The sequence below is a fragment of the Hemiscyllium ocellatum genome, unplaced genomic scaffold (assembly GCF_020745735.1).
Source record: "Hemiscyllium ocellatum isolate sHemOce1 unplaced genomic scaffold, sHemOce1.pat.X.cur. scaffold_124_pat_ctg1, whole genome shotgun sequence".
NCBI classification, from domain to species: Eukaryota; Metazoa; Chordata; class Chondrichthyes; order Orectolobiformes; family Hemiscylliidae; genus Hemiscyllium; species Hemiscyllium ocellatum.
The window spans coordinates 1,718,619-1,790,707 of NW_026867720.1; the positions used below are offsets into that span (position 1 = coordinate 1,718,619).

Below are 72,089 nucleotides of genomic sequence, written 5' to 3' on the forward strand. Positions count from 1 at the left end.
TTCCCCATGTCACCATCGCACACGTCTCTCGCTCTCTCTCTGTCCTTCTCTATCACCTCTCCCTTTCACTCCTCTGACTCTTTCTCGCTCTCTCTGTTGCTCCTCTCTAACCCCTCTCTTGCTTTTTCTCAATCACTCTCTCCCTCACGCTCTCTCCCACACCCTCTCTCCCTCTCTCTTTCCCTCGCCCTCTCACTCTCTCTCCCGTATTTGCCCATCTTTACCGCAACTCTCTCCTTCTTTCTCTCGTTCCCTCTCGCTCGTTTTCTCTCTCTCTCACTCATTCTCGATCACACTCTCCCTTTCGCTATCACGCCCCACTCCCCTCTCTCTCTCTCTCCGTCTCGCTCCTCTCTCTCTCCCCCCCCCCACTCTATCCCTCTCTCTCCCACACCTCTCTCTCGCTTGCCCCTCTCTTTCTTTGGCACCTCTCTCTCTCTCTCTCTCTCTCTCTCACCACATCACTCCCTCTTTCACTCTAGCCTCATCGCTCTCGCATCCTCTCTTCCTCTCTCACCCCTCTGTCTCTTCCTCTCTGGCCCTTCCCTCTGTCTCTCGCCTCCACTATTACTCTGTCGCCTCTCTCTCATTACTCTACCTCTCGCTCGTCCCGTCTCTCCATCTCGCTATCCCTTCACTCTTGCTTCCTCTCTCTCTCTCGCGGCCTGTCTCTCACACTCTCACTCTCCCCCACTTTCTTTTGCTCACCCCTGTCTCTCTCTTTCGCCCCCTCTCCTTTTCTCAGCCCCCCTCTCTCGTCCCCCTCCCTTTCTCTATCTCGCCTGCCCTCTCATTCTGTCTCTCGTCCCCCTCCCTCCCTCTCTCTCTCGCTCCCTCCCTCTCTCACCCCCTGCCTCTCTCTCTCGCCCCCCCTTTTCTCTCTCTCTCTCTCTCTCTCTCTCTATCGGTCGCCCTTCTCGCTCTCCACCTCCCTCGGTGTCTCTCTCTTCCCATCTCCCTCTCTTTCCCTCTGACTGAATCTGTCTCCCTCCTGACCCTCCCCCTCTCTCTCTGACATACTCTGTCTCACTGGTCCTTCCCTCTCCCTCTGACCCAGAGACTGGGGATGTTTGGGGGTGAGGCTGCGTGTGGGGGTGGGGGTGAGATGTGGGGGGTGGGAAAAATGGGGTAGAGATGGAATTGTTGTAGGGAGACTGCGACGGCACGAGAGAGAGAGAGACGGGGAGAGGGAAGAGTGGAGGCAGGTGTAGAAACCGGGCTTGTGGGGGTGTGAGAGAGAGGGGAATGAGGAGACGGTTGAGAAAGAGAGCGTGTGCTGAAAGAGAGAGAGAGAGAAAGAGTAGGGGAGAGGTAATGGGGAGGCCAGGTTGGAGTTGGGGGGACAGAGGGAGTTAACCCCAGCTCCTGATCTCAGGGCGCGGTGCCCTCCCCTTCCCTGAGGACCAGGACTTGGGGCTGAGTCTGTCTCTCTCCAGCTCAGCTTCTCCAACACAAAGACACACAACAACATCGGTCCCTCTGCTGCTCGGCACGCTGTAATCAGCATTTTTATTGGTTACAAATGGAAGTGATGGATACAGTCAGTGGGATGGTACCTTTTTCTCACTGGCCCCTGAGTTGTGAGAAACATTGAAATGTTTCCCTGTAACCCCCCTGTGGGATAAGGAGGGACAAACCAGCGCTCCCCTCAGTCTGTTACCATAGCGACAGGCTGCTCCATCGCTGAAACACTGAACTGAAATGAGAAAATCCCGGATGGTGTGATTAATGAGGGAATTTGATGGATGGATGGATTTGGGTGAAGGGATATTTCAGCACATTCTTCAGCTGCTGCCTGAACTTAGTCTGGGTCACGGCATAAATCGCGGTGTTTGTGCAGCAACTGAGGAGCTGCAGCATGAAGCCCAATTCCTGCACAAAGCGATGGAGATACACCGACTGATACCCAAACAAATACATCCGGCCCCATATAGAATACAGCATTAACGTTGACCATAACAGGATGAAATTGGCCGAGATCACAAACAGTAAAATGATGGATTTTTTTCGGTTTCTCATTTCTGTGTCAGACTGAGCGTCCCCATTGGTGTGAGCGCGGAGTCTCCTGCGGGCTCTGCTGGTCACTAAAATGTGTCTGACGGTGAGAACATTGAGCAGCAGAATCAGGAGAAATGGGACACCCGGGGTTAGAATGTGGTGGAGGAACTCGATTGTGACCCAGACACTGGAGAATAGAACAGCGACTGTTACATCACAAAACCAGGGGGCGTTCCCCAGCAAATACCGAGCCGTGAGCATAAAATACCAGGAAATGTTCTTTAAACAGCTCAGCACAGTCACTGCTCCCAGAACCACAGCCGCCGTTTTCTCACTGCAATATTTACTTTTCAGCTTCTGGCAACAAATGGCCACAAACCGATCAAAGGTGAAAGTGACGGTGAACCAGACAGAGCAGTCAGTGGCTGCATAAAGCAGGACGGCGTGGATATTACACACGGGGACGGAGTACAGGAAATAAAACTGTTCCTGATAAACAATGGGAATGTGTCTCAGGATCAGGTCGAGGATAATGACCAGGAGATCCGCCGCTGCCATGGCCCCCAGGTAACGTCTGACACATGGAGACAATCCACAATCTTTATAAAGCAGGACGTAGATGGTCACTACGTTAACTGTGAGGAAGGAAAACAAACCCATTATCCATCAGCCTGGAGGCAAAGGGACCCGTTTGATCGGGGACCCAGTGAGATTTTCAAATGTGTCCCTGTATTCAGGGATTTATTAAAATAATTGGAGCTGGAATAACAAATGGAAAGGTCAGAATTACTGTCAAAAATGTGACATAAACCACAAGAAACCCTCCCTCCCCAAACACACAGAGACACATCCATAAGGACAGATGGTTTCTAGAACATTCCCACACACTCGATCACTCGAGAGCAGACACAGGTCACTCCTTCCCAGTTCCTGATACGGAGGGTGGGAACATTGCTGTCCTGAAGGATTCTCTCCCAGTTTCCTGAAGACAAACGGAGTTTGGGAATTTCTGTATTTTGGTCTAAATTGTGGTCGATCCTGTGTCGTGGAGAAATGTAAACGCAGGGAAAACGTATTCCCCCCTTTAACTGCCTGAGGGGCCTTCGGAACAGTGTCTCCTTCTCCCTGGAACGGGATCTCTTCCCTCGGGATCTTATCGTTTGTTCAATTCACTGACATCCGGCCGTTCACAAACAAACAACGTCAGGGACAGAACGTTCCGGGGAATGTCAGTTATAGAATGTCAGGGACAGAACGTTCCGGGGAATGTCAGTTATAGAATGTCGGGGACAGAACGTTCCGGGGAATGTCAGTTATAGAATGTCGGGGACAGAACGTTCCGGGGAATGTCAGTTATAGAATGTCAGGGACAGAATGTTCCGGGGAATGGCAGTTATAGAATGTCAGGGACAGAACGTTCCGGGGAATGTCAGTTATAGAATGTCAGGGACAGAACGTTCCGGGGAGCTCCGTGACCTGTCCATCACCTTTCTCCCCATCCACCAACATGATGTACTGTGCACAGGCTACATATCTGTCCAGCACAGGGAGCTGTGCAGACCACATCATTGTATTATCTATAAACCTCAACCAGACAGTCTGATCAGCACAGTGACCCGTGCAGTGATCACCCGTGAATTCATCTGTAACCCAGGAGCAGTTACCCTCCCAGCATGTAGGACTGTGTACCCCACCCCAGTGCATTGATCTGTAACCCAGGAGCAGTTACCCTCCCAGCATGTAGGACTGTGTACCCCACCCCAGTGCATTGATCTGTAACCCAGGAGCAGTTACCCCCCCAGCATATAGGGCTGTGTGCCCCACCCCAGTGCATTGATCTGTAACCCAGGAGCAGTTACCCTCCCAGCATGCAGGGCTGTGTACACCACCCCAGTGCATTGATCTGTAACCCAGGAGCAGTTACCACCCCAGCATGTAGGGCTGTGTACCACACCCCAGTGCATTGATCTGTAACCCAGGAGCAGTTACCCTCCCAGCATGTAGGGCTGTGTACCCAACCCCAGTGCATTGATCTGTAACCCAGGAGCAGTTACCCTCCCAGCATGTAGGACTGTGTACCCCACCCCAGTGCATTGATTAGATTACTTACAGTGTGGAAACAGGCCCTTCAGCCCAACAAGTCCACACCGACCCGCCGAAGTGCAACCCACCCATACCCCTACATTTACCCCTTACCTAACACTACGGGCAATTTAGCATGGCCAATTCACCTGACCCGCACATCTTTGGACTGTGGGAGGAAACTGGAGCACCCGGAGGAAACCCACGCAGACACGGGGAGAACGTGCAAACTCCACACAGTCAATCGCCTGAGGCATGAATTGAACACGGGTCTATGGCGCTGTGAGGCAGCAGTGCTAACCACTGTGCCACCGTGCGGCCCCAGGAATAGAAGGATCATCCACACGAGGCTGTGCTAATTTCTTGGTGCTATTGTGTTGAACTCACCTCATTAACTACCCATGGTGTCCCTCTCATTCAATACCAGCCCGATTCTCCCACCCATCATGCGTGCCCCTGGGTATTCTGTGACCCCTGGCACTGGTGCCACGGCGGTCCTGGTGGATGGGCTAGTACAGAGGGTGACCATTCTCTTCCCAGAGGGAGCCACACCACCAGACCCACTGAGCATGGTCTGAGCTCCCCACCCAGCTCAGTGCAGTATCTGCGGTCTGCAGAAATGTCCAGCAATACAGGACAAGCATCAATAACCTTCCCCGCTCTGTCAGGGTAAGGGTCACTGTGTTCTCTCTGCTCACTGTATATCTGTTATGGCACCTTCCCCCCCACCCACCCCCCACACCCCACCACCCTCTCTCTCTCTCCCCCCCCCCCTCTTCCACTCTCTCTCTCCCTCTCTCTCACTCCCTCCCTCCACTTTACCCCTCACACTAATAACACTTCATGGATACAACCCTGTGGACTGACTCCATCCGAACCCCTCCCCATGTCCCCCATGTACACCGGCACTAACAGCAGGGCCACCCACTCCCACCCTCACTCTCTCCCATTCCAGGAGAAACAGCCTGGAGTAGGACAGAAAGGGCCAAGCCGGGTGGTGGAGTGCCCGATATCCGTTCCCTCACCCCCTCACCTCGCCATGTGGGGAGGGCCCTGGTACGACCCTGGAAGCCTCATGTGGGGATTCTGAAACATCCACGTCCCACCGACCGAGTAAGGAGCAATGTTCAGTGAAGGGCAATTCTCACTTTAAACCCCCTGCAGCTCCGTTTCCCCCCGCACAACTTAGAAGCCGTGGCCCTGATGCCATCTCCCTTCTGTGTCGAGCTGGTACAAATGGAATCCCCACGGTCTCGGGGGGCAGGAGGGTGGGCTCACAACACATCGTCACCACCACCTCCCAGGAAGGGAGCACGGAGACTCCCTCCCTCACCTCCCCCTGTAAACAGCTCAGATACTGACACTAATCTGTGATAGTTCCTGCTCTCCCCCCTTGTCCTGACATCTTCAACAATCTGTGCTCATATACACCCAGCGCTCTCTGTTCCTGCAGCCCCTTTATAATGGCACAGACTGTTTTAAACTGTCTTTCTTTATCGTTCATACCAAAGTGCATCGCCTCACACTGCTCTGCATTGATTCCCGTCTACCAGCGTGTCACTGTCCTGTTAGAGTTCCACACTGTCCTCCATAGACTTTACAATTCTTGCAGCTTTGGTACCATTTACAAACATTGAGATTGTCATAGTGTCACAGTCCCCATGAAACAACTGAAATCCTGCCCCACACACAGGAGTGTGAGCAAGTGAAATACTGATATATTCCCAAGGACAGAATCGAATAATGACACACTGTCAATGGAATAACAAAAGTCCTAACACATACAAGACAGAGTAGATGAAATATTGACAAACCACAGAGCAAGAGAAATCCGGATAGGTTCCACTTATCTATATTCACCAGAGTATAATGCGATGAAGGTGAAAGTGTGTACTGTACCTTTAAGAGAGAGTGAATGCTGCTCTGAGAACTGAGAGCTTACAAGTCCCTGTGATATGAGAGGATGGCAGACCCAGAAACAGTATATTACTGTAGAGCTGGGTCGGGTTATAAGCAGTTAAGAGATAGAGGGTCTCTTTCAGTTCACTTTCAGTGTTAAAAGCTTGTTGTTTTTATTTAAACAGTTGAATTTGGGAGTTCTCTGTCACTCATATTTCAACAGTTTATGAGGCGAATTGAGCATTTAATTATGTTTAGTTTAAATTACCAGATGAGATCTATGCCGTGCCCTAACAATTGCTGTGTGTGTATCTGTGTGGGGCAGGTCTGGCTGTCTCTGTGGTGCTGAAAGTGATGCAATGCCACCCTCTGCTGGCCTCCCCACGCCACTGCACAGGCATTGGCAGAGGGTGAAAACCAACAGGGATTCATTCAGAGAGGGGGAGGGAGAGGGCAGCTGCTCACAGCACCATCCAAACTGATGTCTTATCCATGTACTGATCTAAATGTCCTTTAAACGTTGTAACTGTCCCTGCTTTCACCACTTGCTCTGGAAGTTCATTCCACACAAAAGCCAGCTTCTGTCTAAAATAATTACCTTTCCTGACTTTTGTAAATCTGTTTTCCTCGCACGTTAAAATATCCCTCAGTTTTGAATCCCCAACTCTAGGGAAAAGACATCAGCCCTTCAGCTTATCTGTACCCCTCACTATTTTATAAACCTCTGCAAAGTTACCCCTCCATCTCATACTCTCCAGTGAAAAATGTCCCAGCCTATCCAGCCTCTCCTTATAGCTCAATCCCTCCATTTCCAGCAACATCCAGGTTAAACTCTTCTGAACCCTCTCCAGCTTAATAATATCAAGGTCAATAATATCAAAGTGAATAGTCAATGTATTTTATAAGGGTAGTGGAGACCAAAACTAGAGGACATAGTTGTAAGAGGGGAAACATTTAAAAGTGACCTAAGGGCAGCTTTTTCACCCAGAGGGTGGTGTGCCTATGGAATGAGTGGGCAGGATGTCCAGACTGGACACAGTATTCCGGGAGAGGTCTCACCAATGTCCTGTACAACCTCAACATGACGTCCCAAATTCGATACTCAAGGGTCTGACCTTTGAAGACAAGTGTGTTAAACACCTTCTTAACCACATTATCTATATGAGATGCAACTTTTAAAGAATTATACCTGATGGCCTAGGTCTCTGTTCTACAACACTGCCAAAGGCCCTACGTTTAATTGTATAAGTCCTACTCTTGTTGGATTTACCAAATCCAATACCTCTCATTCATCAAAACTTAAATCCATCTGCCACGCCTCGGCCAGTGAGTGATATTACCACCTCCTCACCTTCCCCGTTTAATTTTAAAATGCCCACCCCTCTCCAGGAGGCCTGCATAGTCCGGCCTTGATTTTCACAAAGACCCTGAGCTTGGTTTGCCTTGTGTGGTTAGAGGGAGGAGGGACGGATTGCAGACACAGTCAGTGGGGAGGAGAGGCTGGACAGTAATCAGCGGCCTGATATCATTTCATGGTTTTAGGCAGAGGGTAGACATACGTGAGATTTAGGTTATACTGGTCGGTGTTTTGGGACCAGAAATTATGGTCTTTCTCCGTGCCTGGTGTTCAGTAATAAATATCTATTTGAGAGCCTTCATTGGGCAGAGTGTGTCTGCAGGAATTCTTTCCCTAATATTGCAGACTACAGATAATAGCGATTAAAGATCGTCATAGTTAATTTCGATCTTGCACTAGTTTAACAACACAAAATGTTTTGTGTAGTTCAGTAATGGTAACCTGATTATAATAAATCCACACCGAGCTGAACGCTGCCCCTTAAAATGTGACCCAAAATCTGGGTACAGTAGTGTTGTGGGTAGTGTCCCTGTCTCTGAGCCAAGGCACTGGGTTTGATTCCAATTCCTGAAATTGTTTGGTAGTGTTCCTAGCTCTGGACCAGAAGGTGTGGATTCATGTCCTGCCTGCTGCAGAGGTATGTCTCAGCATGTCATAACAGGCTGATGAACAAACACAGTGAATAATGTTACAGCTTTATGGGTATTGCCGAGTGGTGCTCGTGTCCCTACCTCCGGGCACAAAGGTCTAGGTGTAAATCCCACAGAAGTGTCTCCTAATATATCTGAACAAACTGATGAAACTGGTTTTAGAATTGTGACTTGATGGAGAAAGAACAGGTGTCAGTGTTGAATTTCAGCATTTCGGCCCAGGATTATTGAAAGTACAGCCATTCGTGTTGATTGGAGTCACATTTCGCAGCAGGAAAGGTTTATAAAATCAGAATGGTCATGGATAGGGTTTGTAGTCAAGGCTTTTCCCCAGGTTAGGGGCGTCCAAAACTAGAGGATATTGGTGGAAAGTGAGAGGGGAAAGGTTTTGAAGAGGCCTAAGGGGCACCTTTTCACACAGAGGGTGGTGTGCATATGGAATGAGCTGCCAGAGGAAGTGGTGGAGGCTGGTACAACTACATCATGTAAAAGGCATCTGGATGCTGACAGACCTGGTGAGTTTTTCCAGCAATTTCTGTATTTGTTAAAACAAAGAATTCATTTTAACACAGGTATCTGTGTTAGCTGGCTGGATACAGAATTGGCTGGCCAACAGAAGACAGTGAGTGGTAGTGGAAGGAAAATATTCTGCCCGGAAGTCTGTGGTGAGTGGTGTTCCTCGGGGCTCTGACCTTGGGCCTCTACTCTTGGTAATTTTTTAAAAATGACTTGGATGAGCGGATTGAAGAATCAGTGAGCAAGTTTGCAATGACATGACGGTTGGAGATGTCGTTGACAGTATAGAGGGCTGTTGTAGGCTGCAGCGGGACATTGACAGGATGCAGAGATGGGCTGAGAGGTGGCAGATGGAGTTCAACCTGGATAAATGCGATGTGATGCATTTTGGAAGGTTGAATTCGAAAGCTGAGTACAGGATTAAGGATAGGATTCTTGACAGTGTGAAGGAACAGAGAGATCTTGGTGTGCAGGTACATAGATCTCTTAAAATGGCCACCCAAGTGGACAGTTTTGTTAAGAAAGCATATGGTTTTTTGTCTTTCATTAACAGGGAGATTCAGTTTAAGACTCGTGAGATCTTGTTGCAGCTCTATAAAACTTTGGTTTGAACGCATTTGGAATACTGTGTCCAGTTCTGGTCACCCTATTATAGGAAAGATGTGGATGCTTTGGAGAGGGTTCAGAGGAGGTTTACCAGGATGCTGCCTGGACTGGAGGGCTTATCTTATGAGGAGAGGTTGACTGAGCTCGGACTTTTTTCATTGGAGGAAAAGAGGAGGAGAGGGGACCTAATTGAGGTATTCAAGATTATGAGAGACATAGATAGAGTTGATAGCCATAGACTATTTCCCAGGGCAGAAATGGCTAACACGAGGGGTCATAGTTTTAAGCTGGTTGGAGGAAAGTATAGAGAGGATGTCAGAGGCAGGTTCTTTACACACAGAGTTGTGAGAGCATGGAATGCGTTGCCACAGCAGCAGTTGTGGAAGCAAGGTCATTGGGGACATTTATATGCTGGACATGCATATGGTCACAGAAATGTAAGGGTGCTTACATGAGGATCAATGGTCGGCACAACATGGTGGGCTGAAGGGCCTGTTCTGTGCTGGACTGTTCTATGTTCCATGTTCTATGTATTCTGGATACATTAAACATTTTATTTTTTAATGACGCAGGGACATATAAACATATCTTCAAATCAACCGAGACCATTTTCTGCTCAGGGTATGGCTCTGTGTATAACAGCAGCAATGATGCACCGACATGGAACAGGGAATGTGATGGAGACATCGTTTGGACAATGTACAAGGAGACCTCACATGGTCCAGTATTGGGAGAGAATGACATTACTGTGTGATTCAACTCAGAGAGGGAGACAATGTCATCTGCCAGAGAAGAAACAGCCTATTGCACTCTCTCTCCTTCATTATTCCCCATCACAGTAACGTGTACGAGCTAAAACAAAAGTCTACTGTCATTGTTACCATTCTTATTTTTATAGAATCCTGCAGTGTGGAAACAAGCCCTTCGGCCCAACAAGTCCATACCAACCTTCCAAAGAGTAACCTTCCCATGCCCTTACAGTTACCACTGACTAGTGCACCTAAAGTAGAAATCGCTGAACACTGTGGACTATTTGACCAACCCACTTGAATTATACAGCTTTGGGCTGTGGGAGGAAATGGGAGCGCCCATCAGAAGCTCACGCAGACAAGGGGAGAAGATGCAAACTCCACCCAGATAGTCGCCCGAGGCTGGAATTGAACTCATATCCCTGATGCTGTGATGGAACACTGCGAACTCCTGAGCCACTGTGCTAACCTGGAACCTCCTGACTGCCGAATGCAAAGGGAATTCAGCCCAATTCCAACTGTGCCAGGATAAAGTCCCATTGCTAGCAGCTGTGTGAGTACAATATCTTCAGAAGCAGAATAACATTTTGGACAATCTCTCAATTTTTCCTTTTGTCATTAGTTACACAAATATTTGGACAAGGTTCTTTAACGTGAAATTGCAGAAAGTCTGTGTGTGTGTGTGTGTGTGTGTGTGTGTGTTTTTAGAACGGGAAATATCGAGTCTTTGTTTGCAATATCCAGTTTGCCATTCAGCATTCCATCATAGTTGGAGTAGCGTTGCTCTGGATCATAAACGTGCTATTTGAGCAGATTATAGAAACTAGCCTGACTTGTTCCTAAAACTGACCCTGACCCAGTCTGAGACCAATATCATCGGCCACATCACCGACCTGGTTACATTTAACATTTGTGAACAGTGGAGGAGTGGGACTAGAAAAGGAGACAGTGACCCAAAAAGCCGGGGAACTATAGACCGGTGAGCCTGATGTCGGTGGTGGGTGAGTTGTTGGAGGGGATTCTGGGGGATAGCATTTACATACATTTGGGAAGGTAAGGGCTGATCGGGGTAGACAACGTGGCTTTCTGCATGGGAAATCATGGGACATTAATTTGGTTGAGTTTTGTGAAGAGTTGATACAGAAGATTGATGAAGGCAGTTTGGTAGATATTGTCATTATGGACCTCAGCAAGGTGTTCATAACATTCTGATTGGTAGGCAGATTAGTAAGGTTCGGTCACATGGGATACAGAAGAAGCTCATCACAATTGGCTTGAAGGAAGAGGGGTATTTTTCAGCCTTGAGGCTTGTGAGCAGAAATTGTACACTTAATGGTAAGGGCCTGGTGAGTGTTCTGAAACAAATGGACATAGGGCTGCAGGTACCTTGTTCCTTGAAAGTGGAGTCGAATGCAGACAGTGCAGTACAGAACACATTTTACACATTTGCCTTAATCAGTCAGAGCATTGAGTATAGGGGTTGTGGTGGCATGTTGCATCTGTTCAGGATGTTGGTGAGGCCACTTTAAGAATACTGCGTACAACTCGGTTTTCTGCAGAAAAGATTTACACAGATGTCCCAGGACTGGAGGTTTGCGCTTTAGGGAGAGGATGATTAGTTTGAGGTGTTTCCACCTGGAGTGTCAGAGCTTGAAGGGTAACATTATAGAGGTTTATATAATCATCAGGGACATAGATATTCTGAACAGATATGTTCTGCTCCCCAGGGTAGGGGACTCCAGAACAGGAGTGCATAGTTTGAAGAGGTGAGGACAAATGACTTAGAAGGGACCTGAAGATAAATGTTTCACACAGAGAGTGGTGTGTGTACCGAAAGTGCTGTCAGAGGAAGTGGTGAAGGCAGTTACAATCGCACATTTAAAAAGTATCTGAAAGAGGAGGGATATTGGCCAAACGCTGGTAAATGGGACTGGATCAGATGTGATATCAGCTCGTTGTGAACAGATTAGACTAACAGGTCTATTTCTGTTCTGCATGACACTGATTCTATAAGAGGGATGACAAAAAATTCTGAAAGTAATGTCCAAATCAGAATCCTCTTCACTGGAAGTTTATCATGCCTCTATGTTCACATTGATTGACAGTTATGTTAGTGAAATATTTGACAGAGAACTGAGTCATGGATAATGGGACGCAGACAGGAAAGTGGGGCTGAGACCACAACCTGATCAGCCACAATCTTAGTGCCTGGTGGAGAAGGTTCAACGTATCTAATGACTCACTTCTGTCCCTCAATCCCATGTTTCTGTGTTCCATTCAGACCATTAAACCTGTTAGGCAGGAGCATTTAGAGGCTACTTACTTCTATAACCTGGTGCACAGAAACCGAGGAGATCATTCGGCCCTTTAAGGGTGTCCCACACGGTTTGAGGTGATTTGAGAAGTGTACTTATAAAACCCAAGCTGGGTATGAAAGAGGCCCCTCATCTCTCTGTACAGAGCTTCCTCTCTCTGAAACTTGTGCTCTATTTCTTGGTCATATTGTAGACCCAAATTCACTATGAATACAGCCCCCATACCTCACCCAGCGATGGCTCACAAAATCCTCTTGTCTCCCTGACGGCAACATTCAATAACAGAACATTCATGAAAATATCACCCACTAACTTTCCAATAACAGAACGTGAGAACATCAGACACTGGGGCAGGTCGTTCACTCCCCAACCCTGCCTTGCCCTTCACTAAGATCATGACGGATCTGTTCTCGGTCTGAAATCCTCTTTCAAACCCAATTCCTCATCGCCCTCAACTCTCTGTCAGGTCATTATCCATCTACCTCCTCTTCAATTACTTTCAGTCATCTGGCTCCGCGAACACTGTTGAGAAGAGAAACCCTGACATTCAATGCCACCTGTTTGAAGAAACCCCTTGCTGCTCCTATACCATGGCCTATTGATATGAACAAAAGAGGTTGACACAAGGGGTGAGGTAAAAATGATTGACCCTGATATCAAGGCTTCTGTTGACATCAAGGAGCTGAACAAATCTGAACTTAATGGAATCAGAGAAAACTCTCCAGTGTTTGGAGTCAAACATGGCACAAAGGAAGATGTTCATCATCTCAGTCCTGGGTCACCTCTGTGGGAGATCCTCAGGGTAGCTTCCTCTTCACAAACATCTTCAGCTGCTTCATCAATGTCTCCCCACCCTCACTCTCCCCGCCATAAGATCAGAAGTGGGGATGGTCACCTAGGATTCCACAATGTTCAGAATAATTTGACGCCCCCGTCAGCTCCTGAACTGGACTGCGTCCATGTGCAGCAAGACATGGACTCCATTGAGGCTTGTGCTTTTAAAGAGTCTGTAACATTCATATAAAGGACTGTCTGACACTACACATTGCCACAGTAAACTAAGAGTTCATTCCGCACCTTACACTGGTTTCACAGGAATATGAGGAGGTCATTCAACCCATTGACACTATTAGAGAAGAACAGGGACAGCCCATTCAGTGCCTCCAACATATTACTCAAGAAGGGAAGGATTCTAGTGTGATGGGCCACACCAGAGCCCCTCGACAATATTTGAAGGCGGTAGCCTAGACTCTAATGTTTTCTTATTTTAAAGAAAATGTAAAATGTCTGTTCCAGATGCAATGTTACTGGACAAACAACTCGGTGTGAAGCATAACCCCATTTGCTTAAATACGATAGATGAAATAAAACCAAAGAAAGAAGAATTTAGAATAATGTATTTATATTGGACAAGTTAACAGAACAATAGATCTAGGAACTAATACTAATGAACTGTTCCAATACTGGAAAATCACATGAACACAGCCCTTGGAAAAAAGGAATATTCAGACACTGAATGACACAAATATTTCTCCAATTCAGGATTTAAAAACAGCACCAAGAGAAAATTCATAGAGAGGAGCTGCCAGGAGACATTCACTAAAACTTTCAACTCGGTGGAGACCCCAATAATTTCTGATGTTACTGAGAAACCGAAACCCAGAAATCCTAATCTGTGAAAGCTGACCACACCCATTCCATCTGCATTAAAATAAACCCAAGGCATCACTAGTTGTTTATTCAAGTGGCCCTAACTAGCCAGCTTGGTAACGGTCATTCAATCTCTCTCTTAAAATAAACCAGAACAAAATAACTTCTTAAAGCTACAGCATCATCACACTAGTCAGCACATCGAGCTGTCATTCAGGAACCAGGGGTAACACAATCAGGCCTTTGACCCAATCGGACGAGGAAGAAGCCAGTCAGTCCCTTGAGTGACTTACACAGGAACAGTAGGAGGCCATTCCCACCTCAATGCACTTACACGGGGCAGAATGAGGTAATTGATGCTGATTCCTGATGAACGGTTTATGCTCGAAACGTCGATTCTCCTGCTGTGCTTTTCCAGCAAACCACTGTCTACTCTGATCTTCAGCATCAACAGTCCTCGCTGTCTCCTAATTGATGCTCTAACATGATGACCAAGTGGAGCAGAGGCTGCACACACAGACTGCTCCACGTTGTTCCTCGTAGCTCCGTCTGTCATGATACACACGTGGGACTTTAACGTGGTTTTCTCGCGGTGAGGAGGGAAGACATATGTCTTGTGTGAAGTTACAAGAAGGCTCCTTCCATCTCCGGGAAGCCAGCCTGGTGTTCTCTATGTAGGGTGGATGCTGATGGGAATGGCTACCTGTTTCAGATGGAAGGTATTGTGGCTGCTGTTGGGGATTGTGAGCAACCTGACGTTCAGTTCGGGTTCACACGCCGACTACACAATAACGTGGGGAGAGTTAATTAAGGCATATAAACTATTAGGAAAGTCACGTTAGACTGATGGATGGACTCTCTAAATTCAAATAATGCTGATCTTGTTCATGTTGATCTTGTCTAGTGCACATCCTGTTCAATGTAACCGTTATGCCTTACTCTGTCCAAGTCTATTTCCACCCTATGATCTGTCTGGCCATGTTTACTATGATCTGCCTCCACTGCTCATAAATAAAGTGTTTCCCTGTACTGAGGTACACGTGACAATAAATCAAACCAATAACTCCTGGGTAAAGTATGGAATTTCTGTTTTGGAAATAAGAGACCCCTGCCACTCCTCATGTTTCAGCATCACCATTTTTTCGTCTATCACACTCTGCAGGTTAAACACTCAGTTTCCTCACTCTATCCTCATGTTACCATCATCCGTGTCTATGGTACGGGAACCATTCCTTACAAAGGACATCAAATCTGTACAGAATGCTCCAAATGCTCTCTCAGCAAGGTTCTACAACAGCTGAAAGATGGCTTCACTTATGTACTCGAATCATCTTACAATGAAGGACTGCATACCATTGACTGCACCCATTACTTACACAGGGTTTGATTCGGAGCAGTCAGCATAGACAGCATAGATCATGCTTCCCAAATTTCTTAGAGTGCTTTGATGAGGTTTGATAAGTTTCCAAATGGCAGGCTGCTCAGGAAGGTTACAACATGTAGAATGCGTGGGAACTGTCCAATTGGATACACAGTTGGCTTGATGGTAGGAAGAAGTGGGTTTAGTGGAAAGATGTTTGTCAGACTGGAGGCTGGGTCCATAGCTGTTTGGTATCTATGATTTGGTTGAGAATGTACAAGGTATGATTAATAAGTTTGCAGATGACATTAAAGTAAGTGGGAGCATGATCAGTGAGGAATATTATCAGAAATTGCAGCAGGACCTTAATCAGTTGGGGAAATGGGCCGAGAAATGGAATTTAATATAGAAGCGTGAGGTCTTGCATTTTGGAAATTCAAATCAAGATAGGAGTTTCATGGTGAATGGGAGGGCCTTAAGGGGTGCAGGGGGCAGAGAGACCTTGGTGCTCAGGTGCACGGTTCCCTGAGAGTGGAGTCACAGGTAGACAGGGCAGTGAAGAAGGCATTTGGCACATTGGCCTTCATCAGGCAGGATATTGAGTATAGAAGATGGGAATTTATGTTGCAGTTATACAGGACTTTGGTAAGGCCACACTTGGAGTATTGTGTTCAGGTTTTGTCACTTTGTTTAAGGGAGGATGTTATTAAATTAGAAAGAGTACAGAAGAAATTTACAAGGACGTTGCCAGGACCCAATGATCTGAGTTATAGGGAGAGGTTGGACAAGATAGGACATTTTCTTTAGCGTGTAGGAGACTGGGGGAGTTGTTATAGAGCTGTATAAAATCACGAGGGGTATGGATAGGGTTAATGGTCTCAGTCTTTTTCCAAGGTGTAGAGAATCAAGGACGAGAGAGGATCAGTTTAACGTTAGAAGGAAAGGAATAAAAGGGAACCTGAGGGGCCACTTCTTTCCACAGAGGCTGGCACGTGGATGAGCTACTCGCAGATGTAGTTGAGGGGGGTAAATTAACAACATTTCAAATGCATTTGGAAAAATATTTGGATAGGAAAGGACTGGAAGGATATGGGCCAACTGCAGGGAAATGGGGTGAGCGTGGATGGACATTAATAAGGTGGAGTCGAATCCCTCTGTTAATTAAAACCAAACACCCAGAAAAGCTCACCTCATCTCGTAATCTGTTAAAATATGAGTGACACAGACCTCCTTTTAAACAAAAATTAACAAGTTAGTTTCTTAACCTTAATAGTGAACACTAAACAACAACTATTCACAAATACAAGTCCCTCTTTTCTTAGCTACTTACTATCTGACTCGAACTCTGTAAAAATATGTTGTTCCAACAACCAACATATTAAACATTACAATCTTAAGACCATACATTCTCTATCTTCCCCGCTGTCTTCACTCTTTCAGCTGCATCTCCCTGGGTCATTTTTTTTTGTTGCAAATAGGTTTGCATGAACATGTGTCTTTGAGAGAGACTGTTTGAGATGGCCAGTTAGCACTCCTGCTCTACAGCAGTTGCTCTACTGTTGGATGGCAGCAGCTCTCCCTCCAGTGTTCAACATGCTGGGTTCATATACTCTCCATGATACAATAATTCTCATAATGTGATTGCTGTCCAGGTGTCCAAACAATAATATTCAGATTCTGTTGGCATCTGGTATCCTTAGCGTTATTTAAACTCTTAGGTTACATTTGAATGGCTGTCAAAACAGCAACCAAAACTCAGGAATCCATTTCTCAGCTAATGGTGACATGTGGAACAGTGTGACCTTCAGCTGGCATCTGTGGCTTTAATTTCTATTCAGCAAAACCCGATCTGTCTTAAAGTGTCCATACATGTTTTTCTCTTCATAACATCTCCCCGCTTCAGAAAATAAAATGAACTAGCAGAATGAAAAGATGGCTACATTTGTTTTCCTCTAATTCTTAATCCCAATTTTATGAAATACCAAAGTGTTAATCTCAGTTATATCATTCATATTAATTCTACACATCAATGCAACACTGGAATAAGTCAAAACTTATCTACACTTTTTCCTTTAAATCCACGAAAACACATCTGCTATCACATTGTAGGAGCCACAGCATGTACATTTTGTAAGTTTAAAGTCGGTAAGGTAAGACTCCAATGAAATAGTCTCATATTCTGGTCTTTAAGTATTCCAAACAATGCGAGAGATTTGTCGTTGTCCACAACTATCTCCGACAATTTGTTTGTCATATACACATTAAAATATTGTCAGGCCAGTGTGGAACTTAATCATTCTTGTGCAATAAGTAACCTATCGGGGTCTCCATTTTAATTTTATGATTTTATCTTTAAGTTAATAACGTTCAACAATATATTCTGATTCATTTTCTGTGTGTGTGCATGTGTATGTGTGTGTATATATCTCTGTTGTACGTCCATTAGCCTTTCAGGACGGAACACCTCTGCCTGTTCAGGTTTTTCCTGCACTGTCACATCAAACAGGGTGTCAGTTCACTGAGCATCAACTCATTTGTCTTTTTCGTTCGTTTTTCCTTCCTGCTGTAACTTATGAAAGTGGGATCTTGTTACTACACAGTCTGGAAAAAATCCTGGGTAATTTTCTTTTAACTCACCAATTCCCTAGTCAGCCTTTGGCTTCTCCACCACAAGGGGTGCCTATCCCATCTTGCCTCCTGTTAAATCGTTCCCAAGAACAAACTGTATTCCAGGAACTGACACTCTGTTACTCACTGTGGTAAACTATTGTGAGCTACTGTTCGCTTTGTAGAGTGTGATCGTCCCTTCTCCCAATTGCTATCCCTCACAGGATGAAATTCTTGCCAGAGGCTAAATTTCATCACATGCCACAATGCATATTTGCCTGCCATTTCTGCCATGCTTCTCACTTATGAATTTTCTATTCATTCACTTGAATTCTTACTATCTCTGGAAGTAAGTCTTTTAAAATCTCCAACAGAGTAATCTTCCTTCAAGTCTCACAGGTCTTATCCATTTTTAAGGCCAGCACCCACCTGTCAAAATGATTGTGGTTAATTCTTTCAATCTCAATGTAAGTCTGACCTGGTTCCTCTCTATTTTTCTGAACTTCTGTCTATATGCTTCCAGTACCAATTCATAACCAATCAAAGTAGCCAATTAGACATATTGATCATCTCTTGATCCCTCATCTGACATTGCTGCACATCTCTCACCAGCTGTGCCCACCAGCTTAGTCTTAAGTAGCATTACCCACAAATTCACTGGACACGTCATCTGCCTAGTTATTTTTCCAAACGAAATAAAAAAAGGTTTTGACATTTTTCTCACCGACATATGACAAGTTACTAACCTAGTTGTATACATCCCTACGTTCTCCCTTCATCTCCATCCTGTTCATTTAACTTTCTTGTCGATTTCCCAACTTCTGAATTTCAAATCCCCTCTCTCTTTCTTTTTCCTGTCTTTCTCTTTCGTCTCTCTCTGTTTCCGTTCCTTTATTTATCTTCAAACTCCAGGTGCCACATTTGCAATTTAAGTTTTTATAACTCTACTGCAGTTGCCCATTTCTCTGATCCATCAAAGTGCTTAACCAACTCCATTACAATTTCAGCTTCCCTTTTCTCCCCGGTTAAACCCATTTCCAACCTATTTGCTAATTCTAAAAAAAAAGTCCTCCTTCTGTCTTTCTGAACTTTCTTTGAAAATTTGGGAACCTGTTTAGTTGATGGTAAATGTTCATCTTGGAGTTCAGTTACTTGTGGTGTTCCACAAGGATCTGTTTTGGAACCATTGCTGTTTGTCATTTTCATAAATGACCTAGAGGAGGGCTTGAAAGCAGGGTGAGAAGTTTGTGGATGACACGAAAGTCGGTGGAGTTGTGGACAGCAAAGAAGGATGTGGAAGGTTACAGCGGGATATAGATAAGTTGCAGAGCTGGACAGAAAGATGGCAAATGGAGTTCAATGTAGCTAAGTGTGAAGTCATTCACTTTGGTAGGAGTAACAAGAAGATGGATTACTGGGCTAATGGTAGGCTACTTGGTAGCGTGGATGAGCAGAGGGATCTTGGTGTCCATGTACACAGATCTCTGAAAGTTGCCAACCAGGTAAATAGTGCTGTGAAGAAGGCATATGGCGTACTGGGCTTTATTGGTAGAGGAATTGAGTTCCGGAGTCCTGAGGTCATGTTGCAGTTGTATAAGACTCTGGTGCGGCCTCATCTGGAGTATTGTGTGCAGTTTTGGTCGCAATACTATAGGAAGGACGTGGAGGCATTGGAACGCGTGCAGAGGAGGTTTACCAGGATGTTGCCTGGCATGGTAGGAAGATTGTATGAGGAAAAGCTGAGGCACTTGGGGCTGTTCTCATTGGAGAAAAGAAGGTTTAGGGGAGATTTGATAGAGGTGTACATGATGATTAGGGGTTTAGATCGGGTTGACAGTGAGAACCTTTTTCCGCTAATGGAGTCAGCTGTTACTAGGGGACACAGCTTTAAATTAAGGGGTGGTAGGTATAGGACAGATGTTAGGGGTAGATTCTTTACTCAGCGGGTTGTGAGTTCATGGAATGCCCTGCCAGTAGCAGTGGTGGACTCTCCCTCTTTATGGTCATTTAAGCAGTCATTGGATAAGCATATGGAGGTTATTGGGCTAGTGTAGGTTAGGTAGGCTTCGGTCGGCGCAACATCGAGGGTCGAAGGGCCTGTACTGCGCTGTATTTTTCTATGTTCTATGTTCTATGTAGTGTTAAAAGCCATTTCCCTCACTTTTCGTTTAACCAACCACAAGTTACAACATTAAACGAATTTTCCCACTGGTTTTATTTGAAGATCAAAGTCACTAATTGCAATGAGTTGGAATTTGCTGGGAGCTGTTGTATCTCAAATCTGTTCAAGTCTGTCCAAATGGCATACGGCAAGGCCCCAAACTGTTATGACATCAATGTCGAACCCCTCTGTTAATTAAAACCACACACCTAGAAAAGCTCACCTCACATCATAATCTGTCAAAACGTGAGCAACAGAGAACTCCTAAATTCCACTAATAAACAAAAAAATAACAATTTATATGTGTGCAAGTTAGCTCACTGAGTATGTTTTCAGAAGTTTCATCACCATGACTAGGTGACATCATCAATGAGAGTATCTGCTGAAGTGCTGGTAGTATCTCCCGCCTCTCTATTTATAGATCTTGGTTTATTAAAGTGGGTGATGTCATTTCCGGTTATTTTAACAAGAGAATGTAGACAGAATCTAAATTGATGCGTTTATTGATGGACTTCTGGTTAGAATATCATTCCTCTAAAAAGGTCCTTGCGTGTCTTAGTATGTGTGTGTGCTTTGTCCCAGTCAAAGTGGTGCCCTTCTTTGTCTGTATGTATGGAACATAGTGATAGTGCGTCATGTCTTTTGGTGGCTAGTTGGTGTTCATGTATCCTCGTAACACAACAACAGGACAGTTTCAATGGTGGAAAAGTGGTTTTATACATACTGTTTAATCAATGTGTGTGCAGATAAGTCGCATTTTTCATATGTGCACAACATATTGTAAATTAACAACAGAGACACAGTTAACGAAAAATGATGCATTAAAACATGATTTGATCATCTCAACGTTCCCTCATTTTCTGGGATTCCCAACTCTAATCTCCCATTCTTACCAGGATGTTTGCTCCAAAGTCTTGATTCTGGTGTCCCAACTTATTTCAGTTAATCCCCTTTCTACCGGACTTCAATATGTTGGCCTGCTGAGTTCTTTCCAAAGCCAGTGTCTGTCATATTATTGGAGATATATATTCTGGCATCATACTCAGCATTTGAAATATGACTCTGTTGTACATGCACTGTACAAAGGACCACAGCACACAGGCATTGCCAAAACATTGGGGGATGTTCATCTACTTATTTCAAGAATGTAGTTTTCTCACTTTCCACATCTCCATATCTATATCCTCTCTCTCGTTCTCCCTTTGTATCTAGTTAAGAAACCCACCAATTATTCTTCGTGTCCCATCTCCCAAAACTCCTTCTTTCAGTTTATATCTAACGCTCTCTTCAAGATGTGACATGATTATAATTAAGCAATGTTACTACAAATACACGCGGTCGTAGCTGGCCAGCGTTAATTGGAAGGAAAGCAGAGCAGGATTGACCATGGAGCAGCAATGGGAGGAGGCTCTGGGGATAATTCGGAAGATAATATCAGAAATGCAACCCCAAGAACTTGAAACATACTCATGGGAGAACAAGGCAGCCATGAGTGATAAGGCATCAAACCAAAAGAGAAAACATACAATGTGGTGAATATAATTGGGAATCCAGAGAATTCATTGGCCCTGAAACTACATAACTCTGGCATCACTGACACTACAGAGCTCTTATTCATGGTTAGGGAAAGGAACAGAGGAAAAATATTCACTTTAAACACAGAAGATGGTATTTCTCAAGGAAAAAGATTCAGGTGATTTAAACATTTGAATTAAGATCAGTTAAATGCTTTTGCAGAATGTATCAGATTGGAAGCATGACCCGAGGAGATAGACCCTCAGCAGAATTAGAGTTTGAAAATGGAAGTATTGCCACAACAGAAACCAGGTAAGGTCACTGAGTGCAGGGCTGATGGGTGAATAGGTCTCAATGAGAATTGTGGAACAGGCAGCAGAATTGCATTGCAGGTATTGCAGCTGGAAACTGCGTATTCATGTAGTGCTGTAGACCACAGCAGCTGGAGAAGCAGACATGCATTCAGCCACAACCTGTAACTTTATTCCAGGATAACACCTCAGTCTGTCATTACCATCAACACCATCTATGACTCAGTGACGAGTGTGGGTGAACATGTCAGAGTCAGAATCACATGAACCTTAACCTGATGCTAACACATTAAAGCTACCAGACTTGACCAACAGATCTGAACGAAGCCCTGCAGTCCTGCCACATTCAGTTATAAATGGTGATGGACGATTAAACAAATGACTGGAGGAGAGGGCTCCACAAACATCCCCATCCTAAATAATGGAACAGACCTGCACATCAGTGTAAAAGAGAAGGATGTTTTATCTGCACAATCTTCTGCCAGAAGTGTTGAATCGATGATACACCTTACCATCGTCACGATGCCCTCAAAATCACAGATGCCAGTCTTCAACTAATTTGATTCGTGGCACGTGAGATGAAGAAACAACTGAACAGAGCAGATACGACACAGACAATGGGTCCTGACTCCATTTCTGCAATAGACTGAAGACTTGTGCTGCACAACAAGCCGTGTCCCTGGGGAAGCTTTTTCATTACAGCTCCAACTTTGACATCTCCCTGGCAATGTGGAAAATTACTCAGCTAAGTCCCATCCCCTAAGACAGGAATAATTACAATCTGACCAATTACCACCTCCTCAGTCCCATCACGACCGTCAAATTAGTGGGAGTTATTTTTGGCAGAGGTGTCAAGCAGCACAGAAATAACGTGCTCAGTGTGGTTTCCGACAGGTCCCCATGTGGAGATGGTGCTGTTGTGGAAATGTCACTGGATTATTAAGCCAGACCAGGCTAATGATCTGGCAGCGGGAGGAAGTTAAAGACAATTAATAAAATATTGAGATCTAAAATCTGGGGTCAGTAACAGTGACCTTGAAGCCAATATGGATTGTAAACAGAATTTCCTTCTCCAATGTACTTTTAGGAAGTAAATCTCCCATGATTTCCTGGTTTGGCCTAAAAGTGACTCCAAAGACCCTGACATGTGATAAACATTTCAATGGTCTCTGAAACGGCCAAGCAAGGCACTCACTTGTATCAAACTACTCAGAGGTCTGAAAGGATGAAACCGGACAGAACATCCGGCCTCAGCAGCAATGTGGGAAAAGGGAATGGGAACACAGTCCTGTCGACCCTGCAGAAACCTCCTTACTAACACCTGAGAGCTTGTGACAGCATTTTACAGAGCTTTTCCACAGACTGCACAGAAACATCGGGAATGGAAAACACATTTGGCCTCCCCATTCTAAGTTCATGGAAAAAAAATCTCCTCAATATACTTACCCCACACGATATACATATCTGTTAATGTGAGTAACCTTGGGAAGCTATAAAATAGGCGGTGCAGTAGTATGTTTGGTTCATCGAGTTGCTAACCAATTCAATATAATTTCCATACCATACTCCTGCTCTCCCACCATCCCTTTACTGTCTCTAAATCCGTATTTATATTCAGTGACTCGGTTTCCAGGTGCGAACGAATTCCCCAGGTTCCCCAGTCAGTGAGTGCAGATATTTATTATCATCTCAATGCAGAGTGACTGCCTGTACCTAATACTGTGGCCCCTTGTTTTAGAAGTCCCAGCCAGGGGAATTATCATCGCTGCTTCCAATCTGTCTCACTTTGTCAGAGTTTTGTAAATTTCACTGAGATCTCCACTTATTTTCCTAAACCCCATGGAATACTGGCCCAGTCACCCCAAACTCTGCTCTCACAACAAGCCTGTCATCCCAGAGATCAGTCTGGTCATCCGTCACTGCTCTCCCTCAATGTCAGGTTTTCCTTTATTAGGTAAGGAGACCAAAACTGCACACAATACTGCACAATGTTCGAGATGATATCTTACCAAGGCCCTGTACAGCTGCACTGAGACACCCTTTCTCCTGGACTCGCATCCCCCCGAAATGAAGGTCAACACACCATTTATCTTCCTCACTGCTATCTCTGTTTCTGCAATATTGCTTTCAGCGACATATGTACAAGGATATACAGATCCTTTTCCGTGTTATAGCTCCCCACTTGGTGGGTCTGTGTACACTGGTCAGCGTGTCAATGCCATGCCCAGTATTGACTTCTGGTTACAGAACTCACTGCGCTGCAGGGACCTCAGAGGTTGATGCAGAAGGAAACAACAAAAAGGAGCATATGTCCCTTTGTAAATCAACGTGTTTCAACCAATCCTTTTCAAATTGTAGGATTCCAGTTTATCATTTCCCCCAAATGGCACACCGTCACCTCTATCCACATTGTTCTCCATCTGTCAATATTTACCCATTCACTCCATTTGTCTCAGTCTTCTTGGTGCTTTTTTACATCCTCCGCACCCACTCACAATCCCATATCCATTAGTGCTGTCAGCAGGCTGGGATGTATTGCATCTGATTCCAGCAACCAAATATTTAAAGGACATTGTGAACAGCTGGGCCCCAAACACCGACCTCTGTGATACCTCAGCAACCGTCCTCTGTTAATTTCTATTTCTGTATTTCGTCAATCTGGGTGTCACTGGCTGGGCCAGCATTTATTGCCTGTCCCTAGTTGCCCTTGAGAAGGTGGTGGTGAGCTGCCTTGTTGAACACTGCAGTCCACCTGCTGTGGTTGACCTCCAATGCCATTAGGGAGAGAATCCCAGGATTCTGACCCAGCGACTGTGAAGGAGCTGTGATATATTTCCAAGTCAGGATGGTGAATGGCTTGGAGGGGAATCTAAAGATGATGGTATTTCCATACATCTGGAGCCCTTGTCCTTCTAGATAGAAGTGGTCGTGAGTTGGGAAGATGGTTTCTGAAGATCTTTGGTGAATCATTTCATTGCAGCATGTGGATAGTAAAACACTGCTGCTGCTGCGCGTTGATGGTGGAGCATTGTGGGTGAAGGGCCAGTCAAACTGGCTGCTTTGTCCTGGATGGTATAAAGCTTCTGGAGTGTTGTTGGGTCTGCACTCATCCAGGCAAACTGGGAGTCTTCTGTCACACTTCTGACCTATATTGTATTGACATGCATTGTAGATGATGGACAGAATTTTGGAAGTCAGGATGTGAGTTACTCGCCGCAGCATTCCTAGCTTCAGACTTGCTCTTATAGTTACAGTGTTCATGTGGGGAGACCAGTGAGTTTCTGAGCAATGATTACCCACCAGGACTTTGATACTGGGGGATTCAGTGATAGTAACACCATTGAATGCCAAGGGGCAGGTTAGATTGTATTTTATTGGTGATGGTCATGGTCTGGCATTTGTGTGGGCTGAACATTACTTGCCACTTGTCAGCCTGGATACTGTCCAGATCTTGTCGTGTTTGAACATGGACTGCTTCAGTATCTGAGGAGCCACAAATGTTGCAGAACATTGTACAATCATTGGCGAACATCCCCACTTCTGACCTTAACATGGAGGGAAGGTCATTGATGAAGCAGCCCTGAAGAAGTTTCTGTTCACTGCTCGAGGGACTCCGACAGACATGGAGCTGAGTTGACTGACCTTCATCAACCACGACCATCTTCCTACGTGTCAGGTATGATTCTAAGCAGCGGGGTGTTTGCCTCTGATACCCATTGATTCCAGTGTTGCTAAGGCCCCTTGATACCACACTTGGTCGAAGGCAGCCTTGATTTAAAGGGCTGTCACTCTCACCCCACCTCTGTAATTCAGCTCTTTTGTCCATGTTTGAATCAAGGTAATGAGATCCGGAGCTGAGTGGTCCTGGGGGAGCCCAACCTGGTCATCATTGACCAGAGTATTGCTGAGCAGGTTGCTGCTTAAAAGCACTGAGACCTTCCACCACTTTACTGATGATCGAGAGTAGGCTGATGGAGTTGTAATTGGCCAGATTGGATTTGTTCTGCTTTTTATATACAGGAGATACTTGGGGTAATTTTCCACATAATCAGGAAAAGCCATTGTTGTAACTGTATTGAAAGAGTTTGTTTAGGGGAGTGGCAAGGTATGAAGCACAAGTTTTCGGTACAATTGCCAGAATGCTGTCAGAGTATGGACCCTTTGAGTATTCAGTATCTCCAACTCGAATTGGTTGATGACTTGTAACTGAATCGCTGAGGACCACTGGAGGAGGCTGAAATGGATCATCCACTCAACATTTCTGACTGAAGGTTGTTACGAATGCATCAGCCTTATCTTATACACTGAAGTGCTGGGCTCTTCCATCATGGAGGAAGGGGTTATTTGTGAAACCTCTTCCTCCAGTGAATTGTTTAATGGTCTCCAACGTTTCTCGACTAGATGTGGAAGGACTGCAGAGCTTAGATCTGATCCTTTGCTTATGGGATCACTTAGCTCTGTTTATCACTTACTGCTTATGCTGTTTGATGCACACAAGTAGTCCTGTTTGGTGGCTTCACCAGGCTGACACTTCATTGTCAGGTTTGCCTGGTGCTGCTCCTGCCATCCTGCACATCCATTGAACCAATGTTGATCCTCTGGATTGATGGTAATTGTTGCGAGGGGGATATGCCAGGTCATGAGGTTGTGTGGCTGTACAATTCTGCTCCTATAGATGAACCACAGCACCTTATGGACACCCAGACTTGAACTGTTAGATCTGTTCGAAGTCTGCCCTATTTCGCACTGTGATAGTACCACCCAAAATGGTGAATGTTATTCTCAATGTGCAGGTGTGACTTTGTCTCCACAATGACTATGCGGTGGTCACTCTTAACGATACTGTCATGGACAGATACTTCTGCAATTGGCAGATTAGTAAGGCTGTGGTCAAGTGTATATTTTCCTCTTGTTGGTTCCTTCACTGCCTGCCGCAGAACCACTCTAGCAGTTATATCCTTTAGGACCCAGCCTTCTCGATCAATAATGCTGTAGCTGAGATACTGTTGGTGGTGAACATTGAAATACCCCACCCAGAATGCTACCCTCAGTGCTTCCTCCAAGTGTTGGTCAGCATGGAGGAGTACTGATACATCAGTTGAGAGATGCTGGTACTTGGTAATCAGCAGGAGGTTTCCTTTCACAAATGCAAACTAATGCCATGGGATACGAAGTCACTGTTGAGGACTCCAAGAGCAATTCCCTTCTAACTGCATCCCACTGTGCCGCCACCTCTGCTGTGTCCATCCTGCTGATGAGACAGGACATATCCGGGGAAGGTGATGAGGTGTCTAGGTCATAGTCATACTCACAGAATCATACCTTACAGACAATGTCAGGCTGTTGCTTGATGAGTCTGTTTATTTCTATTCACTGTTTACTGCCAGCTGTCCCATTCTCAAAACATGTCCATATATTAGCCCCAATCCACTCAGATTTGATATTGCAAATTGGGCTTGGAGCTTTACCAACATTTTCCTAAAAATCAAAATGTTTTACATCCATTACTGCTCTTTCATTTGTCAGCCAGTCTGCTTCTCAAACATAATTCCCATTTCATAAATCTATGTTAGTGTTGTCTATGACTATTACTTTCGGCCACAATAATTTCTGCTAAACCATTTACTTACTATGTTCTATGTTCCACGTACTCTATCATTTTCCCACATCAGACTTGGTTTTCCTTATATTGTTAGAAAGTTTTGTGAAGACAGAACTGAAGTAGTGGCTTCATAGTTCTGCCATTTCCCTGTTCCCCATTCTCCATTCTCTGGTTCCAAACTGTAAGGAAACTACGCTATTTTTCTCATATTTCTCACATTGACATAATTTAACAAGCTATTACAGTTCACACTTATAACCCTACTGAATATAACTCTTCAGAAACCCATCACTTCCTGCCTTAAAATGCTCCAATAATTGACCTTCCCCATGGTACACTCACGGGAGCAAAGACTCTGTGCCGACCGAAGTACAGCACGATCTATATTAGTCCCACTTTCTACAGCAGTCCCATAGCCTGGAATGTTAAAACACTTCCAAGTGCTTGCCCAAGTACTTTTTAACGATTGTGAGGTTACTCGTGATAATTCCCCTCTCAGGAAGTAATCCCAGAAGCCCACACCTCGAGGTGAAAAAATGTTTAAATCATCTCTGAACCTCAAACTTTTCACTTTAAAAGTGTGCTCCTTTGTTCTTGACCCTCTGACTAAAAGGAACAGCTGCTGTCTATCCACCCTGTCCGTGTCGCTTATAATCTTATCATTCTGAATCACTGACTCCTCAGCTTTCTCTGCTCCAAAGTAAACAACCCGAGCTTATCCAGCCTCTCTCCATAGCTGATATGTTCTACCCCAGGGAACATCCTGCTGAATCACCTCTGCACCCTCTCCAGTACAATCACATCCTTCCTGGAATGTGGCTCCCAGAGCTACATACAGGATTCCATTTTGGCCGAACCAAAGCCCTGTATAGGTCTTATATGTCCACCCTGATTAGGAAACACAATACTCAAGGTCCAATTCTTAACTAGTCCATTAACCTGCCCAGCAGAAAGTGAAGACTGCAGATGCTGGAGATCAGTGCTTAAAAAATATGTTGCTGGAAAAGCGCAGCAGGTCAGGCAGAATCAAATGAGCAGGAGAATCGCCGTTTCGAGCATAAGCCCTTCTTCAGGAATCTGCCCAAAACATCGATTCTCCTGCTCCTTTGATGCTGCCTGACCTGTTGCGCTTTTCCAGCAACACATTTTTAAGCATTAACCTGTCCAGTCACATTCAGGGATGTGTGGAGAAGCACAATCTGAGCTTCCCAGTGTGCTGCCATTCATTGAGTCCTCCACTGCCTGGTTCCTTCTCCCAATGTGCATCACCTCATATTTATCAGGGTTACATTCTATCTGTTATTGATCTGCCCATCTGACCATTTCATCTTCATCTTCCTGTAACTTAAGGCCTTCCTGCTCAATGCGAACCAACCTTTATGTCAAACGTACACTTACTTATCACACCTCCCTGCCCCTCCACCTAGCCCCCTCCACATTCAAATTTGTTTTTGTTATGAATAACACAAACAATAAGGGACACGTCACTGATCCCTGTGGTACACCAGGGGACACTGGTCTCCAGTCACACAAACAGCCTTCTCTCACTACCCTCTGCCTCCTGCCACTAAGACAATTTTCGTTGTAACTTGTCAAGTTATCATTTATATTGCGAGATTTTACATTATTTTTCAGTTTCCCAGCTGGAAATTTGTCAAAGGCTTTCCTACAAAGCTAACCAATCGACCTCCTCAAACTAATTCAATCAAATTCATTACATGTCACTTCCTTCTGATAAAGTCATGATGGTTATCCCTGATCAGACCTTGCGACGCTGATTGGAGTTCAATTTTCTCCTTCCCTATTTTGTCCAGTAGTTTCCTTAACAGTGACCTAATACTCGCTCGTCTATTGTTCCCTGGTCTATCTCTCCCACCCGAACTGTGAAGTGGAATCGTGTTAGCAGTTCTCCAGTTCTCTGGCACCTCCCCTATCGTCAGATTCTAATTAAAATATTCAGTCAGAGTCTTTCCTCCATTCACCCCAACAGCAGCCTGTGATACTACTCATTCAGACATGGAGATAGGTCCAAATTTATACAGAACAAAGCCTCAAATCCTTTCTCGTATTTTACATCAATCTGTTCAAGAGTTTTCCCATCCATCTCCTTGAATTCTGTACTTGTCTTCTCTGTCTCTAAAGTAAAATAGATGTGAAGGTCTCATGTAACAATCCATCAATGTTCTCCAGCTTGACACACAGATTGCCCCTTTGGTTTCTAATGGACACTACCTGTTTGCTGATTATTCTGCTCTACTTGTCCGTGTAGAATATCGTGGGATTCTCCCAGATCTCACCTACTTGTACTTCTCCATGTCCCTGTTATTCAGTCCCCTCTATGTTTCTAAGTTTCACCGCAACAACCTCTCATATTTCAAAACTCGAGATCACAGGGTGAGTTTCCACATCAGAAAATCTTGCCGTTTTAGGGATGAATCTGCATAATACCTTTTGCAGTTCCTCTGTAGTCAATATCTTATTTCTTAGATTGTGACTCCGAACAATACAAAATACTTTCATGAACACTCGATACAACTGGTGCATGACGTCTTCTATATTCCAATTACAATCACCTGAACGTAAAACTAATTTTTTCTTTGCTATTTTCATCTGTTCTTCCTAATACCTCTCGCTTTAACTTTTCTGATGAGCTTACTTTGTGAGTTTTTAAAAAGAAATCTCATGAATATTCAACTCTACGTTATCCATTGGTTCTTCATTGCCTATATCCACAAGAATCATCTTCAAACCATTCCAAAAAAAAATGTTTGCCACTTCTGGTTTTCCTTTCATCGGTATATTCTCACCCTCCCAAGTTATGTTATTACCTTCTACATATGTAGTCGCATGTTCTTTGTAATCGAGTCCAGCAGACACCCGACTGCGGATGACAAGATAAGTGCTCTGTAGTTCACCCCTCTCCATCTTCATCCTTTCTTAAACTGTTGGATAATATTTGTAACCTTTGCCTTATACAGATTGGCTAAATGCCTTTCGGGAATGTGTCGGAAGATAAAGTAAAAATCCGCAATGCAATCAACATGTCTATTGCTGCTTCCTCATAAATCATTTATGAAGTACATCTGGTCTGTCAGATTTATAAATATTCAATCCAGCTTCCTTTTCAAAGATGACCTCAACATTGATAAGAATAATCTTAGACTTTACTTACACAAGTCCCATGGTCACTTGGTATTTCTGGAAGAATTTCTGGACATTCTCCCAATGATGATAGATGCAAATAAACTGTTTCTTTTCCCTGAGATTTCTCTGTTCTCTGCAATAAACTATCCTGAACGCACACCAACTGTTCCACATTTGACCTTGTTTTTATTTTTTTTTCATACCTTGATAAATGCTTTTTAGCAGTTTTTATGTTTTTCTTTCGTTTGCATGTTTTTTCTCTTTTCGATTTTCTTCTCAGTTTCTTGGTCATCCTTTGCTGGGTCCTATATTTCTCTGAATCCACTGGATTACTACAACTTGGCATTTTTGTAAGCTGCTTCCTTTCATCAAATAGGTAAGTGTAGGTGGGGTTGAAAGTGATACTCGGAGAGGGGGGTGGACCAGATTGATAGGAAGGAAGGTGGACGCATAGGAATGGACAAAAGGGCGATGCTGACTTGGAGGGTTGGAGTGGGATAGGGTGGGATTAGGGGAAAAGGGGACATCCACTATGATCCCCTGTGTTTGGAGGGTCCCAAGGCAGAAGAGGAGGCTTTCTTCCTGCAGGCTTCTGGTGGCTCGGGTTTGGCGATGGAGCAGGTGCAGGACCCTCATGTCCTTGGCAGAGTGGGAAGGGGAGTTAAAGTGCTCAACCACAAGGCGATGGAATTGTTCAATGAGGCTGTCCCAGAGATGTTCTCTGAAATGTTCCACAAGTTGACCTTCTGCCTCGCCAATGTAGAGAAGAACACATTGGATTCAATGGATGCAGTTGATGAGGCGGTCTGTCTCCCTTCATCACCTATCACTTTCCACCCTACCTTCATCTACCTACCACAATCCCTGCTAACCTCTCCCCTACCTCACCCCCTTCTCATTTATCCCTCAGCCCCCTTGGCTCATAAGCTTCATTCCTGATGAAGGGCTTATGCCCGAAACATCGATTTATCTGCTCTTAGTATGCTGCCTGACTGTGCTTTTCCATCCCCACACTCTTTGCCTCTGATCTCCAGCATCTGTAGTCCCCACTTCCACCTCACACCTTGATGGCTTGCATGATTCAAATTTATAACAGTTACTTCAAATAAAACAAAAACTGTCGTGTACTGACACAGCATAAAAGAAAACCAGTACATTGTGATCACTGTTCCCAAAATGTCCTTTCCAGCAAATTTTTCAATTAGCTCTTCTGATCACTCAACACCAATTCCTAAATCACCTGATATCGAGCTCAGTGCTGAACATAATGCTCATGTAAACCATCTCACACGTGGTCTTGAAATCCATTTTTCCCAGCATTAGCATTCAATTGGGTTAACACAGTTTAGATATAACTTAAACAGTACATTATCACTGCAGTACCCAAAAATGTGTATATCTCATTTCCTGTTTTATAGCATGTCCAACATTTGTATTGCAGCTTTCACTTTGATATATAACTCCCATCAATGTTTGCTCCTCCTTGCTGTTTTTTTTTAATCTCCACCTTACTAGATTCTGTGGAATCTGAGCGATGTGGGCTCTGGGGAGATTGATGGTAGAGATCATCTCGTCACATCATTTATGATCTTCTCAACTTTAATTACTCCAGATCTCCCGTTATGCTGATGGAGTAGAGAAGGACAATGATCTTCCAACAATGCTCTGTATCCCCCCAGAGAGCTGAGACTGCTCTAACCTGGGTGGGAACCTTACAACCGGCCGGTAAAGTGTTGCTGCTGCTGTACAGGCTCATGGTGAGATCACATCCAGAGTAGTCTGTACAGATTTAATCTCTTCAATGAAGAAAGGATGTTGTTATATTGGAAGCAGCTCAGAGATGGTTCCCTCAACTGGTTCCTGCAATGAAGGTGCTGGCTTATAACGAAAGAATGATCAGGTTGACCCAGTAGTCATTGGAGTTTACAAAAATTAAAGATGAACTTATTTGAACATAAATGGCAGAAGGAGTGAACAAGTGAAGTGAATTACACAGATAGTGGAAGAATCCGTTCCGTTCTCCAGCCTGTTACACAGGAACAACAGGAGGATATTCAGGCCTTCGACCCTGTTACACCAAAACAGGACGAGGCTATTCAGCCCCTGGAGCCTGATATACATTTAGAGAAGGAGGCCAATCAGCCCCTCGAGCCTATAACAGTAGGCCATGCTGCACCAGTATCCTGTTAAACAGCAACAGGATCAGTCCATTCAGCCTCCTCAAGTCTGTAACATAGGAACTGGAAGAGGTCACACAGTGACTGGAGATTGTTACACTGGGATAACAGGAGGCCATTCAGACCCACCGAGCCTATTGCAAGGGAATTGGATAAGGATTAAAAACTATCTGACACTTCTGTCATGAGAAAGGAAGAGGCAATTTAGACAAGTGTCTGTTGTGTGGGAACAAGAGAAGACCAATCAATCCCTCGGTCCCATCTCCGGAATACATGAGGAGACCGTTCAGTATTTCCACCTGTTATGAGAAGTATGAGAAGACCCATCAGCCCCTCAAAATGTTACACAGCAACAGTAAGATTCCATAATCTCCCAATCCTCTAAAGCATCAACAGGAGGATGTCATTCTGGCCTTGGAGATGGCAACATGGGAACACCAGAAAGACGTCAGCCCATCGAGTGTGTACACCAGCAGGATGATGAGTCCATTCAGCCACACGTGGCTCTTACACAGCATTTGGATCAAATCTCTTAAAAACGTGTGCCTTTTAAACAGGAATTCAAAGAAAACGTAAAGCTTTTCGAAAGGGAAGAACTTGTAATAATGGTATACATTAGGGACGAAAGTGTAACAATAAACTATTGTAATTTAAGGCAAATTGTTAGAGTCCATTGTTCAGGACATTTGCAAAGTTAAACCACAATCCATCAGAGTCAACATGGTTTTACGAAGGCTAAACCGTGTCTGAATTGTTTGCTTGAGTTATTTGAAGATATCACAAACAAGGTGGATCGTGGGAATCCTGGAGATGGAACATATCTGGCCTTCCTGAAGGCATCGGATGTGTCGCTTCTCCAAAGAGTAATGGTAAGATCAGACAACATGGGTTTAGGAGTAATTTATTAGCTTGGATGGAGGATTGGTGAACCAACAAAATGGAGTCAGATGGAATAAATATATAATTTTCTTTTGGCAAATGCAATTTGTGGGGTGACATTGATTTCAGGACTCATGCCTCAACCATTTGCGATCGATGGAATGACTGTACTCTGTTGATGGGATCGAAAATACGATGCCACATTTTCAGGTGACACTAACATCGGTGGGAAATTACTTCGGAATGATGGTGCAAGAGATTTTAAATCTATATGGATAGGTTGGGTGAATGGGCCAACATTTAGCAAGGTAAATTAAAGTGAAGAAATATGGGGCTTTTAGGGTGTATGTTTGCTCGCTGTTCTGTGGGTTTGATATCCAGACATTTCGTTACCTGGCGAGGTAACATCATCAGTGGCGACCTCCAGGTGAAGCGAAGCTGTTGTCTCCTGCTTTCTATTTATATCTTTCTCCTGGATGGGGTTCCTGGGGTTTGTGGTGATGTCATTTCCTGTTCGTTTTCTGAGAGATTGATAGATGGCATCTAAGTCTATATGTTTGTTTCTGGCGTTGTGTTTTGAGTGCCACCACAAAGAAAAGCCACCATTTCGACTGGGACAACACATCTATCCTGGGACAGGCTAAGCAAAGACATGCCAGAGAATTCCAAGAGGCCTGGCACTCCAACCACAACGACATAAACAAACACATAGATCTAGATGCCATCTATCAACGCCTCAGAAAACGAACCGGAAATGACATCACCACAAACCCCAGGAACCCCATCCAGGAGAAAGATATAAATAGAAAGCAGGAGACAACAGCTTTGCTTCACTTGGAGGTCGCCACCATTGATGTTATCTAGCCAGGTAATGAAACGTCTGGATATCAAACCTACAGCTCAGCGAGCAAACCAACATCCTAAATCTCAACCTGAGCTACAAACCTTCACAAACCTTGCAAAAACCATGGGCGCAGCACGCTACAACTTGCCCGTAGATGGGAAAGGAATGCCATCCGAGAGAGTTCCACTCGCGAACAACTGTACTTCCTGCATGAATGTTTAAGAAAACAACTACTGCCAATATGTCTGCAATATAAACTCCGATAAAAACACCTCAAGCCAAAAGTTTAACAGAACAAAACGGCCACAGAATGCTCCGAGAATTAATCAATGACGCCCACCACAGACTCTGAAAATACAAACGGGAAATTGCGCGCCAAAAGCCGTTATTCAAACAAGCAACAAACCAAGTATAGTCAGACGTGATAGAACAAGCCATCAACACCAAACACCGACAAAGACAGATAAAGAAAAATCGGGACGTGAAGAAAAAACTGGACAAACTCACAAAAAAAACACAAAACCGCTAACACAGGGGCATGGATAAAGAACTTATCAGACCGGACCCTATCAGACACAGAAAAAGCGCTACTAGTCAAAGGATTAAATTTCAATTACCGAGACGCTGACAAGAAGGAATTACTAGCGGCATTAGATACCACATTGAAGGGCAACAATCTCATGGTAGAAACACAACAAACGATCAGACAGACAGTTGCACCTATTCTCAGCCGAAAGAGGGAAGGAAACAAACTGACCACACAAGAAAATAAAGCCCTAGAAAACCTCAAAAAAGACAAAGACATCATTATATTACCTGAAGACAAAGGTCGCTCACAGTCATCCTGAACAGAAGGGACGACAGAGAAAAATCTAATGCACTACTCGCAGGCACCAACACCTACCAACAGGTGGCGCTTGACCTGACCACACAACTAGGAAACAAAATTACTTATCTCCTAAGAAAATTACACAATTCCGGACAATTAACCAAGACAGAATTCCAGAAAATGAAACCCGATGGGACCAATACCCCACATTTCTTCGGACTACCAAGAATCCATAAACCAGGAGCCCCCCTCAGACCCATAGTCGCACTACCCAGAACACCAATTTACAGACTAGCCAAAGAACTACACGCAAGACTAAAATACCTAGTAGAAGAGTCACAACACTCCATCCACTCCACCCAGGAAGTCCTAAAAATCATCAAAAACGCCAACATAGAGGAAGACGAAGCAATGATCTCATTCGACATAACAGCACTGTTCACCTCCTTTAACATCGACCTGGCAACGGAAACACTTACCACACTTTTAGAAGAGACCATCCCACACACACCAACCACCATCAATCACATTACCAACGAAAACATCATGAAGCTAATGGACCTGTGCCTCACCACCCACTTCACCTTCAAAAACATAGTCTACAAGCAAACCAACGACACACCCATGGGATCTCCACTTTATCAGGATTCATAGTCGAAGCGGTAATGCAAGGACTAGAAACAGCCCTACCAATCATCAAACCAAATATCTGGGTTCGCTATGTAGATGACACTTTTGGCATCACAAAATGAAACAAGATAGAAGAGACATTTAACATCATCAACAACACTCTCACAGGCATAAAGGTCACCAAGGAGGAAGAAACCGACAACAAACTCGCATTCCTGGACGTCACAGTCGAAAGAAAGGGCAATGGAAAACTACAAACCTGCATATAGAGAAAACTGACAAACACTGACCAAATACTTAACTACACCAGCAATCATCCCTACACACACAAACGAAGCTGTATCAGGACACTATTCCAACGTGCCACCACACACTGTCGCTCAGACGAGATACGCAAAACAGCGGAGAACCATCTATACGACATATTCAAGATGAACGGATTCTCAACAAATACAGTGCGCAGATTCCTCAAGGACAAACCACGACAATCAGACCAAACACAGCCAGAAACCCTAACCACCTTACCATACATCAAAGAAGTTTCAGAAATGACAGCCAGACTACTGAGTCTCCTCGGAATCCTCGTAGCACACAAACCCACCAACACTCTAAAACAAAAACTAACAAACTTAAAAGACACAGTACAACCCATGGGCAAAACCAATGACATCTACAAAATTCCATACAAGGACTGCCACAAACACTACGTAGGACAAACAGGAAGAAAGTTAACCACCAGGATACACGAACAGCAGCTAGCCACAAAAAGACACGACCCTCTCTCACTCATAGCCCTACACACGGATGAAAAAATCCACCATTTTGACTGGGACAAAACATCTATCCTGGGACAGGCTAAGCAAAGGCATGCCAGAGAATTCCTAGAGGCCTGGCACTCCAACCACAACGCCATAAACAACACATAAATCTAGATGCCATCAATCAACTCCTCAGAAAACGAACCGGAAATGACATCACCACAAACCCCAGAAACCACATCCAGGAGAAAGATATAAATAGAAAGCAGGAGACAACAGTTTCGCTTCATTTGGAGGTCGCCACTGATGATGTTGCCTAGCCAGGTAAGGAAACGTCTGGATATCAAAACTACAGCTCAAGGAGCAAACATACACCCCAAATCTCAACTTGAGCTACAAATCTTCACAAACTTCGAGAAAACAAAATGGTGCTATTCAAGTTGGCCAGTATTAATGGAGAGACAAATTATTATCTAAATGGCGAGAAAGTTCAAAGTGCTTAGATGCAGAGGGATCTGGATGTCTGCTTGCATATCACAGAAAACCTGCATACAGGTACTGCAAGTAATGAGAAATGCAAGCATAATTTCAGTGTTTACTTAAAAAAGGATAGAGTAGGGAGTGTTGGTGTAGCTATGCAAGGCATTTGTGAGGCTGCAACTGGAGTACAGTTTGGGTGTCCTGCAGAATGAGGTATTTCCATTGGAGGCAGTTCAGAAGAGCTTCATTAGATTGATTCCATATTTGAAGTGCTTGTCTTATGACGGGAAATTGAGCAGTTTAGGCTTATACGCTCGAGTTTATAAGAATGAAAGGAAATGTCATTGAGTTCTTTAAAATTCGAAAAGTGATTGAAAGTGTAGATGTGGGTGGATTTTTTTTCATGTGGCGCAATCTACAACAAGAGACTAGAGTGTTAGGATGGAGAGATGGCACGAAAAGGGAACAGAGGCTGAGTTGACATCAGCCTCATCGAGCGGTTGGATTCCTCACAGATGCTCATTGCTCTTATTCAACTCTTCAACTGTGTTGTATAGGAATGAGGGAGGATTGGGTATCATACAGGAAGCAGGCACTCAGGATAAATCAGTTAAAGAGAACGTAACCAGTCGCACCACACAGTGACCAGCGCTGGGTTTTCAACTATTTACAGTCTATATTAATGATCAGGAAGATGGAACAGATATACAGATGCTGCGGTTGGTGATGTCGCTGTGATAAGCAAGAGATTAAATTATGAAGAGAGGGTGGAGAGTCTGCAAATAGATTCAGAGAGGTAAAGACAATAGATAATAGTTTGTCAGGTGGAATCTAACATGATATAAACTGTCATTTCATTTACAGAAATAATGGAAGGCAATATGTTACTGAAATGGAGAGGGATTACAGGACTTAGTAAAACTGTGTACTGGGAGGTTCACTCTGACCCGTTCAGAAATGGCAGGGTTGGCTCCATCCCTGTTTGTCAGCTCCCAGACACTCCAAGTGACCCCATTGCTCTGCGTACACATGGAATACTTTGATGTGGTTGATTGATGGTGGGGATGGTGTTTTGAAACCTGCATCAAGAGGATGTCCTTTATCCAAGATATATTCATTTCTTCCCACGTGGAGACCCGATGACGATGAAAATGGCTGACTGCTTCTGAATGAAGAGGCCATGACTGCTACCAGGACAGTTAGTATTCACCAACATGATATACTGTGCATGCGTTACATTAATAGAGAGAGAAATCCTCTCCCCATTGACATGGGTACTTTGCAGATGCGCTTTACACCATCAGAAATCCCACTACATTGGATATACCCGGAAGCTCCCTGCTGTGGGAGAAACAATGTATTTACCTCATCCACCATATATATCCTCCATCACCAAATGGTGACATTGATGTTGAGATATTGTGAAATGATGGATGTGTCACCTTTTCCAGCCTGGAATGTTCTGGTCATAGAAGCTGTATGAGAAACAGTAACCCTAACAGCCACTGCCAGCACCATCCTCCCCCTGGAGTGAAACTGCAGGTCGTGTTGAAGGAGGTGGAGGTGATGCATTCTATGACCAGCTCCTTGTTCAGTCAGTGTCCCCTCACACTCTGCTCCTGGGTTAAGTGAAGCTTGGGAAGCTGTACCTGGAAAAACCAATGTGGATACAGCAGATCCCTTTCCCCACACACACTCACTACGTGGTTTCAGAGTTCCCCTCTCTGCAGCCTCTGTTCCATTTGTTGTTCATGTAACAGACGCAGATGCTGCATCCAGAGTTGGGTCACCAAATCCTCAGGTCTCCCTGCATGTCTGAGGCAGCTCACAGCACATCCTTCAGCAAACCATCCCCAGTCCCTGCACTTAATTTTCAATTACAGGATTCACCACAAATCCCTTGGCTACAAGTGTTGTAGACCAGTCCACATCTCCCCAAAATATTTTAAGAAGGCCGCTTAGACTCAAACCTTTCCTTATTTTGAATATAGATGGGAGGTGTGCGTTCCAGATATGTTGTGACTGGTCAAACCACTCAACATTAAGCAAAATATAATCTATTCAAATACTTTAGTTAAAATAAAATCAAAGAAAAGAATATTTTGGGAGAGCTTATATGTTGGAACACTTACACAAACAATAGATACCGTACCTTCTTGGTTTACACTGCTTTGCTTTGTATATTCAAATGCAGATCCTTACAGCAGTTTGCCAATCCCGGAGGTCATAACATCAACAGAGATCTCAGAGGGAAAAGCAGCTGGGGATCATTTATTGAAACTTCCAACCATTCTGGTATCTCCAACAGCTTCTGAATGCTGCAGCTAAAAACAAAACGAGAAACCCTGGTCTGGGAGAGCTGGCCACTGCCCTTCCATTGTTACCACCGTTTTAATAAAACCTAAAATCTCAATTATTTCCTAAACTGTTTTCAGACAGCAGTTCTGCATCTCTGCCTTTATAACCTCTCTTCAAAAAAAAACACAAGGGAAAATAAACGTTTTACAATGATAGTATCTTCACAACTCATTCTTTAATAAAATAATCCATCAATATACAAATGTGGATTCATTTTAGACGTCCTAATCTTCCTCTATTAGTAGACGGAAATGCATATGTATTACATTGACTCTGAGCATACAAATGTTCACAACTATTCCGATTTCAGTCATTTTACTCCTGCCACAGAATGCCTTTGTCTTTCTCCATCCAAGTCTCCACAAGGTGTCAAAATTTAGGTTTTCTCGCCCTGTCACGTGTGTAGTTTCAAATTGAATGGTAGCAACAATAAGCTCAATCGAAACAGGAGCCAACTCAGCCTCTCGAACCTGTTCCAGAGGGGCAGGAAGTGTTCATTTAACTTTCAAATCTGTTACACATAAATATTAGTTTCAAACTAGTTGTGGAATAGGAACGCCCTGATGTAAACATTAAAGTTCCTACTTTGAATAAGGTCAATTTTGAAAGTGTTAGGTGAGCCCTGTGAAAGGTTGATTAGCATACCCTAATTGCAGGTAAAGGGATGGTTGGAAAATGCAAGGCGATTACAACTTGGTGTTAGAGAGTCCAGAGCCATCGTGTTCCTATTAGTGAGATGGGCAAGGCTGGTGGGTGCAGGGAGTGCAGGATGGCTAGATATATTGATGCTCTGGTCAAGATATGGAAGGAGGCATATGTCAGGTAAACAGAGCTGAGATCAAGTGAGTCCCGAGAGGGGTATCAGGGAAGTAAGTGTATAGTCAATGGGGACCTCCAGGCAGAAAAATATGGACATGAGATGGCTTTAGAAATAGGGTTAACGAGGCATTGATGCAACTCTACACTTCCTTTAATGGCAAAATAATAACTAGGGAGAGAATAGGGCACATTACAGGTCAGTAAAGCTACCTATGTGCGTAACCATAGGAGATGGAAGGGTTACTAAACAAGTATTTCTCCTCAGTATTTAAGGTAGAGGAGCTTACAACAGTGAGAGAAGGAAGAAATATATAGTGATATCTTGAATAGTATCTATATTACAAGGAGATATCGGACATTTTAAAACATACAAAGGTGAACAAATCCCTGTGACCTGATCAGTTGTATCCCAGAAGTTTGTGGGAAGCTCGGAAAGAGATTGCTCAGCATTTTGCTGATATATCTGTATTGTTGATTTACACTGGTGAGGCGTCAAAAGACTGGAGGGCTGCTAACATAGTGTCATTATTTAAGAAAGTAAGGAAATACAGCTAACTATAGATTGGTGAGCCTGACGTCAATGGTGACTAAATTGTTGGCGGTGGGCGCGGTGTGGGGGGGTGGTTGATTGAAAGGATGTATATGCATTTGGAAAGACAAGGACTGAAGAGATCTTCGTACATTGGAGATCACGTCTCACTGACTTGGTGGAAGTTTTTGAGGAATTGAAGAAGATGATTGATGACGTCAGGACAGTGGATGTTATCTTTATGCAATTCAGTAAGAAAACCAAAATGTTCTACATGGTAGACTAGTTATCAAGGTTAGACTGCCGGGAATCCTGGAGAGCTCGTCATTTAGGCCCAATTTTTTCTTGAATATTGGAGATAGGGCGTGACAGCGGACATTTGTTCATTGAACTTTGAGACCTGTGACTAGTGGCGTGCCACAAAGATCAATAGTGAGTCTTTTGTTGCTTATGCAAATCATTTGTACTTGAGTAAGTGAAGTATGGTCAGTAAGTTTGTAGATAATTCCAATTTTGGTGGTAATTTCGACAGTGAAGAATAATGTCTCAGAATATAATGAGACGTTGATTAGGTGAGCTGAGGAGTGGCAGATGGAGTTTATTTTAGATAAATGTGAGGTGTTGCATTTTGGCAAGAAATATGAGAGTAAGAAATATAGGTAGGGTCCTGTTGAAAGTCGCCAATCAAGGATAACTCCACAGAAATTATGGAATTCCTACAGTGAGGAAACAAGCTAATTTACCCATCTAGGCCACACCGATCCTCTCAACAGTATCCCGCTGGACAAACCCCTACCCTATCCCGCTGAGCCTGCATTTCCCATGGCTAATCCACCTCGCCCACACATCCCAGGGTACCATGCACAATTTAGGATGGTCAATCTACCCTTACCTGGATATCTTTATACTGTCAGAGGAAAACATAGTACCCGGAGGAAACTCACACAGACACGGACAGAATGTACAAACACCACACAGTCAATCATTCATGGATGGAATTAAACCCAGATCGCTGTCCTGTGAGGCACCTTGTGGTGCAGGTTCTCAGTTCCTTGAAAGTGCCGTCACAGGTAGACAACATAGTGAAGAAGCCACTTGTTGATCTTCCCTTTATTGGTGTGTGCTTTGACTCTAAGCATTTGCATGACGTGTTGGATCTGTACAGGATATTTGGCCACTTTTGTAATATTGCCTTTAATTCTGGGCTCCCTGCTGTCGGAAAGATGTTGTCAAACTTGAAAGGATGCAAAAGAGATTTGAAAGAATGTTACAGGTGTTGGAGGGTGAGAATTACAGGGAGTGTGTGAATAGGTTGGGAATATTTTCAAATGTTATTGCTGAGTGGGGACCTTAAAGAGGTTTATAAAATCATGAGGGGCATAGATAAGGTAAGCAGTCAATGTCTTTTCCCTGGATAGACGAGTCCAAATATAGAAGAAAAAGGTTTAAGATGAGAGGGGGACGATTTAAAAAGGGACATGAGGGACAACATTTTACATAGAGACTGCTGTATGTGTGGATTGAACAGCCAAAAGAGGTGGTAGAGGCAGGTACAGTTACACCATTAAAAAGGCATTTGGATGGATACACGCATGGGAAGTGTTTAGAGGGAGATGGGCCAACTGCTGGCAAGGGGGACGAGATTAATTTAGGATAGTTGGTCGGTATGGATAATCAGACCGAAGGATCTTTTTCTGTGCTGTACATCTCTGAGAGTCTATTGACAATTAAGTGTTTAACATTGGAACAGAAGGTGGTTATTCAGCTTCTGAATTCTGTCAGTCAGCTTGTTTGCTCAATTACTGACAGTCAAATACAAAAATGCATCATTCAGATTTTGATGGCGTTTTACAGAAACAGGCTTTTAGTCAAGAAAAGCTGTAAACAATGTGAAGAGGCCATTCCACAGAAGCAGCAGTTAAGCACAGAGCTATTGGAGCCTGGTACTCTGGAGCAGGAGGAGGACATCTACTTTCACAAAACTTTGCTTAGGAGGAAGTCGCCCAGCTGCTGAAACCTGGTACACGGAGACAGGAGGCAGTCACTCAACTCTTCGAGACTGTGACAAAGGAGCAGGAGGCAGTCACTCAACCGTTCGAGACTGGGACAAAGGACTAGGAGGCAGTCACTCAACTGTTCGAGACTGGGACAAAGGAACAGTCATTTACACAGATCCCCATTAGACCATTGTTTACAATAGGGTTGCTCAACCTCACTAACCTCCACATCCAGCTTACCGTCTACCTTCATCACCGCCTTCTCTGTCAACTTCCCTCTCTAATTGCTAACTTTTTAAGTTGACACTCTCTGCTTTTCTTCTGTCCTTTTCTCTCGTTCTTCTTCATTTCCCTTTCTTTTATTTCTACTTTTCATCATAATTCAAACTGTTTCAATTCCTTCTCATTTTCAAGGTGCCTCATTTGAAATTGAATTCTAGCCATTTCCAAAGAGTCTGATGGCGTTTCCACCAAATGCAATTGCCGAGCTATCGCTGTAATTATCTCACATTTCCTCACAGACAAACACAACCCCAACTCCAGCTTGTCTGTCAATTCCTACAGTTTTGCCTTCATTACCATTTGTAAAACCCCCAACTTCACTTTTCCACACCCAGAGAACTCTTGGTGACTGAATCTTTATACAAAAAATACCAACCGAATTCAACATCGGGAAAAAAGACACGAGCAACTACCATACGCGACCTTTGAACCCAATAGTCTCCTGGTGCATTCTCTCCAGTGTCGGCATGAGCTTATTCTGGATGCTTTGGTATCCTCCCACAATCCAAAGATGTGCATGTCAGGTGTATTGGCTATGATAAATTGTTCATAGTTTTCAGGGATGTGTGGGTTAGGTGCCTTAGTCGGGGTAGATGTGTAACAATAGGGTAAAGGAATGGGTCTGGGTAGGTTACTCCTCGTAGGGTCGGTGTGGACATGTTGGGTCGAATGGCCTGTTTGCATACTGTATGGATTGTAATTGTAAACCCAATTTGTTATTATCGACTTAGAACCAGACAAGAGACCCCAGTTTGCTATAGACCAACCAGACCGCCTCAAACTATTTTAAGAAGGTAGCTTGGATGCCAATCTTTCCTTATTTTAATGGTAGATGTGAAGTGGGAGTTCCAGATGTGATGCTACTAGTCCAACCACTCACCATTAAGTAAAACGCAATATATTTAAACACTCTAATGAAAATCCAGACAAAATGAGGAGGAATTTAGAATAACTTAACTATTGGAAATCTTAACCGAATAATGGATGCAGTACCTTCTACAAATGAACTATTCCAATAAACTAACATCACCTAAACACAACTCTTGGTAAAAAGGAACCTTCAGACATGTGTTCTTGCATACGGTTCTCCAATCCAGGAGGAAACAGCATCAAGTGCGGTTCCAGAGAGAATAGCAGCTCGGGATAATTTACTAAAACTTCTGGGACCCCAAGCACCTGGTGATTGTTGTAGCTACAATAAAAAAAAACCTAGAAAGCCTGGTCTGTGCCAGCTGGCCATTGTTACTACAATTTATTTTAAAAAACCCTAAAAGCCCCGTAATTTATTTACTTGAGCCGTTTTCAGTAGGCAGTTTGGCCTTTAAGATCTCTTACTAAAATAAAAAGGATAAAATAACCTTTTATTAAAAAAAGTGGCATCATTATCAGGCAATTTAGATACCTGGTCCTTTACTCAGTGGGCTTCCTCGTGTTACTGATCGCAAGATCACCAGAGAGGGACAGCCACAGGTACTGACCAAGTTACAAGGATGTTTCTCATAACTTCTGAAACAAGCCTATCCATGGACCATCATATGGGACATACCAGGAAGTGAACAACCGCTTATCACACCCCATTTCATTATTTCTGAGCAACACAATGCCAGCCCTCGATACTCTAGGGAGCCAAAACCCAAGGCCAGGGAAAGATACAAAGGGACAGAGAGATTCACATTAAAGACTGAAATAGACAGTTAATTAACTGAAAAGATGTTGTGGAAATATGGGGGAAAAGTCAGGGCAGTGGGACTAACTGGAGAAGTGAGATCTTCGTGAGTAAAATTACAAGAATGAGAACATTCAATAAAGGCATTGCCAGATTAGCTGAAATGGTTTGTTACATCAAATTCTGAATCTGCTTCAAAGAACACCACAAACAACATTAACTGGGACAAGATGACAGCCCCGTATGGAGAGCTGTGCAGATCATGCTCGCGTGTTGCTCAGTAAATTGCACTATCTGCCAGTATGAGAGTATTGCAAACTTTACTATCATATGCTAACTATATTCACATCAGGTTACTGCCTACAGTGGGAAGGTTTGCTCTCTCTGCTTGTGTGTGTGTGTTCATCAGAGAGAGAGAGAGAGAGAGAGAGAGTGCATGTGTGCCCGTAATTGACGTGGTTAAATGAGAAACTCATTGTCTGAGAAAGAATGCACATGAAGAAAACAATTTTAAATACGAACAACTGGCAGGCTTTTTGTTAATCAACAGAGAGAACGAGAGAAGTTTCATGGACAGATAAGGTAAAGTGTTTGAGAATGTTAAAATAAAGGCATTGCCAGACACAACAGCAATATACGTCAGCGTGCATGAATGACAGATGGATGGGAGTTTGGTGTGAGTCTGAATCAGATTTGTTTGGGCAGGTTTGAAGCCGGGAGCATCAGCAGCAGATTCTTGCCTTCATTAAGACTGTATTTCATATCTCAAGATTCAAACAGCAGATGGAATAAACCAGTGAGACATATTCTGGAGTGATGAGTATTTCAAGTTAGAAATGGTCAAGGAATGGTGTCAAGAATCAGCTCAGTGTCAAAGGGATCTCCCACATTTGTGACGTGTCTGCTTCTGCTGCAGATATTGTCCAGGGATGGGATGGAAACAGTAGAGGGAAGTGGAGTTTGTAACCAGAACAGTAGACAATGGCCTCCATGCTCTTAACAGCAAAGGCAATGATATAATGAATTGTGGTTCTTCCCTGAAACAGAATAGGTCAACATAGAGACCCGGAATAACACTGCCAGAGCAGAGAGCGAGACAGTAATTGAACACCTTCATTGATGTCAGTTAGTAGTGGTCTGTAAAGTGAATATCTGGATTGAAAGATTCCACTGGAACAATAATTTTGGCAAGAAGTGTAGACTATATGAAATAACAGTAATACAGTCATAACTGGTTTATAGAAAACAAAATCTGGACAGTGACACTCACCAGGAACACCAACGATAGCCAGGAAGGGATAATAGAAGTATTTAAAAATGAGAAGAGCGAAATAGATCCGCCATGATAATGACAACCAATCAACTGCAGAAAGATACCAAACATAATATGATAAGCTCCTGTCTATTGTTGAAATATTCCTCTCTAATGTTCTCAGATTATGATCCATTGTTGGAATATTCCAGTCTAATGTTCCCAGATTCTGATCCATTGTTTGAATATTCCAGTCTAATGTTCTCAAACTCTGATCCATTGTTGGAACATTCCCGTCTAATGTTCTCTCCTAAGAGTCTGATCTCTCCTCCCCCACTCTCTGGATCTGCTGATCCCCAGCAGTGCTGTCGGTGATGCTCCCGCTCATGTTGTGGGTTGACACATTGTACGGAGGCTATTTATCATTAAAAGATGGAAACTCTCCACTGTGATAATTAGAATCCATGGAGGTTGGCATTAATCACAGTCACTGAACAAACAGACTCAGTTAACAAGTTCCATACATCACTTTTCATTTATTGGTTTTGGATGGAATAGTTGAAGGTTGCTGAGGGATGGACCATAAATCTTTCAATCTTTTTAATCTTTTTTTTTCCTTGTATATGAGAATATTAACAGAACACTGCAGCAGTCTATATATGTCCCACTCTGTTTATGAAAGGAGGCGGTTATAAATAAAAACAGATCGGCTGCATAATAAGAAGTCGGGTGGGCAAGTTTCTAGATACCTGAACACAAAGTGCGGTACTTATTGACCAGTGTGAGGCTACTCATGGTTTTAATGCCCTGTTATCAAATCCTGTCATAACTTTGAGACAGTGCATTGACACTGCTACTCAGGAACTGGCCAAAACAATTCTGTTCCAATGGGCCTTACAGAGGGATAAGAGAAAGCCATTTAGCCCATATTAGTCTGTTGCTACTTGAAAAAGGTGGAAAACTGGAATATTGGCGCATTTTGCCAACAGAATCATTCAAAACAAAGAGATGTGTCACTGCAGCTGTATGAGGTGTTACTGAGAGGGCACCTGGAGTACATTGTGTTCTCTGTGTTTCTGTAACTGAGAATGGTTGGACCACCATTAAATACAGTTTACCGGCAGTGCGTAATCCACGGGTTGCTGTGTCATTTGATGTCTCGGGTCTGTTACACAGGGACAGGAGGATGCCATGAAGTCTCTTGAGTCTATTTCAGAGGGACCTGAGGAGGTCATTCAGCCTCTCCAGTCTATTACAGAGGGACAGGAGGAGCCTATTCAGCCTCTCGAACCTGTTCCAGAGGGGCAGGAAGTGTTTATTTAACTTTCAAATCTGTTACACATAAATATTAGTTTCAAACTAGTTGTGGAATAGAAACGACCTGATGTAAACATTAAAGTTCCTACTTTGAATAAGGTCAATTTTGAAAGTGTTAGGTGAGCCCTGTGAAAGGTTAATTAGGATACCCTATTCGCAGGTAAAGGGATGGTTGGAAAATGCAAGGCGATTACAACTTGGTGTCAGAGAGTCCAGAACCATCGTGTTCCTATCAGTGAGATGGGCAAGGCTGGTGGGTGCAGGGAGTGCTGGATGGCTAGATATATTGATGCTCTGGTCAAGGTAAGGAAGGAGGCATATGTCAGGTAAACAGAGCTGAGATCAAGTGAGTCCCGAGAGGGGTATCAGGGAAGTAAGTGTATAGTCAATGGGGAACTCCAGCCAGAAAAATATGGACATGAGATGGCTTTAGAAATAGGGTTAACGAGGCATTGAAGCAACAGTACACGTCTTTTAATGGCAAAATATTAACTAGGGAGAGAATAGGGCACCTTACAGGTCAGTAAGGCTACCTATGTGCGTAACCATAGGAGATGGGAGGGTCACTAAACAAGTATTTCTCCTCAGTATTTGATGTAGAGGAGATTACAACAGTGAGAGAAGGAAGAAATATATAGTGATATCTTGAATAGTATCTATATTACAAGGAGATATCGGACATTTTAAAACATACAAAGGTGAACAAATCCCTGGGATCTGATCAGTTGTATCCCAGAAGTTTGTGGGAAGCTCGGAAAGAGTTTGTTCACCCTTTTGCTGATATATCTGTATTATTGATTTACACTGGTGAGGTGTCAAAAGACTGGTGGGCTGCTAACATAGTGTCATTATTTAAGAAAGTAAGGAAAATACAGCTAACTTTAGATTGGTGAGCCTGACGTGAATGGTGACTAAATTGTTGGCGGTGGGGGCGGGGGGGCGGTGTTGAGGGAAAAGATGTATATGCATTTGGAAAGACAAGGACTGAAGAGAGCTTTGTACATTTGAGACCACGTCTCACTGACTGGGTGGAATTTTTTGAGGAAGTGAAGAAGATGATTGATGACGGCAGGACAGTGGATGTTATCTTTATGCAATTCAGTAAGAAAACCAAAATGTTCTACATGGTAGACTAGTTATCAAGGTTAGACTGCCGGGAATCCTGGAGAGCTCGTCATTTAGGCCCAACTTTTTCTTGAATATTGGAGATAGTGCATGACCGTGGACATTTGTTCATTGAATTTGGAGACCTGTGACTAGTGGCGTGCCACAAAGATCAATAGTGAGTCTTTTGTTGCTTATGCAAATCATTTGTACTTGAGTAAGTGAAGTATGGTCAGTAAGTTTGTAGATAATTCCAAATTTGGTGGTAACGTCGACAGTAAAGAATAATGTCTCAGAATATAATGAGACGTTGATTAGGTGAGCCGAGGAGTGGCAGATGGAGTTTATTTTAGATAAATGTGAGGTGTTGCATTTTGGCAAGAAATATCAGAGGATGAAATATAGGTAGGGTCCTGTTGAAAGTTGCCAATCAAGGATAACTCCATAGAAATTATGGAATCCCTACAGTGAGGAAACAGGCTATTCTACCCATCGAGTCCACACCGATCCTCTCAACAGTATCCCACTGGACAAACCCCTATCCTATTCCTCTGAGCCAGCATTTCCCATGGCTAAGCCACCTCGCCCACACATCCCAGGCTACCATGCACAATTTAGGATGGTCAATCTACCCTTACCTGGATATCTTTATACTGTCAGAGGAAAACATATTACCCAGAGGAAACTCACACAGACACGGGGAAAATGTACAAACACCACACAGTCAGTCATTCACGGATGGAATTAAACCCAGATCGCTGTCCTGTGAGGCACCTTATGGTGCAGGTTTTCAGTTCCTTGAAAGTGCCGTCATAGGAAGACAACATAGTGAAGAAGGCACTTGGTGATCTTCCCTTTATTGGTGTGTGCTTTGACTCTAAGCATTTGCATGACGTGTTGGATCTGTACAGGATATTTGGCCACTTTTGTAATATTGCCTTTAATTCTGGGCTCCCTGCTGTCGGGGAGATGTTGTCAACATTGAAAGGGTGCAGAATAGTTTTAAAAGAATGCTGCAGGTGTAGGAGGGTTAGAGTTACAGGGAGAGTTGAATAGGCTGGGGCTATTTTCAAGTATTGAGGCTGAGGGGTGACGTTAAAGTGGTTTATAAAATCATGAGGGTCATAGATAAGGTAAACAGTCAATGTCTTTTCCCAGGATAGACGAGTCCAAATATAGATGACAAAGGTTTAAGGTGAGAGGAGAAAGATTTAAAAAGGGACGCTAAAACAACATTTTCACACAGACACTTCTGTGTGTACGGATTGAACAGCCAAAAGAGGTAGTGGGGGCAGGTACAGTTACACCTTTTAAAAAGGATTTGGATGGATACATGCATGGGAAGTGTTTAGAGGGAGATGGGCCAACTGCTGGCAAGGGGGAACGAGATTAATTTAGGATATTTGGTCTGTATGGATGACCAGACCGCAGGATCTTTTTCTGTGCTGTACATCTCTGAGAGTCTATTGACCCTTGAGTGTTTAACATGGGAACAGAAGGTGATTATTCCGCTTCTGAATACTGTCAGTCAGCTTGTTTGCTCAATTAATGACAGTCAAATACAAAAATAAATCATTCAGATTTTGATGGTGTTTTACAGAAACAGGAGAAAGGCTTTTACTCAAGAAAAACGGTAAAGAATGTGAAGAGGCTTCAGTCCCTCAACTCCATTCCACAGAAGCAGCAGTTGAGCACAGACCTATTGGAGCCTGTTACTGTGGAGCAGGAGGAGGACATCTACTTTCACACAACATCGATTAGGGACACAGGAACAGGAGGCAGTGACTCAACATGCTCGAGACTGGGACACAGGAACAGGAGGCAGTCATTCAACTGCTCGTGAATGGGACACAGGAAAAGGAGACAGTCATTCAACTCCGTGAGACTGGGACACAGGAACAGGACGGGGACACAGAAAGAGGAGGCAGTCATTCAACTGCTCGAGGCTGGGACACAGGGTCCAAACACAAGATTGAAAACAAAAAATAAAGGTATTGCCAGATGTTTAGCTCTCTCACATTCGCAATCCAACTCACATAACCACTCCATCCATTATACTTTCAGGATGGAGCATTGAGTAGATCCGACTACCGTACTGCTGAATGCAACCCAGCAATACCCAGAATGGAACTCTGTGCAGCCCACACCAATGCTTGATCTATTATCATGGGCTAAATGTCCAGCGTGGGGTGCTGTGCAGACTGCACTTGTTCGTTCTTATCACAATCCAGGCATGTAGCATTGTTCGGTAACACTGTATTAGGTCGCTGCCCAGTGTGGGGAAACTTGCAGCCAAATGTTGGAAGTGACAGAATGTGCAGCTCCAATCCATTTACAGCTCCATATCTCCACTATGCCTGCGATGGAGAAACGTCAATGGAAACAGTTTAAGGTGAGTATCACATCAGTATTTAAAGTTGAAATAACTGAGATAATATCCAAAGATGTTTCGTGAATGGTACGAAGTCGTTAGAGGGGGATGGTAATGTTATAGCGGTTGCAATATAAGCCTCCAAATTAACAATGGGAATTAAGGAAGAAATATACAGGGAGACTGGGGAGACTTGCAGGAGAAACAGGATTGTTATAATAGGTGATTTCAATTTTCCGAACATAGACTGGGACTTCCAGATGGTTAAGAACTTAAATGGAACGTAATTTGTTAAGTGTGTTCAGGAAAGTTTCCACAATCAATATATAGAATAACCTACTTGGGAAGGAACAAATTCGACCTACTGTTGGGAAATAGGGCAGGATAGGTGGAGATAAAGTGGGGGAGCATTTTGGGAAAAGTGGTTAGAGTTGTATTAATTTTAAAATAGTTATGGGAGGGTCAACATTGATCCACAGATTCAACTTTTAAATTTTGGCAAGGCGTATGTTGTTGGAATTAGACAGGGGATTGCAGGGGATGATTGGAGTTGTTTGTTTCGAGGCAAAAGGATTTTGAGCAAGTGGGAGGGTTTTAAAAGTGAGATAGCTCGAGTTCAAGGTTTCCATTTTCCTGTGAGGGTGAAGGCAATGTGAGACTGGAAGAGAGAACCCTGGATGTCAAGAGATATTGAGGCTCTGACCAGAAAAAAAGGAGGCGTGGCTCAGGTTCAGGCAGCTCGGATCAAGGGAATCCCTGGAGGTATACAAGGGATAGAGGAGTTTACTGAAGAAGGAAATCAGCAAGGTGAAAGGGGGTATGGGATAGCCTTGGCTGAGAAATTTAGAGTGAATCCAAATTCAGTATAGTAAAGATAAAGAACAACTAGGGAGAGAATAGGATGCTTTAAAATACAAAATAGGCATGCATGTGTAAAACCTCAAGAGATTGGTGAGTTCCTCAATTTCCCCTCTGTGTTTACCATGAAGAAAGACATGAAGACCTGTGACCCTTAGGAGGTTAGTTGTCAAATCTTGGTACTGTCCATATCACAGTAGAGTTTCTGTTGGACATATTAGAGACAAATCTCTTGGTCCTGACCAGATACATCCAAGAGGACTGCAAGAGGCTAGAGATAAAGCTTACGGGCCAAGATACCGGAAGTCTGGGCGGTAGCAAACGTTGTGACTTATTCAAGAATGGCTGCAAAGAAAAGCCCAGGAAAGATAGACCAGTAAGCTTCACACCTGTTTTCGCTAAACCACTTGAGAATCTTCTGAAAGATAAAATGTGCATGCATTTGGAAATACAGAGTTTGACTTGGAGCAGTCAGCATGGTTTTGTGCGTGGCAGATCCTGTCTTACAAATTTTGTAAGAGGTTTTTGAGGAAGTGACCAGGGGCGTTGACGAGCGCAGGGTGGTAGACATCTTCTATTTGGATTTCAGCAAGACCTTTGATAAGGACCCACATAGTAGGCCGCTCTAGAAGGTTAGATCGCATGAAATCCAAGGTGAACTGGCAAATTAGCGACACACTTGGCTTGACGTTATGAAGCAAACGGCTATGGTGAAGGTATGCTTGTCGGACTGGAAGCCTGTGACAATTGGAATACCTCAGGGGTCGGTCCTGGGCCCATTGCTGTTTGTTATCTATATCAATGATTTGGACCAGAGTGCACAATGCAAGGTTAGTATGTGTGCAGATGACACTAAAATTAGAGACATCGTTTATAGCGAGGAACGTTATCAGAAATTGCAGCAGTACGTTGACCAGCTGGGAAAGTGGGACGGAATTAGCAAATGGAGTTTAATATAGATAAGTGTGACGTCTTGCATTTTGGAAAGTCAAATCCAGGTAGGAGTTTAATGATGAATGAGAGGGACTTAAGGAGTGTAGTGGAACAAAAGGACATTGGAGATCAGGTGCATGGTTATCTGAAATTTGAGTCACAGATACACAGGACAGTGAAGAAGGCTGTTGGCACACTGGCCTTCCTCAGGGCATTGAGTATAGAAGTTGGAACGTTATGTTGCAGTTGTACAGAATGTTGGTAAGGCTGCAGTTGGAGTATTGTGTTCAGTTTTGTTCACCTTGCTCTAGAAAGGATATTATTGAACAAAAAAGAATGTAGAAGGAATTTACAAAGATGTTTCTTGGCCTAAAGGGTTGAGTTATAGGGAGAATTTGGACAGGTTAGAACTTATTTCTTTACAGCGTAGGGAACTGAGAGGGTTCTTATAGAAGCATAGATTTTATCAAATCATGAGAGACGTGCTCAGGGGTGAATACTTCAATTTTTTGCAAGGTTGGGGAATCGAAGACGAGAGGACATCTGTTCATGTTTGGAGAGGAAAAAAATAAACAGGAACCTGAGGGTCATCTTTTTTACGCAGAGTGTGGTACCCACATGGACTGAGCTGCCAGGGGAAGTGATTGAAGTGGGTACAATAACAACATTGAAAAGGCATTTGGACAAATACACAGATAGGAAAGGATTAGGTGGATACAGAGCAAGGGCAGGGAAATGGCAGATTGGCAGATTAGGGACAATTACACATGGTTTGTTGACGGAGCATGGCGGGTGTATTAGATGGGCGAGGACAGAGGGAGAACATTCTCTTCCCAGAAGGAGCCACAGCACTAGACCCACCAAGCATGGTCTGAGTTCACCGCCCAGCTCAGTGCAGTATTTGAGGTCTGAAGAAATGTCCAGTAATACAGGACAAGCATCAATAACCTTCCCTGCTCTGTCAGGATGAGTGTCACCGTATTCTCTCTGCTCCCTCACATCACTGTATATCTGTGATCACAGCTACCCCTGAAAAAGGCTCATGGTCCCCCACTCTCACAACTGCATGCAACGCTTACTCTCCCTCTCTATCTCTCGCCTTTGCAAAACATCCCACACAGTTATAGAATATTCTGGCGAATGCCGATTATGGAATGTTCCAGATAATGTTCCAAATGATTCCCAGTTTCAGGAAAATGGCAGTGTCCCAGTGTGTAACACATAAGAGGAAGGAGTAGAGAAGTACGTTTTTCAAATCACACACAATTCAAACCATGCTGAGGCCATTCAGCCCTTTAAACGTGGTCTAGCATTTAATAAGGTCCCCGCTGAACTGATGGTCTTCTCAGCTCCATGTTACAGGAACTTTCAACCATTCAACCCCCTGGGTCCTGTCCATGGCCAGACAGCACTCGGGCACTTTTATCCTGGGTTTTTTGAAGCGCCTGTTTGAGGGCATTTCCCATGGTTACGGATACCTAACAATATATTCCATCATTTTATACTTGCATGCAACGGTCAGCATGCTGTACACAGACCGAACAAAAATATACACTTATTTTATGTTTATAGATATCCAATCACACTTAGTAATTCTGGTTATGTCACTTGACTCACCTTAATGATATTAAACCAAAAAGAGCTTCTAAACACGTCTTGTTATAAAATACAATTTCGAGCAGAGAACGTTTTTACCCTCAGCCTTTATCTTGACCGATATCTGAATTGTACAACCTTCCTTGTTATGAATGTTTCTCTTACCCTTTGTCTGTGATTTTTTCTCTCTGTAACAGCTACATAATTCTCCCACTCAGTTGGCTGGACGGCTGGTTTGTGATGTAGAGGGAGGCCAACAGCGCAGGTTCAGTTCCTCACACTGACAGAGGTTACCATGAACGGGACGCTCTCTCACCCTCACCCCATCACCCGAGATGAGGTGACCCTCAGGATAAACCACCATGAGTGGTCTCTCTAATGAGTTTCCTCTGGGAGACTATTCTATCAATGTTAGCATTTTAAATTAAAAATATTTTTATTGATAAAGAAATTTTTAATATTATAATAAACCAATAACAACACAACTCAAATAACTGAAAAAAATTCCAATTGCATGTACATACAAAACAAGTTAAAACACTACACAGACAGAAGAAAAAACAAAACTAAATAATAAATAATGAATAAATAATACAGCTCAGCATAACATAAAGATAGCTCTCGTTCATCAAGAGCATTAGCTGATGCATACTTTTATGTTCATAGTTTTTCGTCTCTGGATATTAGATTCATTAAACAATATCATCATGGCTGTATAAAAGCCCTTCTTAGAGTGGCAGATAAGCCTGTATCGCAGTAACCCAAAAAGGGCTGCTGTGTCTTATATATAGCTATGTTTTTTGGTGCACCATACTGGTGAGAAAGTCCAAAGGGATATTCTCCATGGAGAGCTTACGACGAACCAACAGGCACGGTTGGGTGGGTGGTTGTGGGTGGGGGGTCGGGGATCAGACATCCAACACAACACATATTTGTCCTAGCACGGAAAGTAAGGATATGATTTCTTTCACATCTACATCTGTGTAAAGTACCCTGGGCAGGCCCAGGAAAGGAGAAACCAGGTCCATCTCCAATTCAGTCCCCAAGACCCATTCTATCACACTTGACACAGTGCTCCAACATAGATGAAGCCTGCAACAGGACCACAAGCAATGAGTAAGAGTGCCTCTAGTCATTCTGCATTTAGAACATGATGAAGATAATCCCACTATGCATTTTGAGAGACAATCTGGAGTCAGATAGACCCTATGAATAATTTTCAACTGCATGGAATGGGTCCTATTACAGATCAAAATCCTTCCAGCATTTTCATAAATATCCTCCCTTGTCTCCGAAGTGTTGTGAACCCAGAAGTCTCTCTCGCAGACAACACAAAGCTGTACAGTCTCGTCTGAGGGGACACTTTCCAACCAATGATAAAGGGTACTGACAGAGAGTGTATTCTAAGCAATAGACACCCTCTTCCCTCTATCAGATCTGTAAGAGTAGGTTAAAAGTGTGTGTGTTTTTTTTACAGCAATTCTCTGATCTGGAACAAAATACAGAAGAGGACTCTACTAGGTAGTCCATACTTACGAGTTATTTGATCAAATGATATCATTCTTTCTCCTCAAATGAAATGTGGTGGCTCAATAGATAGTACTGCGGCCTCACAGCACCAAGATCCAAGATACGCAGGTTAGATGAATTGGCTGTTGATAAAGCACCCATAGTGTTCTGGGATGTAAAGGTTGGGGCATTAGTCAGTGTAAATATAGGATGGTAGGGGAATGGTTCTGGGTGGGCTACTCTTCAAAGGGTCGACGTGGACTTGCTGGGCCCAAGGGCTTGTATCCAAACTGTAGGGATTCTACCAGTTCTAAATCACTCAAGCAAGGTACACCCCTGGCTGCCCACAGTTTAAATCTGGAATCCATTATCCCCAGTTGACAACTTGGTATACCATCATAGGGGTAAGAAACATGGTTAAGACTGTATTGTCCTCGAACTGATGCATTGTCATTCATGCTTTAACTTTATTGATACTTTTTGGATTATGACAATACTCCATAACTACTGTCAGTTTGTCTCAGAACAACAGACTAATAAGGGTTCACTTTGTCTGAGAGGGTTCAAAATCTAACCGTATTGACGCTGAGTCCTCAGCGTCCCAGACACTAATATAGGATAATTAAAAGCTTAATTGACAGTTTTTAATCTGGGACATCTACTCCCCACACTCTGTGGGGTAGTTGCAATTTGGTTAGCTTGATAAAGAGTCGCTTATGATGCCAAATAAAAGAGCTAACCCAGCCATTAAGTCTCTTAATATCTGCCTGGGAAACATCAAAGGAAGCATGCACACGGGGTATAGCAAATAAGGAAGGACATTCATTTTAAGAACAGCTATCCAACCCAGCCAGGATGTTGGAAGTGCATCCCATCTTTGAAGTTCTTGTATAATTTTGTCAAACAAATGGACATAGTTCACGTTAAATACATTTTCAAAAACGGATGTAATCAATATACCGAAATAGAGAAACTCCCCACTCCCGTAACCACTTAAAAGGAAACCGGGATTTACCTTCAATATCAGGTATTTCCCTCAGACCTCCCATAGGCATGGCCAGAAACTTTGTAAAATTAATCTTATAGCACGAAAAGGCGACAAGCGAATTAATGCATTACATCACGTGAGCTGCCGAAATTGTGGGAATTGACAAAAACATAAAACCCTCATCTGCATACAACATAATCTTATGTGACTTCTATCCCACTTCTGGGGCAGGTATGTTGGCTTAATATTCCCAATTGTAGCAGGATGCCACCATGTTTAAGATTGTTTCAGGGATGGGGAAGAGATCAACCCTTGTGTGGCATTTGTGCGGGTTAATGAAGAAATTAAAATTGCTACTTGTGAGGTCGATCTGCCTCCAGACATCCACCAGCTCTAGTTCTGCACACAGACCCACTAATTGCTTACATTATAACGAGGATATTGGGGGACCTTTGGCCATAAGACAGTTGAAATCTCCTTCGACAATATGTGCCACGATGCAAGATAACTTACTTTGGAAAATGCATCTACCAGGATTTTAAGAGGGTGCGCTGGGCATTTAGTGGGTGGGGCAAGAATCGTTCAAAATACAGTATTATTTCCCATAGTTCATGGAAGATACATTCTAACTAGCATGGCTTCTCTCCTATGCCTAGTATTAAAAGACGAGAAATAAACCCTACCAAACCCGCCCTGCTGTAACGTCAAAATGTTCCTTGTCATCAAGGTGCATCTCCTGAAATAGGACAACATCCACCCTCTAGTTTTAAGACTAGAAAGTACATTTTTCCTCTTGACTGGCAGATGGCTCCCCTTAATGTTCCAGGTACACCATTTAAGCATATCATTATCCATAACACATTGTAGCAACATTTCAACTCTAGAGTTTCACATCGAATTACACATCGCTGATCATTAATGAAGAAGACTCATCGAGCCTAAAAACTGTACAAACTAAAACTACTACATCTAACAAGCTCTCAAAACTTTCCAAAGCTAAAAACATAAAAAAAACCAAAGAACAAAATAAAATCCAAAGTTCCAATGACACTCGAAAGGAGAATTTACCTCCCCCGCCAACTGGGGACGCTTACATACCTTAAAACTTTATCTTGTGCCCGCTACCAATATGGAATCCTGGGCAATTAACAACAAAAACCAGGCTTGAACTGCCCTTCGATTAGCACTCAGCCATCACAACTACCTTTGTAACTCCCTCCAGCTTGAGCTGCACCCCAGACACAAGTAAAGAAGGAGAAAAAGAGTAGTAATACTAACGAAGAAGTTAAAAATGAGTACTCCACCCAGTCCCAGCTATAATTTAATACTGGTTAATACTAGAAAAATCCAAAAAAATTTCTTTAGGAGAAACATGATTATCTAAATATCCAAGAGTAAAAAGTGAGGTCTGCAGATGTTGGAGATCAGAGCTGAAAATGTGTTGCTGGTTAAAGCACAGCAGGTCAGGCAGCATCCAAGGAACAGGAAATTCGCCGTTTCGGGCCAGAGCCCTTCATCAGGAAATTCCTGATGAAGGGTTCTGGCCCGAAACATCAAATTTCCTGTTCCTTGGATGCTGCCTGACCTGCTGTGCTTTAACCAGCAACACATTTTCAGCAATATCTAAATATCCAGCTTACTTTAAAATGTCCATAAAGTTTTCGCTTTCTCTGGAGAGTCAGATGAGTTTGTGGATCCATTGAAAGCAATACAGAGCACCGCTGGGTACCGTAAGGAATACTGAATCAGAATTCCCTTGCACTTCTCTTAATCTCATCAAAAGATTTTCTTTCCTGAATCACCGCCGCTGAAGAGTCCTGAAAGAACATAATCCTGGAGCTCTAGTGAATTAAACCCATCGGATCTTTCCCCTGGGTTCTGAAAGCTTCCATCCCTTTTGTTCATCCCCATAACTAAGTAATTGCGCAAGGACAGGATGAAGGCGTTAGTCTGAGTCTGACTACCGCGCCGTAATCTGATGAACTGTCTCAGTCTTCACCCGTCCCTCCTCAGTTTCGAAGTGAAGGGATCGCTGCAGCCAGTTCTTGAAAGTTCTTGAAAAAACTCACCGGCTGACCACCTTCTGTCCGCTCCAGCAAACAGACGATGTGATTATTCTTCATCCTGCCCCTGTTCTGGAGGTCGTCATCTTGTTCAGTTAAGGTGCAGACCTGTTTTTCAAGAGCGAGGATCCTCTCCCGAGAGGAATCAATCACGGTCTCTGCCACTGCAGTTCGGCTCTTGGCATCGTCTGTCCTGTTTCCAAGTCTGTCAAGTTGTTGCTCATGTTTTTGGAGCACGGCTGAGAGCGGCTCTAGCCACGGCTGAACTGTTCTTCAATCATGGCTTCAATCATGTAACGTAACTTGATGAACTCAGTGACGAAGACCTGGTGAGTAACTGGGTCTATTGAAGAGCAGAGTGGGTTGCAGCTACAGCCTCAGGTATGCTCTATGCTTCTGACGGGTGCACCATGTGTTGGAACTTACTCGATCCTTTCCCGTGTTTTGTCATTGCCCTTTGACAAATCTGGATCACTAAAGATTCTATCGCTCTTTTAGTGCTGAATTTTAAGTAAACGGCTTGGATGGGTGGATTAGAGAACCACTTTGCCCGTGTGTTGATGCAGAGCCCAGCAAAGCAGACCTTCTGGATCTCCGCCATTTTGTATTCCCCCTTAACTTTTTATCGATATTATCATTTCATTTTGCATTTATTCCTGGAGGTTCTGAAGCCGTGTTATTTGATACCACTGCCTACATCTCCCCCCACACAGCACATTGCTGCCCATTCCTCGATAATCCTTGACTCTGTTGTTATTTATGAACCTTCCGTCTGTGCCTCAAAAATATTCAGTATCTCTGCCTGCAATGGTCTGTGGGGAAGAGGTTTCCAAGAAAGAACAGCACTTTGAGAAAACAATTATAAACATTATGATCTGAGTGTGAGATTAGTTTTTTGTGTCTCCTTATCTGAGAAAGGATATAATTACATTGGAAGCAGTTCAGAGATATTTCATTTCACGTATTCCTGGGGTGAAGGGCTTATATTATAAAGGCTTTAACAGGTTACTCTTGGAATGAGATTGAAACATACAAGACCTTGATAAGTGTGGATTAGTATGTATCCACTGGGTGTTTGTAAAGTGCAAATTTATTGTCATTGTGATAGAACCTCTACAGTGTGGAGGCAGGAAATTCCGACCATTAAGTCCACACTTACCCACCAAACAGCATCCCACCTGGACGTGCCCCCAATCTTATCCATGTAATCCTGCATTTCCCATAACTAACCCATCTAACCTACAATTCCCTGGGCACTATGGGCAATCCACTTTAAACTGCACATCTTTGGACTGTGACAAGAAACTGGAGCACTGGGAGGAAACCCACACAGGCATAAGGAGAATGTTCAAACTCCGCATACAGGGTCGCCCGAGGTTGGGATTGAACCCAGCTCCTTGGTGATGTGAGGCAGCAGTGCTACACACAGATCCAACATATCTCTCTGTTAGTTCTGTTAGTAACTTGTGACTGACTAAAGAAATCTACCTGACTTGTTCTTATCACTGAACCTAACCCAGTCTGAGACCATTATCATCGGCCATATCATCCAACCTGATTACATTTAAAATTTGTTGTGAGCAGTGAGGAGTGGGACTAGAAAAGGAAAGAGCGACACCCTCCATCCTCAGTCACAACTGGAGTGAGAAAAAAAATCACAAAGTGGGAATTCATTCAGTGGGAATTCTCTTTCCAAGAAGTTTGGGATGGCTGAATCTTTATATTATATCGAGGCTAGCTTCGTCTGATTTTCCATAGACAGGTCAATCAGGGATAATGGTGCATGGAGAGAAAAGTGCATCTGGGACCATAATGAGATGAGCCACGACCTTATTTACTGGTGGAGTAGTGTCAAAGGGCCGAATAGTCCACTCATGTCCCTCAGCCCTATGTTGTGATGTTCCATTCTGCCCTTCGGACCAGGCACACAGCGGCAGATCAAGGCCACTCTGTTGGTTAGGTGCAGTTTTGGAAATGCACTTGGAAAATCCAGGCTGGGTCAGGAAGGGACACTTACCCCCAATCCCTGTTTCCAGGCTTCCCCTCTCTGCAACGTCTGCTCCAGATGTGGGTCGTGTTACAGACCCAGATTTACTGTGAATACAGCCCCCATACCCCACCCAGCGTTAACTCAAACAAATCCTCTGCTCACCCGAATGCAGCATTACACAACACAACTTCCGGGAAAATAACCAGTTACTTTGCAAAAGCATAACATGTGAAATTAATAAATAGGAACAAGAGTAGGCTATTCGGCCCCTCAAGCTTGCCCTGTCATTTAATATGAACATGGCTGATCTACTCCAGGTCTAACTCCACTTTCTTGCCTACTCCTTGTATCCCTCCACACCTCTCTGAGTCAGGGAATTCCAGACATTCACTACCTTCTGAGAGAAGATATCACTTTGAATCTCAGAGAGAAATCGATGTTCCATATTCGGTATCTATGTCCTCGTGTTTGAGACTCCACTCAGGAATGGTAACAACGTCTCAACATCTACCTTCTCAAGTCCCTTATGTTACTTGTATTTTTCATCTGTATCACTCCTCATTCATTTAAACCCGAATGAATAATCACCTCACCGTTTTAAAGATTCGCAATAACACCACCCTTTCATCCCTGGATGCCGGCTATTGAACCAACCTAGTTACTTGCTGCATCAACATGCTGACTTTATGTTTTGTACACAGGAACACTCCAATCCCTTTGTACTGTTCTATTTCTGGAAGTCGTCTCCATTAAATAACAGTCTGCATTTTGATTCTCAGTGTCATCCTCAAACTCGGATGTAAATTGCACTCAGCCCTCTCCTTCAGGCTATCAATATAGAGTGTAAATAACTGATGTCATCGGACTGATAGCCGTGGTCCTTCAGCAGATACACCTTTATCATGAATATCCATTAATCCTGACTCTCCGATTTCTATGTGTTAAGCAATCATCATCCCATGTTAATACGTTCTCCATCATCCTACGAGCTTCTGACTTGTGTAAGAACTTTTATTTTGTAATACCTTGTGGCAAAACCCTGGAAAGCCTGGTGTTCTAACAGATCCCCTGCATCAAGTCCGCTTGTTACATTCTCAGGCATCTCCAGAAATACTTGCATGATTTTACAGGGAAAAATATAATTTCCCTTTTACAGACCCCCACTGACTCTGCGTGAAGCTTTTCTAAATGTCCATGTTAGCCAGGTTTTCCAAATTAAGCTCGTCCCATATGCTTTCATTTGGCCCATATGCCTCTCAATGTTTTCCATTCATATGTTTTATCCAAATGAGTTTCAAATGTTGTAGCTGTACTGGCATCCAGCACTCGTACTCTGGCAGTTCATTTCATACCCACACTACCCTCTGTGTAAAAACGTTGCCCCTTCGTCTCTTTTAATTCTTCCACCTTTCACCTTAAACCAATGCCTACTATGGCTGAACACCCCCATCCCGTGGGCAATATCTTGGCTATTCACGCTATCCATACCTCTCATGATTTTAGAAACTTCTATAATGTCATCCCTCAACCATCCCTCAAACTCCATCCAATACTAACTTCAAGAACAAGCATTTAAAGATAAATACTGCAAATTTGAAACTAGAGTAAACATGACAGGTAAATAATACTCAGCCCAAACTGCATACTGTGATTTGTGTTTTTTCTCCCTATTATAAAACTAAGGCAGCATGAAACGCTTACTAGTGTCAATAAGAAGTCAAGCACCTGATATCCTTTGTCTAAAGGAGGTGATGATCTCGACAGTGAAAACGTATTTATGGCCAGAACTTTATATGCCACATAGTCAACATTCTCCCTCCTGGCCTCCCTATGACCTTGTATGATTGTATCTTCTTTATCTTGCACTCGATAGAGAGAACCCCTTTCCCCCAGTCACATCTTAATTTAAACCCATTTTATATAATCTTCTCCTTCACCACTGCTGAAAGCCGGAATATCTTTGCCACGCCCTCTTTCCCCTGTGACCTATCTCCCACCTCGGGCAAGGTATTTAAAAGCCAAGTTTCCAATGCTTTTCAGTTGTGAAGAAGTGTCACACTGGGCTTGAAATGCAAACGCTGTTTCTCTGTCTCTGCAGATGCTGACAGATCTTTGGAGTTTCTGCAGAAATGAATAGGCACAGAACAAATTTTCACAAACAACTAACTATGGATACTGGTAATAAAAATACCAAACTTGCTTTAGAAACTGGGAGCTTTGTAGAGGGTCACTGGACCTAAAAGATAAACACTGCATTCATTGCAGAAGATGCTGCAACATCTTCAGCAATTTCTGTTTTTGGACAATTTCCAAAGAAGGATGTCAAAGATGCTCAAACATCCTGTCCAACATGGAGCGCCGTACACTGGGAACTGAACAATAACGCATGGTGCAAAAGTTCCTTGATTCTGAATCTACATAAGTCTGGCATCACTGACACACAGAGCTTTTAATCATGGTCAGGGAGAATAACAGAGGAAAACACATTCACTTCAAATACAGAAGTTGACATTGTGGAAAAGAAACGATTTAGATCATTACTTTAAATGGATTGAGTTAAAGTAACAAATTAGAGGCGTGACATCAGGGTGAGGCCCTCAGCAGAATAAGATTATGAAAATGCAAGTGTTACTGCATCAGAAACCAGGTTAGGTACAGAATCCAGGGCTGATGGGTGAATGGGTCTCGGTGTGAACTGGGGGACAGTCAGTAGAATTGAATTGTTAATATTGTAACTCACACTGGGTTATCATTTGGTGCTGTAGATCACAGCAGCAGCAGAAACAGAATTGTATTCAACGACAATCTGTAACATTTTCCCGACGATAATTCATCAGTCTACCATTACCATCAAGCCAATCCATGGTTCAGTGATGAATGTGGGTGAACATGTCAGGGTCGGAATCACGTGGATCTAAACCTGTTGACAACGCATTAAAGCTACTGCAATTAACTGGTTACATTCCGACCAGCAGAACTCATGTCTGGTGGAGAGGGGAAATGATCCCAAGACTAACAGATTAGATTTAAGCTCTGTTGTCCTGCCAATTCCAAACTTAAATGTCGATGGACTATTAAACAATTTTCTGGAGCAGAGGACTCCACAAATATCCTCATCCTAAATATCGGAACAGCTCTGTATGTCAGTGAAAATTCAAGGATGTGGTGTCTGCACTATCCCCAGCCAGATATGATGAGTGGATGATCCACCTCAAACTCATCAGGTTTCCCACAGAATCACAGATGCCAGTCTTCAAGCAATTCGATTTGCTGTACTGTCATGAGGAAACAGCTGAACGCAGTAGATACGACAAAGGCAATGGGCGCTGACCCCATTCCTGCAATAGGAATGAAGACTTGTGCTGCACAACAAGCCGTGCCCATGGGGAAGCTGTTTCATTCTAGCTCCAACTCTGACATCTCCCTGGCAATGAGGAAAATTAGAGCTGAAAATGTGTTGCTGGAAAAGCGCAACAGGTCAGACAGCATCCAAGGAGCAGGAGAATCGACATTTCGGGCCTGAGCCCTTCTTCAGGAATGAGGAAAGTGTGTCCAGCAGGCTAAGATAAAAGTGGAACATTACTCAACTATGTCCAGTCCCTGAGTAGGAGAATAATTACAATCTGACCAATTACCACCCCCTCAGTCCCATCACGACAGTCAAATTGGTGGGAATACTTTTTGATAGAGCTGTCAAACAGCACCGAAATAATCACGTCAATGTGGTTTCCGATGAATTCCCATGTGGAGATGGTACTGTAGTAGAAATAGCATTGGATTACGAATCCAGACTAGGCCAATACTCTGGCAGCTGGAGGAATTTGAAAATAATTAATAAAATATCGAGACCTAAAATCTGGTGTCAGTGATAGTGATCTTGTGTCCAATGTTGATTGTAAACATCGATCTCCTACACCAATGTACTTTCAGGAAGTGATCTCCCGTGCTTTCTTGGTCAGGCCGAAAAGTGACTCCAGACGCACAGAGTGTCTCTGAATCGGCCAGGTGAGACACTCCAATGTATCAAACTACTCTGAGGTCTTAAAGGATAAAACCGGACAGAACATCTGGCATCAACCTCGTTACCAGAAAAGGGAATGGGAAACACACTCCTGTTGACCCTGCATAGACATCCTTCCTAACATCTGAGAGCTTTCCCACAGACTGCACAGAAACATCGGGAGAAGAGGAGGTCATTCAGCACATTGAGCTTCCCCCATGCTATTTCATGTCCGAACATCTCCTTAATGCAGTTTCCCCCACACAATGTTCATACCCAAAATATGTTTAAACATTATGAAATATAGTGCCTTCGGCCCATCAATATATAGGGAGTTCTCTGATAACACTTCTTTATTAAGTACGATTTGACTGCAATGCGGTTCGTGAACTGTTTTTTTATCAAGTGAACTATCATCCCTGCTTCAAATCTGTCACACACTGACAGAGTTTTATATATCTCACTGAGATCTCCACACATTTTCCTAAAGCCCATGGAATACAGGCCCAGTCACCCCAAACTCTGCTCCAACAACTAAGCTGTCATCCCAGTGATCAGTCTGGTCATCCTTCACTGCACTCCCTTAATGTCAGGTTTGCCCTTTATTAGGTAAGGACACCAAAACTGCACACAACACTGCACAATGTTCGAGATGGGGTTACACCAAGACCCTGGACAGTTGCAGTGAATGACCCTTACTCCTGTATTCTAAATACCCCTGAAATGAAAGTGAATAAAACATTTATCTTCCTACCTGCTTTCTGCTTATGCAATATTGCTTTCAGTGACTAATGTCCAGGGAGATGCAGATTCCTTTCAATGTTACAGCTCCCCACTTGGTGTGTCTATGCACAATGTATATAGCGTGCCAATGCCATTCCCAGCATTGACTTCCCTGTTCAGAACTCACTGCCCTACATGGACTCGGAAGACTGTGCAGAAATAAACAAAAATGCAGCTTAAGTTCATTTATAGATCAACATTTTTCAACCAATCCCTTTTCCACTGATAAGCTGCCATTCAATTGATCCCATCAAAGTACACAACCTCTCATCTCTGCCATTTCTATCCATCTGCCAGATATTTGGCCAGTCACTCCACTTGTCTCAATCACCTTGGAGCCTTTTTTTTAACATCCTCCTCATCCACTCACAAGCTGACGTCGTTTAGTGTTGTCAGCAGACTTGGGACCATTGCAATTGAGCCCCTCAACCAAAGATATAATGTGTATTGAGAATAGCTGGATGCCAAATCCCGATCCTTGTTATATCCTCCAAGCCTTCCATTCAAAAACATGGTTTTATTCCAACTCACTGTTTCCTGCCAGCTCTCCCATTCTAAAACCATGACCATATATTAGCCCCAGTCCCACAGGATTCGAATTTGCACAAAAGGCTTGGGGCTTTATCATAAATCTTTCTGAGATTCCAATTGTATTGTTTTGATACCTTCACCATAATTTTGCTAACAGCCACTTTCTCAAATCTGATTCTTATTCCATAAACCTCTGTTGACTTTGTCTATGCCCATTAATTTCAGTCCAATATTTTCTCTAAAACGTTTTAGTTGCTAATTTCATTCTATTGCTTTTTTCTCAGCAGACTAAAGTTCCCTAGAATTGCGAGGAAATTTTATTTTTGCTTTTTTTTGTGAAGGCATAACTGAAGTATTTGCCCCATTAATCCGCTATTTCCCTGTCCTCAATTATCTGGTACAGAATGTAAGGAAGCTGCACCTTTTTCTCTTAATTTTGTCATTGACGTATTTTGAGAAGATATTACAAGTTCACTCATATACACTTTGATAAGATATTCTTCAGAAATCCATCAATTCCTATCTTAAGCTACTGAATGATTGACCTTTCACAGCCATACAATCGCAGAAGCACAGACTCTGCACTGTCAGAAATACGGCACGGTCTACATTAGCCCCACTTTCCAACACAAAACTCGTCGCTGTGACTCTTATGGCATTTCAAGTGCACAACCATGAATTTTTTAATGGTTTTGAGGTTAACGTAACAATTCCCCTCTCCACGAAGTGCATCCCAGACCCCAACATACTTTGGGTGAAAAACAGTCCTCAAATTCTCACTAAGCCTCAAACCCTTCACTTCAAAAGTGTATCCCTTTGACTAAAAGGACCAACTGCTGTCTGTCCACCCGGTCCATGTCCCTCGCAATCTTATCCTCCTGATTCAAATCCCCCTTAGTCTTCTCTGCTCCAAACTAAACAACCCGAGCTTATCCTGCCTCTCTCCAAAGCTGACATGCTCCATCCAAGGGAACATCCTGGTGAATCGCCTCTACACCTTCTCCAGTGCACTCACATCCTTCCTGTAATGTAGCTCCCAGAACTACACACAGTATTCCATCTTGGCTAACGAAAGTTCTGCATAGCTCTTATAATCTATGTTTTGATGTGTGAAGGCTGCGTTTACGCTCCCGTATGCTTTCTGAAATTGTGTGTTACCCTGTCCAGCCACAGTCAGGGATATGTGGAGAAGCACTCACTGAGCTTCCTCTTGTTCTGCCATTCATTTAGTCCTCCCCTGCCTGGTTCCTTCTTCCAAAATGCATCACCTCATATTTATCAGAGTTACATTCCATCTGCCATTGATGTGACCATCTGACCATTCCATCTGTATCTTCCTGTAACATAAAGCCTTCCTCCTCACTGCCAACCACCCAGCCAATCTTTGTATCAAACACAAACTTATTCATGTCACCCCCGCCCCCCCCCCCCCCCCCCCCACTCGTCCATATTCACAGCTGCATCCTTTATGATAAGGTTTAAAGTCAGGAAACACCAGCTTATAGTCCAACAGGTTTATTTGGAGGCACGAACTTTCGAAGCGCTGCTTCTTCATCAGATTGTGCGCTTTGATGAAGCACTTCGAAAGCTAGTGCTGCCGCAAAATCTTTTGGAGTATAACCTGGTGTCATGCAATTTCTAGCTTTGACCACCCCAGTACAACACCAACACTTCCGAATCAGAAATATTAAGAGGCACAACATTGATCCCCGTGGTACACCATTGGACACTCGCCTCCAATCACACAAATAGCCTTCTACAACCACCGTTTGTCTCCTACCATTAAAGTTAATTTGGTTGCGACTTGGCAAGTCACTAATGAATCCTACCTGTTCCCTGATTATTCTGTTCCGCTGGACACACTTGTAGAATATCTGGAGATTCTCACTTACCTTGCCAGTCAGTAGGTTTCCATGCACCTGTGTTAGTCAGTCCCCTCCACGTGAAGAATTTCCATCTTATTGCAGTCTTAACTGGCCTGTCCCAGATCCTGCCATTGTCTGTCTTGAATGTGGAATAGACAGCGAGGGAAGCGTTCTGTTAATTTCCAACTTGTCAGATGTTTTGTGAATTTTCTAAATTCACTGTGACCCACCTCTCATTGCTTAAATCTCTAGAGAACACAGGCCGAGTTTCCTCATCAGGCAATCTCACCATCTGAGGGATTAATCTGGAGAATTTCCATTGCACTTCCTCTGTGGTCAGTATATTCTTTCTGAGATTCGGTCACCAAAACTGTACACAATATTCCAGGTACAGCCCCGCCAACACGCTGTGAAACTGATTCAACATGTCTTTACATCAATGTTCTGACTCTCTTAAATGGAGGCGAAACAAACTTTAACTTTTCACTTACATATATTCCTCCAAATACCCTTCACATTCATTGCATTTACGAACTCACTGAGATCTTATAGGAACCCTTCCGAAAATCCAATATATGCCACTTCTACTGTTTCCCCATTATCTATACTGTACGAAACAACTTTGAACAATTCCGAAGTTTATCAAGTATGATTTCTCTATCAGAAATGCATGCTGATTCTCTTCATTGTTGCTTTTAATTTCTGAAATAGCAAAAACGTCACCCTGTGTAATAGATTCTAACAGTTTCCCTACAGATGTCAAGTTAACTGGTCTGCAGTTCTCCACACTATGTATTTTACCCTTTGTAGCTGTTTGGATCCCTTCCATTCATCGATCGTGCTTGGTTCACGTTTATCCACAATAGTTTCCAGTCTCTACAGAATGTACAGGAAAATAAAACACAGTCATCAACAGCGCAATTAATACTACTATTGGTGATTTATTTCCGACATTTTGATAGGAAGTACATCTGTTTCGTCAGACTTAGCAATGCTCAATCCAGCTCCATGTTCAAGTACTACCTTGTTACTGATATGAATTGACTTTATATCTTTAGCTCCAGGAATCCGATATGATCACTTGGTATTACTGGCTGATTTTTTGGATCTTCCTCCATGAAGACAGATGGCTGTTTTCTTGACCATTTCCCTGTTCTCCACAATGACCTCTCCTCTCCCGATTACAAATTTTCACATTTGACTTTGTTTTTATTTTGTTTCCTTTGAAATGTAGATCGCAGATTAATGTCGTCTTTGTGTTCCTGCTTGTTAGCATGTATTTTCTCTTTTTGATTTCCTTTTCTGTTTCATGGCCTTCCTTTTTGGGATCGTTAACTTCTGAGAATTCTCAGGTTTCCACAACAGCTGGAATTCTTCTGAAGTCACTTCCTATGATTAACATATTTTCTAATTTGTTATGTTAACCATCATTGAGTCACTTCCTCACTCTTTGGTGTTTGTACCTGAAATAAATAGACGTATGTTTCAGACTTTGCAGTATTTCTAAATCCTCCTGGTCCTGACCAGTTATATTCAGGAACACCGCAGGAGGATGGGAGGATAGAGAAGAAATTGCGGGAGCACTGCTTGGCTCTTTTCTATCATCACTGGCCAAGGATTGAGGTCCTGAACAATTGGAGCATAGGGAATGCTGAGCCCGTTCCCAAGAAATGCTGCAAAGATAAACCTGGGAACTAAAGACCAGTAATCCTAAAAGCTAGTGGGTAGGTTTTTTACGAAGATTCGGGGAGATTGGATATCCATGCACTTCGAAAGACAGGGTGTGATGCGGAGTAAGATTAGAATGGTGCTGGAAAAACAGAGCAGGTCAGGCAACATCCGAGCAGCAGGAAAATCGATGTTTCGGGCAAAAGCCCTTCATCAAATTCAGCATGGGAGTTTGTGCAAGGGAGATCATGACTGACAATTTTGTTGGAGTTCTTTGATAAAGTGACCAGCAACATTGAGGAGGTCCGGGCGGTATACGTCGTCTAGATGGATTCTAGTAAGGCCTTCAATAAGGTTCCAAATGGTACGCCACTCTGGAAGGTTAGATCGCATGGAATTGAGGGGGTAGCTGTCAAATTAGGTACAATATTGACTTGATGGTAGGAAGCAGAGATTAATAATGGAAACATGCTGGTCAGACTGGAGGCATGTGAATAGTGGAATGCCTTAGGGGTTGATGCTAGGACCACTACATATTCATATATCAATGATTTACATGAGAATCTACAGGCATGATTTGTAAGTTTGAAGACGGCAATAAAACAGGCGGCATTGTGGAGAGTGAGGAAGGTTATCAGAAATTTCAGAAATTACAGCAGTATCTTGATCAGCTGGGGAAGTGGGCTGAGAAATGGTAAATGGATTTTAATATTGATCAGTGTAAGGTCTTGCATTTTAGAAAGTCAAATCAAGGTTGGAATTTCATTGTGATTGGTTGGGTCCTAAGGAGTGTACTGGAACAGAAGGACCCTGGAATTCAGGTGCACGGTTCTCTGGAAGTTGATTCAGAGATAGACAGTGAAGAAAGCTTTTGGCACACTGGCCTTAATCGGTTTATATCACTGAGGATCGAAATTAGGGAGCTATGTTGCAGTTATACAGGATGCTGGTGAGGCCATATTGGTAGTGTTATGATCAGTTTTGTTTACTTTGCTATTAGAAGGACGTTATTAAACCGGAAAGAGTGCAGAAAAAAATTACAAGGATGTTGCCAAGGTCTCAATGGTCTGAGTTATAGAAAGAGGTTGGACAAGCTATGATTTGTTACTTTTGTGTGCATGACACTGAGGGAGGATCATATTGAGGTTTATAAGATCATGTCAGGCATGGATAGAGTGAATGCACCCAGTCATTTTCCCCAGGGTTGGGTAATCACAGACTAGAGGGCATCAGTTTAAGATTAGAGGGGACAGAATTAAAGGGAGCCTTTTTAACACAGGAACTTTTACGCATATGGAATGAGAAGTGGTTGAGGCGGATACATTAACAAAATTTAAAAGGCATTTGAACAAACACATGGATAGGAAAGGATTAGAAGGATACAGGGCAATGGCAGGGAAATGGGGTCAGCGTGGATGGACATTTTGGTCGGAATGGACCAGTTTGGTCTGGTGGGCCTGTCTCCGTGCTGTTAGACTCTATGGCTCTAACAACCATTGCTTACCACTGAATGTTACATTGTACTTTCCAAATTCACTGAAAATATCTTGACACTCTAGCCTCCAGTCTTCCATGATGTTTATCTAGAATATTCAAGCATTCTATATTGTATACAGACACCTTGGAAAATGCATCTTATATATGCCATTATCCCTTAAAAGCTGCTTCAGACCAAGGTTAATAATTCGCCATTCTGACCATACAACATCAGATTCAAAATAACCTGCTCTCTAGTTTGCTTCACAACGTACTCTTCAACCCACCTCATATACACTTACCGAACTTATTTTTCACAGCTGTGTCATAGTTAACACAGCTTAGATACAACTTGAGGCCATTCAATAAGACTGCGGTATCCACAATACTTGCCTATCTAATTTCAAGAGCATATGATGCTCAGATTTTCTGCTACCGTTTTGGTTTTGATATATGACACACCAATATTTGCTTCTCCTTGCTATCTGTAAACTCTACCGAAACTGATTCTGTGGAAGCTGAGGGACAGGTCTGTGTCGTTATTAGTGACCAACTTGGACAAGACATTCAGGGATGCTTACCTCGACGCTAAGATGATCTGAAGAAATGGCCCACAATACTGGACAAACAACAATATCCTCCTCACTCTGTTAGGATACGAGTTACCATATACTCTCTGCTCCCTCACATTCACTGTATATCTGTTATGGCACCTAACCCGAACAAGGTTCATGCTCTGTCTCTAAATAAGGCTCAGGCACTACCACTCTCACTATTGAATTCAGCAACTAATAATACTATATGGATTCAAAACTGTCGACTGACCCATTCCAGCAACCTCACAACTCCCCCCACCTACACCAACACAAACAGTCGGGTTACCCAGTCCCACTCTCCCTCCAACCCTTTCTCCCATTCGAGGAGAAACAGCCTGAATAGGATAGAAAGGGCCAAGCCGTTTAGTGGATTGCCCGATATGCGTTACCTCACTCCCCTCCACCCTCCATGTGCGGAG

At 43.4% G+C, this 72,089-nt stretch overlaps 1 protein-coding gene across 6 annotated transcripts; it reads left to right on the forward strand.

Moving 5' to 3' along the window:
• The first annotated feature begins 2,029 nt into the window (after positions 1 to 2,029).
• Positions 2,030 to 54,510, forward strand: LOC132809457 (uncharacterized). 6 transcript variants are annotated; one of them, XR_009642329.1, is made up of 3 exons: positions 2,030 to 2,565; positions 8,559 to 8,651; positions 9,681 to 12,560. XR_009642329.1 is itself a non-coding variant. In XM_060822574.1 (3 exons), exons 1-3 carry the CDS (start codon positions 2,090 to 2,092, stop codon positions 54,483 to 54,485), a joined length of 462 nt encoding a protein of 153 aa, XP_060678557.1. In that variant the 5' UTR covers positions 2,030 to 2,089; the 3' UTR covers positions 54,486 to 54,510. The 6 variants fall into 6 exon arrangements, 4 of the variants coding, with proteins under 4 accessions (XP_060678557.1, XP_060678555.1, XP_060678556.1 ...); XM_060822574.1 differs by lacking the exons at positions 8,559 to 8,651; positions 9,681 to 12,560 and adding an exon at positions 54,399 to 54,510 and having other exon boundaries at positions 2,030 to 2,251; positions 2,353 to 2,565; XM_060822572.1 differs by lacking the exon at positions 8,559 to 8,651 and having other exon boundaries at positions 2,030 to 2,251; positions 2,353 to 2,565.
• The last annotated feature ends 17,579 nt before the right edge of the window (positions 54,511 to 72,089 follow it).

What these genes read in the sequence shown, in the direction of transcription:
- LOC132809457 (XM_060822572.1), top strand. Translation starts at nt 2,090, where the DNA reads ATGTGTCTGACGGTGAGAACATTGAGCAGCAGAATCAGGAGAAATGGG. An exon ending in TCCCCAGCAAATACCGAGCC is followed by an intron (nt 2,252 to 2,352) that starts GTGAGCATAAAA and finishes TTTACTTTTCAG; the next exon opens with CTTCTGGCAACAAATGGCCA. An exon ending in GCCGCTGCCATGGCCCCCAG is followed by an intron (nt 2,566 to 9,680) that starts GTAACGTCTGAC and finishes TTAATGACGCAG; the next exon opens with GGACATATAAACATATCTTC.